General features: G+C 35.5%; 1 long non-coding RNA gene and 1 pseudogene across 1 annotated transcript; one reads left to right on the forward strand and one right to left on the reverse strand.

Moving 5' to 3' along the window:
* Positions 1 to 8,559: 8,559 nt before the first annotated feature.
* On the forward strand, positions 8,560 to 56,077 carry LOC137404825 (fumarate hydratase class I, aerobic-like; annotated as a pseudogene).
* LOC137404078 (uncharacterized) lies at positions 35,472 to 35,930 on the reverse strand. Its single transcript, XR_010979646.1, has 3 exons — positions 35,875 to 35,930; positions 35,672 to 35,763; positions 35,472 to 35,540 (listed from the first exon to the last, which is right to left on the reverse strand). It is a non-coding gene; the product is annotated as an uncharacterized lncRNA (long non-coding RNA).
* Positions 56,078 to 65,940: the final 9,863 nt, after the last annotated feature.

Here is a 65,940-nt window from a genome sequence, read left to right on the forward strand (position 1 = left end):
TGTCCAAGTTATTCACCATCTCTCTAGTCCTCAAGACCTCATTCAACATATCACATGTCGAATCAACACTCTTCATCTAGTCTCCACTCACTTCTCTATCTCTCAACTCGTTTACCACTATTAGAGCAAACCTTATTCTATCAGCATTATTAACTACCTCATCATATCTGCTCACACTCTCAACTTGTAATAAGAACTCTCTATCAGTTCTACTAACTGCCTGTCTAGACATCAGGAACTTATGCCCCTTCACAAGCCTGTTCTCCTGTCTACCATAATACTCCTGCAACTGAAGCAGGGCTTTTACTGGGTACACTAAAGTATCCTTCACCTTGTAGATAGCTAAGAAGGTAAGAGCAAAAAGCATAGAGATTAACAACAGATATCCAAGAATAAGCAGACAGCAGCCCACCTTGATGTGCTTACCAACTGATGGTAAAAAGCTCTACCTATTTCCTGGCTACACTCCTTCGTCTGAAAGACAGTAAAACACTTTTCTGATTGCCTAGCTTTTGCACAGGAGTTGTAAATAGTAGACAACTTTCAGCAGACGCTGCTATAATGTATACAGTACGCGCTCCTACAATGTAAATAATACGTTCCAAGAACATTTACATACAGTACATACTACCTGCTCGCCATTTATCTGTATCCTGGAGTCAAGGTTAGAATAAAAGAGAACTTTCAACGATACTCCAACTCGTGACATTTAGATTGGTGGGCCGACGCTGTAACACCTGCACCAATCGATCCCTTTTGTATTTATGAGCAATGGGCAGCTACCCTAGTCTATGTTTTTTCAACACATCTGACAAACTATGACGACAAACTAGATTGTTGCCCAAGTTGTTTCCGTATATAATATGTAGCTTTACGCACATTGTTTTTTCTTTCACAAGTCTTCACATTGTATGGAGTTTTTACAAAGGAGGAAGCAAAAACTTCACTCAAATCTTTTGTGTTATAAGTAATTTATGTTATGGGAGGTATATGTTATAGGAGCAACTATACTGTACCTCCTATAAAGTAAATTACACATCTCGGAAAGAATTTCTTTTAAGTTTTTCTATTTGTATTATGTAAGAAGCTCTATATAATCCTTAGCCTGAGTTCCATAAATGTGTATTTGTCAATTGATGTCAATTAGGTTGAAACAACCCAGGACAAAGCAGCACAGACTTTTAACATACCGATTTGTTGACATAACCATGTACAGGTTATTCACTACTTCTATGCAACCCAACATATTTCGCAGGCTGTTTAAATCACATTAAAAAGAACAGCATTTCCAACAGTGTTTTCCTTCTTTAGTTATATACAAAAGGGTTGTTATATATAATTTTTACAAGAGTTACAATATATTTTCACAAGAGTTGTAATACTCATTAGTTCAGATTATCAACAAGCATTAAATTGGAGTTTTTTGATTTGGGACGACAATTTATCAATTTGATTGGTGCTCTACTACCTGGATTGTTTGAGCGTTCAAGATTTTGCCATGGTTGCTGCCAGTTAAAACTTTGCATCGGTGAACACCAGAATCTGAATATCATAGACTTAGTTAAAAGCAATCTTTCAACATATTTCATATTCATTGCCAATGTTATACTGTACCAAAATTGTATATATTATTTTATAATGGCCAGGAGATAACTACAAAATAAAGGTTTCGTTTTCAAGGAGTTATCACACTTTAAGTTTACTCTTTCGTGATTCTGTTATACTCGTTCCCATTGAACTGAAAACCCTGGAATGGCAAAGGTTATTCGCGAGTACGGAAATCCGGCCGGCTCCATGTTGAGTGAGCGTTTTGAGTAAATTTCATTGTGTTCAATGTGAGAAAGCAATCTAGTTTCAGATTTAACAACTATGTCAGATCACGAATACACCGCTAAATCAAAGGAACAGGCTACTTGAGATTATTACTAATAATTTATCTAAGAGACAGAAGGGTGTAGGTGCACAGTGCTATTGCTATTCCATGAAATGCAAAACCACAATAATGGACTTTTGTAAGGAATTCCGAGGTGCAATTCCACTGTTGCCACCAGTGTAAAGGAATTTACTGGCCTTTATTTGGCACGATCGAGACTATTTCATAAAGAAATAAATTGCGTGTGGTTCCGTTCAATTTTTTATTAGAGAAGGAAAATCCACTAGCCGAGGAGCGTACGGCTATTTGCTCTGCTCAACTAAGTGAGCGCTCACCAAATATGCAGTTTACTGAAATTGTTTCCCTGATCAGACTGCATACACATAATTATGTTGTCATACATGTCAATAATGTTGGGGAGAACAATGGAAATTTGCAATGTGTTTGACAGCTAGTCTACAATGCATCAGTCTCAGACCACTCAAATCGGAGTTGTCTTGTTTTTGTACAGAGAGCTGATAATGAAATTGACATTGCTAGGCAAACTGAAGTTCTTCAAACTAGCAGTATTGAAAGATTTTGCACGTTTTAAGAAATTCTACAAAATATTTTGCTATCACCAGCATTTATTGAATGGAGACTCCTACATGGTTAAAACGCTAATCAGGGCTCACTAGTTCTTCGTCTATATCCTGTGTTTTGACATGGTATATACAAACAGTGCAGCAGTAATGTGGTTGTGTTAATAAAAATTTTAATTTACTATCAGTAATATTTTACATAAATAACACCACAGACAGTATGATGTCAAGGCAGATACAACATTTGAACCTTAACCCTAAAACAACACCAACATGATAGCCTTTTTATGAGATACAATAAGGAGAATGAATGCATGAAAATACATGCCTGTATATACTGAAAGATATGTTAGAATAATGCATATGGATAATATGTTAGTATAACAGAACAATAAGGACAGCATGACATAACAATAACAACACATTAATTCAATGCAGACATGACATAACAATAACACAATGTTAATTCACCGCAACACTTGCGGATAAACAACATTTTTTGTTCTTCTGTTGGGTGTATGAACAAAGTTTTCGGCTTGTGCAGGCAACGTACAGCTAGCCGAGCAGCTGCTGTAGTTAGTGCATCTTGCTGTTGTCGCTGTTGCGTCTGCTCTAGAAATTCAGCTTGCCGAGCAGCTGCTGCAGCTAGTGCATCATTTTCTTGTCGCCGCTGCAACTGCTCAATAATTTCTGCACGTCTGGCAGCTGTAGCAGCCACTCTGAGCTGTTTGGGTCGCTACTGGGTCGGCTCAGCAGTCTCTGCACTTCTAGGAGCTGCAGCATCTATTCTGGCCTGCTCTCGACGTAGCTGTGTTTGTTTAGCAGTTTCTGCTCTTCTAGCAGCTGCAGTGGATATTCTGTTTCGTTGTAGGCATAGCTGTGTTTTCTCTGCAGTTTCTGCACTTTGAGCAGCTGAAGTAGCAGTTCTGGCCTGTTCTAGCCGTAGCTGTGCTTGCTCAGCAGTTTCTGCTCGTCTAGCTGCTGCTTTGCGAATTCGGTCTCCCTCTACGGGAATCAATCTGTTTTTTGCGTTTTGGCAGTAGAGTAGGCTTTTTGGGAGGCATCGTACTGCTTCAAGAGATGATCAATTTAGTTTGTAAAACTTCTACTTTTTAGGTTATTTGAGGTATATTTTCAATCGGGAGCGTTTGTAAAAGTGAATGAGATGGTGCGCTTTTTTGTAATATACCCTGCTCTCTTTCTTCTCACCGTCGCCTATCGCAACGCTCAGAGTACCCGTGCAAGCTCTGTAGTTCTGTAGTACTCGTAGCTGGAAAAAAGTACAAGTAACTCAGCTGCGGAAGGAAATGAACATTTTTACTATCACGAACAGTGGCAAATCTAACGTTTTAAGTAGTGGATGTGTGGCAATTCATAGACAATATAACATTGAATAAGAAGTACTTACCTTTTTGATGTAGAAATTTAGTAGGTGAGAATAGTATTTTTTTAACAGTTGTGTGTTCCTGCAGGGAGGTTTGGGTTTCTTTTTTCAAACAGCTCAACTCTGCTCTGGCTTGTCGGGGAGATAGTCCAAATCGGGCTCGGATGGCTTCAAAGATGGCTGCCTCCCCGACTGCCCGTTTGCAGGACTCTGTCCCTTTCTTCAAAGTCTCTCTGAGGTGCAGTGTGCTGGCCTCTTCGGCCCACCTATTTGCAGCTGCGATTTCTCTAAATCTGGTAATGAAGTATTCTGGGTCTCCGACGCCATTATACTTGGACATTTTGAACTGGGAGGCCGGTTGTGGGTTCTGACTTAATCTGAAAAGTTGCCCAATGGCGTCAGCTAATCGGTCCGGGTCCCGGTCTACACTTCTTGTCTTTCTTTGAGACATGACTTGAGGTTTTCTCCGAGTGAAGGGAACCGTTATAGACAATCGTGGCCTGACTTGGAGTGCTTAGGCCTTTTTTGGCAGTATCGAGCGCCTTACAGAGTGGGGGTGGTTGGCGTAGTGCCAGTCATCAACCCTTCCCTGAAGTGCTAGATAACTTGCTTATTCTAAAACACTACGTGTCTTTACGAATGTGGGGGATAGCCGTACAGCTATCTTGGCCAGATTCGAAACTCTCGGTGTTTGCCATACTAATCCGGTTTTCTTCTATTGAGGCTGCTTTTGCAAGCAGGGCAGGAGGTCTGCCGGAGTTTGATTTCCAAATTTCTAGATGGTGCCTACCAGGTTCGGCACAATTCCACTGTTGCCACCAGTGTAAAGGAACTTGTTGGCCTTTACTTGGCACCTTCTAGACGATTTCATAAAGAAATAAATTACGTGTGGTTTCGTTCAATTTTTTATTCGAGAAGGAAATTCCACTAGCCGAGGAGTGCACGGCCATTTTCTTGGCTCAACTAAGTGAGCGTGCTCCTTTATATATAATAGTATCACCCATTCCGGCTAACGGTAAGAATACAGGCTAAAAAGGTGAATAAATAGGATTGCAAGTGTGTTGGTATGACAACAATTAGATTAGATTAAATTAGATATTACAGCGAGTAAAACAACCGTATAATAAAAAGAACAACACAGCATGCAAGATATAACATATAAAAATGTCTACAAGAGTTACAATGTCATGGCTCGGCGTCCACCACGCTTTCAAAAGAAAGCGCATGACATTTCCCAAGTGAGTCATGCACTTCTACTACTAGTTCTCTTACTATTGCTAAAGTCTATGACTACTTCTAGTTGTGCTACTACTAGTTAGTACTGCCGCGAGTTAGTTTTACTACACTAGTCACTGGGTGAGTGAGAGTCGATCAGTTACACTACTGAGTGCACGAGTTTGGCTGTATGTTGTCGGTGATTAGATAAATTTATAAGCTAGTGAGTGAACTTTGTCTTTCTTCAGAACAAAGGTTTTTTATTATTTGAAAATTTTATTATATTAATTTTCTAAATATTTCTAAAATACAAATTTCTTTTTATTATATTAATATTTCTAAATTTCTAATATTTCTAAATAAATATTTGAAAAAAATGTTTGTAGTGCCTATAATATTATTTATTGTTGTACCTGGATATAGCTAGCAGTAAGGAGATAAGAGTAATAATACTATTGTTATTACTACTGTTGCTAACTACTACAGTTTCATTTTAGATTTCTTTTAGATTTAATTTTTATATTTCCAAACAAAGTAACTGAGAACTCTTGTTATTTACAATGGTATCGCAACTGCAGAAGAGTGAATAAGCCTGGTCCTTGGGCACTTATCTGCAACGAACATTTCAATGATCCATGTTTTGACAGAACAGGTCAAAATGTTCGACTGAAACCAGATGCTGTGGCATCACTGATTGCACTGCCCAGTCATGTAAACGTTTATTTTTCAATGTTGAATGGTGCTTTTCAATGATTGAATTCAAAACAATATTGTCAAGCACAGTGCTGCTAAGTTGTTCAACTTAAAGTAGGTAAATCTAAAGAAATTTCAGAAACCTCAAACAGCACGCAAAACAGCGACAGCTGCCGCAGCAAGTGCTTATGAATATGTCTGCAGCTTAGCAGAAGATGTTGGTGTGAATTTCTATAGCAATACATCTGTGGCAATGGTTAGTACCTCTTTGCAGTATTTCTTCAATTTGTTGTCATTTCTATTAAAATAATAATTATCATAGTTGCAATCCATGTTTGATCCATGCTTGATTAAAAAGTTTCCATTAAGCTTTATGCCTAAGATGTGTGTGAATGACTTCCGGTGAAAATTGCTACATTTTCATGTTACATAGCAATATGGTAGCATTTTGACCTATTTTATTTTTGCTTATTTTATTAGCTGTATTGTTGTATCTTAAGGGCACTATGTTTATGTGAATAAGACATTCATTTTTGTTGATTTTATGTAATTGTTATCACTGATGCTTTTGTTTAGGTGGTTGGAATAATAATCCTACTGTTACTCAGTTTAAGGCTACCTTTCGCAAACTTATCAGCAAATGTGGTGCAAAATCAGATGCTGGTAAGACAGGTAATGTTACTGCTCAAAACGAGATTCTCATCATACAGGCTACTCCAGAAGTTGATCAGTTGGTGGAGCTCACAATGATTTCAGATGTCAAATTTATGTTATAGGTAAAATTGTAGTCTATATAGCTAGCTATATTGAGCAAAAGCTAACTAAAGTGCTGTCACGTGACATTGGCCATCAGTCGCTGGTTACCACTAAATCAACTATCCAGTACCGACATCTCTATACTCTACTCGAGCTACAAAACAATGGAGGATTGGTGCGTTTATAAGGCAGTGTCATCAGGATCCTGCTAGTTGCATATCGATACTTTCGTATTAATGCAAAGCCAGATCCACTCCATTGTGTGGTGTATGTTATCAGTAGTCTAGGATCTAGTGATGTGCTATGCCTTGGGAAACACCTTACGGACACAGCAGGTGGCATATCTAACCACTGCTTCGGTGATGAAAAACCTTATTCAGTCGTTTTATGATCTCTGACAGCATGATTAGGCTAACATCGTACATTCAAACTGCAAGGTGTCTCTTCGCGGCATAAAATACTAAAGTAGTACTGTTTAAAGGCCAGTAACAATGTAATCACTGTAATATTCATCTGTAGCTGTGGTTGTGCTGCTATTTCTAATCTGATTTAGTTCTAAGAAACTCTTATGCACCTTGGCTCAATATCCAGTGGTATACAAATCTCCTTTTACACAGTTTCTGTAAGGTATAAGTATAAGTTTAATCTGATTACACTAATTCATGCATTTCCTTGTTTGCATTATTTTGATTATTTTCTATTACCCCTGTTTTTAATTTCTGTTTAGTTGTTGCAGTGGTTTATTTCATCTTTTACAGATACTGTATTATACATTTCATACATTCATGAGCTATTATCACCTAAATCTTAAAAACGGTTTCTGTTTTGGCAGCATATGTATTGTTTTTATCAAAACACTTCATGTGCTAAGTTTCTCCATTATGGTTTATGCATATGTAATATAATTTTTAATATAATGGAACAGTTGTTATTTGCTTGAATATACATTTGCTGGGTTTATGCATCTGTTATACATAAGTTTGTATGAATAATATGGTCCAAGAAAATTTATTTTACATCTACTTATCATATTCCACTCCATATGTTATAAATAGGTTTTCTTTTATCAGGGAACTCTAAACATTGTGTAAGAGTTTTCATTAACACCCAGCCAGAAAATAACTATTCAACGTGTACGTTTCTGTCAATTTTCACTGTTTGTTTACAAACTGACTAATACACGATTAGCTTTCCAATATGGCGCATGCATTACGTATCGATATCAATGTAAAAAGTCACGTGATTGCTATTTCATGGCTATTTTATTGCTACGTTATTTCAACGCTCGTTCTATTGCGTATAACCCAAGATCCTAAAGTTTTGTCAATTACGTTTGTTACCATCACAGGTGTCCTTTAGCAGGGATATTGCCGAAGCCGAGACCGGGTCGTAGTCTACACACACACACACACAAAAAACAACAGTTGTTTTTTTGTGTGTGTAGACTACGGCCCGGTCTTGGCTTCGGCAAAATCTCCGCTAAAGGACACCTGTGGTTACCATCGCTACATCGTTATTAGAAAACTAATGATATCCAATACTGTGTCTGGGACGAGTATTTTAGAGCATTGGCTAAAGTAGCTACTCAATTATATTGTTTTAGCTCCGAACTCTGACAACGGCAAAATCTTTTCGTTGGTGCCCCTTTATATGGCTAGTTTTATTTATCCAGCACTCCGTACCCCACTATGCAGTGTTGAAGCGATAGTACATAAATGTCTGCATATCACTTTATTGCAAAAACAATTATGCCTTTGAGTCTTGGCAGCTCATATTGCAAATATCTTTTCACGTTGGCAAACAATGATTGTTTATGTGTGCTGTACGTCTTACCGCGATTAATACACTTCAAGGTTTTGCGTTTGCATAATTTGTTCGTTTTTTTTAAATTTCTTACTGAAACTTCATTTTTGCTTCAGCACTTTGAATGTTGGTTATCGCTCTATTAGTTTCAATATCCATTTCAGAGTATGCATTCACTTGCAAAAGGTTTCCTTCGTGCCGGAAATAAGCTGCCACTATGTCTGCTTAGACGATCAACTGGAACACTTAAGCCATTTTATTACCAGGATATGTTTGAAAACACAGAGCCTCTAAACCCACCTTACAAAAAGCTAACTTGTAGGTTTGCGCACTGTATTCAAACTTTTAGTGTCAGGAATTATTTAAACAGAATTTAAAATCTGTTGCAAACTTATGTTTCAAACACAGTAAGCCTAATTATTTTCAGTGTGTATGCTGTGTTTACATTGATGATGTTTGTGTTTTAAAGTAAGTTGCTGGAGCTAGATGGGTTGCATGCAAAGCTATGCCGCTGTTCCTTGTTTAAAGGAAATCATTTCAATTTTTGTTTGCTACCAATATGCTAGGTATTATAGTTGTCTGGTACAACGCATGTCTTTTTGTACATTTTCAATGTATAATGGAACATACAAATAAGGCTTAACATTTGGTTGCATAAATAAAGGTAAATAAGTATTCAAATGTGTCAAAATGGTAAACACAAATATTATATAATACTCTATAGTTTATTGGATAGGTCTGCTCAGGAACCCAACAGTGTATCAAACTTTCTTTTTTTAGCCGAGTTTGTGTCTTTGAGCACATTTCAAGGCAAAAATATGTTGATGGTTGATCCTCAAGCACTGACACTGCTCTGTGAGCAGGCTATGGTTGACATATCTCATCTCCTTAGGCCAGCTCATCTTCAGGTATTACTTGAAAACCATGTTTGCCAGCAATTGACTTTTACTAACATGGTTGCCATGGTTGGATAGTGAAGAAATCATACAATAAGAGCATTATTTGGTGGGTTCCCTCATTTTCTACTCGTTGTTTCTTGTTCTGTATTTATTAGTATTTATTATACCTATTTTTTGGATTCCGTCTTTTAGATTTTGACTATCTGATTTATTGTCTGGTTTACTTAGTTACCATAAAGACCTTCAGGTTTTTCTAAAATTATCGTTAGTTTTACACCAAAGTGATATTTTATTTGCAGTCCCTCTCTAATATTCTCAAAGACCCAGAAGCATCCCCTAATGACAAATATGTAGCCTTAGAGTTTTTGAAGAATGCTAACATTGCGGCTGGTATGGTACTACCTGGCTGTCAGGATACTGGAACAGCCATAATTATGGGTATGCTGTACCATCTATAGATGTTGCAATTAGATGTAATAAGGTTGCATTCAAAATAGATCTGTACTTTTTGTTGTAAAGCTTTTTTGAATACATTACGTGTACATCATGCACACATCATGTATACATCATGCACACATCATGTATACATCATGCGTACGTCGGAGACAAATACACATATTTGTAAACAACAAGCTTACAACCGTATTTTAAATAAAATGGTTTTTATTCGCATGCTGTATAACATAGATTTTAGTTACACACAATCAATAAAAACTTCAGAAAGTATTATTTTTTATCTAGTTGAAGTTGTCTTCCTTGTCTTGAATAATTTCATAGATGCCATTCAGTTGTATAGCAATTTTCTACTGAAATTTCTAAAGCTTGCTTTAACTATCATTTACGGCAGTGAAGACCTGAATTTCATCACCTTGATATGGTTGAGCTTCTACGATCACCTCTGATATTACGAGGGTGTTCACAAGTTCCCTACGCTGTTTTGTGCGTATTTTTAGAGCTTCAAGCTTTTAGCAAGTCTGTTAATACCTGATACAAAACTTCATCTCAAAGTTTGTTGTCTGTCATTCCGTGTTTATCCAGCTCTAACAACTAAAATCTAGAAATGAAAAATTTACTTCATATTGGTTTAGAACACATGAAGATTGCAGCCGCAAGTTCATTAACATTCACACCTAACCACAAGGCTAAGACGTTTTTATCATTCCTCTCATGTTCATCATATACTCTGTACCCTTTTCACGATTGCACACACTAAATGTGCACGTTTAATTATTTATTAATATTACCTTTTGCATTTGTTATTTTTGTGAAAGCTAATATTTTGCTACATTACCTATTTTTTAATTTTTACTTTTTGCTCTAAAGATATCTTGAATACATTATGTGTACATCATGCGTACAGAATGTGTACATCAGAATACAATTTCTCAGGAAAGAAAGGTCAGCAAGTGTGGACAGGTGGAGATGATGCGGAGGCCTTGTCACGAGGAGTGTACAACACGTATACAAATAGGAATCTGCGATATTCACAGGTAAACTATTAGTTGCTGGCTTATCGTCATGGAAACGTGGGCTTTTAATATAATTCTACCTTAGTTATAGCAATAATGGTTCAACATTAGGTCAGTCGAGTTTTGTTGTGATTTCCATATGTACCAGATTAGAATTGTTTTAGGACATTTCAAAATAAGATTCGAATCAAAACACAGTTTAGAACATATTGTGTTAGAACAGGTTAACAAATTTGAGGTTTTTGCGCAAATATGACGAGATTAAGATGTAAAACTATTGCTTTAGCTTTTTGCAATATCCACTGCGCTTAGCACATTTTTCGTGTCTACATGCAACAACCAATTTTGTAAATGTCCGTAATTGGCTCTGTAATTTTGTTTTTTAAAATATATTTCAAACAACAAGGATAAGCCAGCGAATACACACCACTTGGTGACAACTCTGGAGTTTTTTTGGCTATAAAATCAATATACTTTACAAAATATTGAAAGTTTAACTTGTAACCTTGATCAAAATTTCAGAGAAAATAATATTTTGCTGCGCGCTTTAGGTAGCTCCCCTTTACATGTACAAATAAGCAAACACTGACACAAATCTCCTGGGTCAGATAGAGATATACTCTACCAAGGGAGACGAGTACCACTTCCTGTTCATAGCCAAAGGTGGTGGCTCGGCTAACAAGAGTTTTCTCTACCAGGCAACCAAGGCTCTGCTGAATGAAAAGAAACTCATGGAGTTTGTACATGAGAAAATACAGGTTTGGAATATGTGTGTGTTCCTTATCGCTGTCAACTGTAGGTGGCAGGTTATAAGTGTGACAAGTGTCACGCCTAAATATAGCTTGCAGGAAACAGCATTTACTGTGACATATTTTTTGCGCTTTTTTGAAGGTCATTTTGTTTTTAAAAATTGCTATGGAGTTGAGTTTTTCAATTGGGTTTATTGTTTTTTGGATGTTAGTCTTTGTTCCGATATAGCCTGAGTTCCAATAGGATCATATTGTTGAGCTTAACTGTTCAAGTCACTATTGTAGACTATCGGGACGGCTGCTTGTCCACCCTACCATTTAGCCTTTGTTATTGGAGGAACTTCCGCCGAAATGAATTTAAAATGTGTTAAATTGGCTTCAACGAAGTACTTTGATAACTTACCTACTTCAGGTAAGTATTTTTAAATTCTTCGGCTTTAAAGTTGTGATTGCGTCAAATTTTAGTTGATTTTAACAGAGAGCATCAATTTTTTTTATCAGTTGTGATGTCGTTTGTTGTTTTAGGCAGTTTCATTGTCAAAATATTTGAAGATTGAAATTGACAAAAATTGACAAAACGCTCAGAAAAAAAGATGCGCCCAGACTTGCCCAAAATGATGTACATGTATATAGTGAAACAGTCCATCTATATTTCTTGTATTCACATTGGCTATTGCAATAAAAGTCTACTTCTACGCGGCTCTATTGTCATATATTTTATTTTGTAATTGCTCATGATTGCCAGAATAAAATTATTATAAATGTTTCAAACGCCCCAAATAAAAATAATTAAACTTCTGTTTGTTTTCTCTAAATGCTGTGTAAACATTTGAGTATTGACTACGATTCTGCCAGTCTACGGTAATTAGGTCGTCTAGCTAAGTTATTTTATCGCGGCATTTGTATCAGCTAAGTTCTCAGTTGCTATCCACACCGGAAACTAGTTACTAAATAAAATAAGCAAACGCCATCTTTGAAAAGAATATGTTTGAATATTTGGCGAAACCAATTGCATCCCTAAAAAATTAGGGTATAATCAACATTATCTAGTCATTATTAGTATCAATTTGTAGAAAGGAATCTACTGGTCACATTTGATTAGTTGATTTAAGTACAAAACAAATGGTTTTATGAATAAACCGACATAGTGAATTCAAAACCACGTCAATTTCTTTGAAATCAATTAACCCACCGATTCTGACAAAGGGTCAATAAAGCCATTCTTGCGCTTGGTTGGCGGATTATGGACTTAGCTGTTGTCACTTAGTAGTGTGGGACATAAAATTTTTTGAGCTCTCAATATTTGTTCCTTTGGAATTGAATAGAGCTATGCAAAAGTACCTGTCATAACAGCTACGATTACACTTCATAAGTCCATCTATCAGGTAGAATTCAGATAAGATTTCAGCACAGGTGGCAACGGGGCTTTGATGGGTTCAATATGTTCTGCAAATTATATTTTGCATTTTCTCTAACATATCTTGCATATCTTGAAACCAGTTGAAACATTTTCACACTTGTTTCAATGATATCATCGATTGATATCATTGAAACAAGCTTACACAATAGCTACTCTGTCAATAGCTAGATTTTTATATGAATTAAAGATGGCCCACGAATGACTCCAATAAATATATTCTAGCATACACCAAATACACTTGGTGTATGCTAAAGCCAATATTCAAGCATGTGATACTATCATTCCACGAGTGAGTTTTCTTTAGTAGCTTACCATGAGCTGCCTGTGATTATGTTCCTCTCTCTCATCTACAGGCAATGAACATGGCCTAGCATTCAGGGATGTGCAACTCGAGCAGAAGATACAAGACATGAGTCAACAGATCGGAATCGGCGCTCAGTTCGGTGGAAAATACTTTGTGCACGACGTGAGAGTAGTGAGAATGCCACGCCACGGAGCTTCTTGTCCAGTTGGTATGGGAGTGTCTTGTTCGGCAGACAGGCAGGTAAGATTGTAAAAGATACAAGTCAACATAACTCCCAGTTCCCAGGATTGGCGTCAGCTCACAGTCTAAACCTCATTTCATCGAACCCTCACTTGACGGTGAAGTTACGTTCTGAAGAACCCGTCGTTAAAGGCTAGTTTACACTATATCGGTAATCGCAGACACCTCTATGACACAAATATTTTTCATCGACTTCTCACTAGTCCAGTTTTATCCAGACTAGTACCCTGACAGTACGATGTGTTGTGAGAAATTGTCAGGTGCGTCAAGAAAGCACACGGAATAGGTTTATGTGAAAAAACTCAAACATAATGGAAGGCGAATGGTTGACGCAGTTGGTAGTGTGCCTGATGGATAAGCTGAATATTGTGGGTTCAAATCCTGTTAGGTGCTATTTTTTCCTAACCTGTATCCATGGATTTGGATGGCTCTTATATTATCTCTATCTATATTTCTCAAAGTTGGTCGTGTGTGCATGTGTCATTGTCCAGCTATAGCTATAGCTATTGAAATATTGGAAATAAAATTCCACATTCTGATGGATTTGAACTCACCCGCTTCACCACTGAGCTATACAAGGCATATTGATCAAAGACAATATGACATTATCATATACCGTATACCACACGCACACGCTAAATAACGTACTATTTGATTTGAAAATATGAATTCTATCAACTCTATAAAGCCCGATGCTTTTTTGTGTTTTCTTGAACCTCTAATTTTGATTTTTCGTAGGGTTCAATTGTTGTATCGTGATCAAGGCCAACTCTTTTCATGTGGACACTTGTATTTCCTCCGTAGGAAGAGCCTCAACATCGTCTCTCCATTCGGTCAGACAAAGACAGTACGATATCTCATTTTTACATTTGTACCAGTATCGAGAGGTACCAGTATCGTCGTATTCCAAGTTTTGATGGATAGCTCCTGGTGGAACAGTAACCTTGAGAGCCGAATAAGTTATTGTTATTATTAATTCCACATATTCAGGATTTTGATTTTGTTTTCTCAGTTTATATTAATTGTATCATTACGGAATCATCTTTTATTGTAATCGTAGCAAGACAGACTTAATTTAGCTATTACTTGCTAATTATTTCACATTTACATTTGAACCCTTTTATAGCTGTCTTATTTTTTTATTTTTCATTTGATCTGCTCAAAACATTTTCGACATGCATGAAACCGTTTTCTCATGATACGAAGTTTGAAAGTTGCAGTTGTTTGACAAAGTTTGAAAACCTTTACAGTTGTTTTTATTTTCCCTCTTAATTTATTTCAACTGCACGAAACACTTCTTATGATATGTAGTTTGAAAGTTAGAATGGCAAATGTTCTTATATGTTAAATACAAATAAATGGTGTTATATGTTAAATACAAAAAAAATTTTGTCCAAAAATATTTATTGCCCATGCGGGTAGTACAGCTAGTCAATATATAATACCTGGTATTTAGAAAAATGAAATTGTTTTAACCTACCATCACAATTTTGAAGGTCATGCGGATGTCACGTGCTTTTAATAAACAACCCATAGTCTCAACTTTTGTGATGCTTTTTAATAAAATCTTTGTATAAGAATGTTCACACATTAATGTTAAATGCAAATGATTTATTCCTTTAGATTAGACTTACTAGGTTAATAGTTGTGTTTCAGAATTTGTTCCTGTGTATGAATTATTTGGTGTTTTCACAACTATTTATATTGAGAGTCTCTAATATCTAATCTCGGTTCATGAAAAGAGAGTCGATGGAATATGTCGGAAAAAAGTGACACGTAGGTTTTCAGTGTGGAAAACCTGCCAGGGAGTGGCAAGACTATATTTAGATGTATATTATTGGTAGGCTTTGGGAAAGATCACATCTGAGGGTGTATTTCTTGAACAGCTTGAAACAGACGTTCAAAAATATATGCCTGATGTTAACTCACAGTCCCTCAGCTCTGATGTTGTGAAGGTAATGATGTCTTATATCTATCTACTATGTGAACGGCAATCTGTGTGTGGGTGTATTTGTCCAATTATAGAGCGGTCTTTCCTTTTTTCGTCATACGAATTTCGGTCATATGAAGCGAACTGAATTAATATGAGTAGCAAATACCGTACTTTCGGACTATTAACCGCTACTTTTTTATGATGATTTGAGTCATGCGGCTTATATAAGGGTGTGGCTATTCTGTGGTCTTTCTTTCACCACTAGGGTGCCTTAACCGAAATCTCCAGTTAGTGCGCCTCTAGCGGTAAAAGAAAAAATGAAACAATGCCTTACGGTACTGTTCCCTTAGGCACTAGGTTAAAAAGCGTAGGTTAATACAGTGCCGTTAGGCCCTGTTCCGTTTTAAACAGCAAAGTTGATGCCATGTTAAAAAGCATCGTCCTGAGTTCTGCGGCTTATACAAAGGTGCCTATACAGCTATACAAATGTAGTACTCATTAAATAAATTAATTAGTAGTAATTTACATGCAATTAATATTTACTGCCAACGAGAATCACCGTGAACATTTGTTTTTCCGGCCACCTATACAATTTTTTTTGCGTTTTACCTACCAAGTTTCTACTTCAAAAAGATAAGTACTTCTCATTCAATGTTATAATGGTTATGAATTGCCATACCTCCACTACTTAAAAGTGTTGGATTTTCCACTGTTCGTGATAGTAAACCTGTTCATTTTATTCAGCAACTGAGTTACTAATTTTTTTCAGCTATGAGTACTGTAACTTACTAGTACAGAACTTGCACGGGTACTCCGAGCGTTGCGCTAGGCGATGATGAGAAGAAAGAGAGCAGCTGGTATCGACTTACTATCACCCTGCTTTAGCCATGACCAGCTGTACGTCGCCTGCTCAAAAGTAGGCACAAGCCGAAAACTGTTTGTTCATACACCCGACAGAAAAACAAAAGATTTCGTCTATCCGCAAGTGTTGTGTCGAACTAACATTGCGTTATTGTTATGTCATGCTTGCATTGATTTAACATTATGATATTGTTATGTCATGCTATGTTCCTCATGTTCTGCTACACCTACATATTATCCACATGCAGCATTTTCTAACATATTTTTCAGTAAATATTTCCTTATTGTATCTCATAAAAAGGCTATCATGTCGGAGTTATGTTTTGTTATTGTAAGGCGCTAATGCTGTATCTGCCTTGACATCGTATTGTCTGTGCTGTTATCCCACGAACAAACGAGCGGAAGCGAAGTATGAGAGTTTTTATAATAAATGCATGTGCACACAACTTACGAAAATTATTCATCAACAATGAGACGAACCCTTGTCTCGAAATTTCATTAACAAATTTAACCATCGTTTTGTAGATTAGTTAAAGTATAATAACGATACAAAACACATATAAGCCTATTTAAATATGTTACCTAGTCTTTGTAAATTATCGAAATTCTCTTAAAACTTACCCATCTGATCGGATTATACATAAATTGACAGATTTATTAGGACGAAAATCGTCACAAAACGCTTGAAAAGCTTGGTTTAATAAAAGTTAAGACCGGAAATTGAAACGCCGGGCGACAGAGAATAGAACAATTAAGTCGTGCGCATTTCGCGAAAAAATAACGTGCACATTTCACCAGTGTATGGCATCGTCGACGGTTTCTGTAATTAACATAGGAGTACTGAAATCGTTTCATTTTTGCCGATTTCAAACTGACATTTTAGACACTTGAGTACTTTGGTATTCTAACTGATGTCCAACGCAGTGTAAGTAAAGGAAATGACGATATTTTTTCTAACGATTCTTATGAGATTATTACGATATTTAATTATAAGTTTGGATGACTACAGAACAATGACTACGTAGTACAGATTTTCTAAAAATCTATATAAATATCACAACTTCTTGATATTGCTAACTATGACTAATGTAAACAAAATTGTGCATTGGTTTTATATTATTACTATATTAATAGTATCGATTATTCTAATAATATCAGTGCATTTTACTTCTAATATTGGCCAATATCGCATTTCTCCTATTGCAGGGGGAAAGATATAAACATATAATCTTTTCCTTTCATTATTGCTGTTTGTTGTATATAATAACACCCACACCCAGTACATTACAGCTACCATTGCAGTTATCCTATTGCACTGCAGTGCCATTTGACTGCTAATATTGCATTTCTCAATCATCAGTACCCTTTCATTTTTTCCAATATCACTTTGGTCGTGGGCTGTATGACAGTGGAATTTCTAGTACATATAAATTTTATCGATACAACCGCATTACTGTTTTTATATACGATGTCAAAGCACAGGTTATAGACGAAGAACTGGTGAGCCATGATTAGTGTTTTAAGCCTGTAGGTAGAAGTCTCCATTCAATAAATACTGGCGAAAGCAAACTATTTTGTAGAATTTTTTAAAACATGCAAAATTTTTCAATACTGCAAGTATGAAGAATTCCAGTTTGCCTAGCAATGTCAATTTCATTATCAGTTATCTGTACACAAGTAGGACAACTCCGTGATGTGGCGTCACTCAGGGAGTTTTTTCGCCCCGAGCGCAGCGAGAGTCTCCAGGCGCGGCGCTCCAGATGAATGTGTTGGCAAGTGCGAGGCGATTTATTGCGAAGCGATTGAGTGCTAGGCGATTGATTGCGAGTGAGAGGCGATGGATTGCGAGGCAAGTGCAAGGCGATTGATTGCAAAGCGATAGAGTGCGAGGCGATTGATTGCGAGGCGATTGATAGCAAGGCGAGTGCGAGGCGATTGATTACGAGGCGATTGCAAGGCAAGTGCGAGGCTATTAATTGCTAGGCGATTGATTGTGAGGCGAGTACAAGGCGATTGATTGCGACGCAAGTGCGAGCCGATTGATTGCAAGGCAAATGATTGCGAGGCGATTAATTGCGAGGCGAGTGTAAAGCCTGGTTTCCATATACGCCGCAAAGCACCGGCGACAGCATCGCAGGCTATTGCGATAAAATGGGAGCCTACACGCCGCGGATCGCAGTGCACCGCCGGTGGATGCCGGCGGTCAACGCAAGAGTTTGCGCATGTTCAAATTTCGCAAACGGCTGCAGGCAAAACCTTCCCGAAATGCACTGTACGGATAAAGGTCACCATTATAGGAACGTCATGGCGAGCGAACATTTTATTTGATTACGCAATTATGTTTACGATACTATTAACGATGTGGCTTTTATGTGAACATTAAACTGCTCCGAGCACCCACCGCAAGTGTTTTGCTGCGCGATATTACCGTCGGTGCTTTGCTACGCATATGGGAACCAGGCTTAAGAGCGCGATTGTCAACTGCGAGGCAGGTAAAGACTGGTCGGCCGAGTCAGGGACTCGGCGACAAAGGTGCGCCATCGTCAACTGCAAAGTAACTGTCAACTGAACTCAGGGCCTATCTATTGGTATGCAGGCAGGCAGTCTATCCACTAAGCCAAACATGCTTCTTGCGATGCATTGGATTAATTATGCAGATAGTCATTAAGATTTAAGATACACATACCACTGTGTTGTGGCGCATAAATCACAAGACCATACCACTGTGGTGTGGTCACAAAATCTGGCTTCACGGTCTGGCCAGCTCATGGCTCTTATTATAGTAAGTTTAGCTATATACTAGCTTAAGTTAGTCAAATTTGCCAATTTACTAAATTTGTCATTGGCAACTTAGTGAACTTAGCCAATGGCAACTACATAACCTGCCACTGTTTATAAGCTGGTTTTATTACTCGTGCAGTGCTGGACATTCAGCCAGGATATGTAGAAAACCGTGTCATACACTCAATGCAACAACTACAGATCGTCTTTTATTAGAATATTTTTTGTCTGCAGATCAACCTAAACAAGCCCATGTCTGAGATACTCTCCGATCTGAGCAAACATCCTGTCAAGACCAGGTTGAGTTTAACAGGAACTTTAGTGGTAGCCCGAGATATTGCTCATGCCAAGCTTATGGAGAGGTTAGACAATGGAGAGGGCATGCCTGATTATATGCTGAAGTACCCAGTCTATTATGCAGGACCTGCTAAGACACCAGAGGTAGTTAATCTAGCCTAGTTTACAGGAAACATATAAATACAACTGTAGACTGGGTTGGTAAAGATATCAGAAGTTTGGTTAGACTGAAATCACTCTCTGGAAACTCTTCTGGTAGTCTATTACGTTATGTATGAATAATTTGTCTTTGTTTGTCTGTCTGTTTGTCCTCTGTAGAAATTTGCATGTGGTTTACTTTGATACTCCCCCAGGTTTTAGACACAGGTATTTTTTAATTAAAAAATAAAAAAAATCAGTCCATATGAGGTTTGAACACATGACACTCAGTCTATTGGACTGATGCTTTAGCCAACTGAGCTACTCAGCTACCTTCCAAAAACCTCAAAATAATTGTGTCATTGCCCATTTAGATAAATTACTCATTTCAGATTCTTCAACATCTAGAAGTTTCTTGAAGGTTATATTAAGGGAAGATCTTACATTGCCACTCCCATTTATAGTTTTTCGTTGAACAAGACAACGTTGCTTCATAGTATATCCAGAGATTAGTAATCTTATTCACCGAGAGTAATAATTATTGTAGAATATGATAGGATTGATGAATAAAGTTGAAAATTAACCAAATGCGAATTTCATCCCATAGTGTGACTCTCGCAACACTGAGTATTTCTACTAGTTATATTAAAAATGATTTTTTACAATTTAGTGTCTGCCAGGTAGGCTTATGGTCACAGAGTCTATATACTGTAAACATTCAGCCTTAGGTAACTTTTTAAAGCTATAGATAAAAGTAGTATAGTGAGAGCAGATCTACACACACTAGGCGGAGCTTAGGGAGCAGGAAGTGACATCACATCAGGATCTGTTTGATTGACAGTTGGGGGGCGGAGCTAGGCGGTGTTGAGTCATGGTGTGAGTCATGGCGATCTGTGTGATTCGTGGTGCGAGTAATGGTGTGAGTTGGTTGGTGACGTCGCGGTGGTGGTGTCGGTGGCCGAGTGGTGAGTCGGGCCGCGAGACGATTCGCGGTTGTATTTGGGATTATCGGATTTCGTTGGCGTCCGGTAGAGGTCGCTCTTCCGTGCCGTTTCGGGGATTGACGGAGAGCTCGGTGGCGACGGGTTGACGGACGGTGGCGGATGGATTTCGAGATCGTCGGAGCTTGTATGTATTTTCTTTTTTCCGATCCCGAATGAGAATGATGTGTCTGCGAACGAATATTCATTTTGATTGTAAACTTCATAAATTCTGAAATTATCCATCGCTGTTATGGTTCCACTACTTTTTTAAAGATAATGTATAAATTGATGAAGTATTATTAGTTAGTGTTGATTGTTACTGGAGCTTCTGAGGAGTTAACTTCCAATAGTATGAATATCGACATTATTTCTGAAAGAACTTCCCAATTGAATATGAAACAAAGAGAGTATAGAAGACCAACCAAGTCTAGATTGAACAGAACTACGTCATTACGAAGATCATCAAGAAAAAGTTCGGTAGTAAAGCGGATATTCGAATCCAAGGAAAATTATATGGAAGGAGATGAGAAAATTACGTCACCTATTGCAACAGTTTTTAAAACCGAGGAAATGCAAGAACCATGGAAATGGATTGATCTAAAAGTTTTGGATATTCCAGCTTCGTTAGAAGTAATACAAGCAAATAAGTCTGAAGAAAATGACAATTGTGAGATTGCGTTGCAATTCTTCGTTGAACGTAAGGGAGAGCGTGTGGTATTATGTTCGATCATCGATCCTCAAAAGTATAACATTCCCTCATCATTTCAATGGTTGACACCAGCTCTCATGATATTGGATCGAAGTGAGATTTACATGAACTCTAAGTCTTCATCAGGATTAAAACTTTTCAGAATTGACGGAGCATGCAATCTGAAGGAATTCAGAGAGAAATTAAACAAAGATTATAAACTCTGTATATCAAGACAGTAATGAGTTAAGGAAATGATATTATGATTAAATTTTATATAGTTTATTTGATGATATATCATAGGGATTTAAACTTACTATCAATGGATATGTTATTGAATAAAAGTTTTGTATATAAAAATGCTAAAACATAATATAAAAAAGACTATTGAATTTCATTCAATCCCAATTTTCTTCTTCTTCTTTCATTGTCGAATGAGAATGAACTGTCTACAATCAAAACATACATTATTTTTAGTGAGATATAGTAAAAGTAAGACATACATTCAGATTAGATGTACATATACTTATTATCTGTACTTTAATAACACTCCTGATGATCTCTTACTACACTTTATAATAATTGTACATATACTTATTCTCTGTACTTTATTAACACTCCTGATGATCTCTGACAGCACTTTATAATAATTGTACATATACTTATTCTCTGTACTTTATTAACACTCTTGATGATCTTTTACAGCACTTTATAATAATTGTACATATACTTATTCTCTGTACTTTATTAATACTCCTGATGATCTCTTACAGCACTTTATAATAATTGTACACATACTTATTCTCAGTACTTTATTAACACTCCTGATGATCTTTTACAGCACTTTAGAATAATTGTACACATACTTATTCTCTGTACTTTATTAACACTCTTGATGATCTCTTACTACACTTTATAATAATTGTACACATACTTATTCTCTGTATTTTATTAACACTCTTGATGGACTTTTACTACACTTTATAATAATTGTACACATACTTATTCTCTGTACTTTTTTACCACACCTGATGATCTCTTACAGCACTTTATAATAATTGTACATATACTTATTCTCAGTACTTTATTAACACTCTTGATGATCTCTTACAGCACTTTATAATAATTGTACATATACTTATTCTCAGTACTTTATTAACACTCCTGATGATCTCTTACAGCACTTTATAATAATTGTACACATACTTATTCTCAGTACTTTATTAACACTCCTAATGATCTCTTACAGTACTTTATAATAATTGTACATATACTTATTCTCTGTACTTTATTAACACTCTTGATGATCTCTTACAGCACTTTATAATAATTGTACACATACTTATTCTCAGTACTTTATTAACACTCTTGATGATCTCTTACAGCACTTTATAATAATTGTACACATACTTATTCTCAGTACTTTATTAACACTCTTGATGTTCTTTTACAGCACTTTATAATAATTGTACACATACTTATTCTCTGTATTTTATTAACACTCTTGATGGTCTTTTACTACACTTTATAATAATTGTACACATACTTATTCTCTGTACTTTTTTACCACACCTGATGATCTCTTACAGCACTTTATAATAATTGTACATATACTTATTCTCAGTACTTTATTAACACTCTTGATGATCTCTTACAGCACTTTATAATAATTGTACATATACTTATTCTCAGTACTTTATTAACACTCTTGATGATCTCTTACAGCACTTTATAATAATTGTACACATACTTATTCTCAGTACTTTATTAACACTCCTAATGATCTCTTACAGTACTTTATAATAATTGTACATATACTTATTCTCTGTACTTTATTAACACTCTTGATGATCTCTTATAGCACTTTATAATAATTGTACACATACTTATTCTCAGTACTTTATTAACACTCCTGATGATCTCTTAATACACTTTATAATAATTGTACATATACTTATTCTCTGTACTTTATTAACACTCTTGATGATCTCTTACTACACTTTATAATAATTGTACATATACTTATTCTCAGTACTTTATTAACACTCCTGATGATCTCTTACAGCAATTTATAATAATTGTACATATACTTATTCTCAGTACTTTATTAACACTCTTGATGATCTCTTACAGTACTTTATAATAATTGTACATATACTTATTCTCTGTACTTTATTAACACTCCTGATGATCTCTTACAGCACTTTATAATAATTGTACATATACTTATTCTCTGTACTTTATTAACACTCTTGATGATCTCTTAATACACTTTATAATAATTGTACATATACTTATTCTCTGTACTTTATTAACACTCTTGATGATCTCTTACTACACTTTATAATAATTGTACATATACTTATTCTCAGTACTTTATTAACACTCCTGATGATCTCTTACAGCACTTTATAATAATTGTACATATACTTATTCTCAGTACTTTATTAACACTCTTGATGATCTCTTACAGCACTTTATAATAATTGTACATATACTTAATATCTGTACTTTATTAACACTCTTGATGAACTCTTACAGCACTTTATAATAATTGTACATATACTTATTATCTGTACTTTGTTAACACACCTGATGATCTCTTACAACACTTTATAATAATTGTACATATACTTATTCTCTGTACTTTATTAACACTCTTGATGATCTCTTACAGCACTTTATAATAATTGTACATATACTTAATATCTGTACTTTATTAACACTCTTGATGAACTCTTACAGAACTTTATAATAATTGTACATATACTTATTATCTGTACTGTAATAACACTCCTGATGATCTCTTACTACACTTTATAACAATTGTACATATACTTATTCTCTGTACTTTATTAACAATCCTGATGATCTCTGACAGCACTTTATAATAATTGTACATATACTTATTCTCTGTACTTTATTAACACTCTTGATGATCTCTTACAGCACTTTATAATAATTGTACATATACTTATTCTCTGTACTTTATTAATACTCCTGATGTTCTCTTACAACACTTTATAATAATTGTACACATACTTATTCTCAGTACTTTATTAACACTCCTGATGATCTTTTACAGCACTTTAGAATAATTGTACACATACTTATTCTCTGTACTTTATTAACACTCTTGATGATCTCTTACTACACTTTATAATAATTGTACACATATTTATTCTCTGTATTTTATTAACACTCTTGATGGTCTTTTACTACACTTTATAATAATTGTACACATACTTATTATCTGTACTTTTTTACCACACCTGATGATCTCTTACAGCACTTTATAATAATTGTACATATACTTATTCTCAGTACTTTATTAACACTCTTGATGATCTCTTACAGCACTTTATAATAATTGTACATATACTTATTCTCTGTACTTTATTAACACTCTTGATGAACTCTTACAGAACTTTATAATAATTGTACATATACTTATTATCTGTACTTTAATAACACTCCTGATGATCTCTTACTACACTTTATAATAATTGTACATATACTTATTCTCTGTACTTTATTAACAATCCTGATGATCTCTGACAGCACTTTATAATAATTGTACATATACTTATTCTCTGTACTTTATTAACACTCTTGATGATCTCTTACAGCACTTTATAATAATTGTACATATACTTATTCTCTGTACTTTATTAATACTCCTGATGTTCTCTTACAGCACTTTATAATAATTGTACACATACTTATTCTCAGTACTTTATTAACACTCCTGATGATCTTTTACAGCACTTTAGAATAATTGTACACATACTTATTCTCTGTACTTTATTAACACTCTTGATGATCTCTTACTACACTTTATAATAATTGTACACATACTTATTCTCTGTATTTTATTAACACTCTTGATGGTCTTTTACTACACTTTATAATAATAATTGTACACATACTTATTCTCTGTACTTTTTTACCACACCTGATGATCTCTTACAGCACTTTATAATAATTGTACATATACTTATTCTCAGTACTTTATTAACACTCTTGATGATCTCTTACAGCACTTTATAATAATTGTACATATACTTATTCTCTGTACTTTATTAACACTCCTGATCTTTAATTAAATTAAACTAGTAGACTTGCTAGCATCACATTCTAACTGATATCTTCAAAATATGGAAAAGACTGTGAAGTGATATATAATACACAATCTTTCGATAAAATCATGACAAAATACTTTTGGTAAAGAGAACCCTGTTATCATTCATCAATCTTTGAGAGAATAAATGATACATACTACATTTATTCAAAACAATACATATATTCATTTTCTTTATATTCTCTTCAAAACGAATACTTACCTATACCCACCTTAGTACAATTCCTCCATCTGTCCATTGGGCCTTCTTTTTTTTTTTTTGCTCATCCCTCTATTTACTGGGCAAGAGACTGTTATGGAATGGTTAAGCCAAACCAAACAGGAGAATTCCATAGGCAAGCCTAGGAAAACACTCAGGTCGATTGCCAAGGCGCTTGTCCACACGACAGCCTGAACACAGCGACACTCAACGAACTTAATCGCGAGTAGCCGGCTAACAGAATTCTAGCTGAAGCATACAAGCCTTATGGTATCAACGCTCGATTGCCCCAAAATCTCAATCTGTATATAAGTAGGCATCAGGAGCAGGACTAAGTGATGAAAAGGAAAATTACACTGAGCAAGCTTCTTATACAGAGTATTGAAGAATAGTGGCGTATCCAACAGAATCAATGAAGCGAAAATAGTAAACAGATTTTCGCGAAATTGAATTTCGCGAAAGTGAATTTCGCGAAATTACACATTATATATATATTATATAGTCATCTTTCGCGAAATTGAATTTCGCGAAAGTGAATTTCGCGAAATTACACATTATATATATTATATAGTCATCTTTCGCGAAATTGAATTTCGCGAAATTACACATTATATATATTATATAGTCAACTTTCGCGAAATTGAATTTCGCGAAAGTGAATTTCGCGAAATTGGATTTCGCGAAATTACACATTATATATATATTATATAGTCAACTTTCGCGAAATTGAATTTCGCGAAAGTGAATTTCGCGAAATTACACATTATATATAGTATATAGTCAACTTTCGCGAAATTGAATTTCGCGAAAGTGAATTTCGCGAAATTGGATTTCGCGAAATTACACATATATATTATATAGTCAACTTTCGCGAAATTGAATTTCGCGAAAGTGAATTTCGCGAAATTGGATTTCGCGAAATTACACATATATATTATATGTGTAATTTCGCGAAATCCAATTTCGCGAAATCCAATTTCGCGAAATTCACTTTCGCGAAATTCAATTTCGCGAAAGTTGACTATATAATATATATAATGTGTAATTTCGCGAAATCCAATTTCGCGAAATTCACTTTCGCGAAATTCAATTTCGCGAAATTCAATTTCGCGAAAATCTGTTTACTATTTTCGCTTCATTGATTTTGTTGGATATGCCACTATTCTTCAATACTCTGTATAAGAAGCTTGCTCAGTGTAATTTTCCTTTTCATCACTTAGTCCTGCTCCTGATGCCTACTTATATACAGATTGAGATTTTGGGGCAATCGAGCGTTGATACCATAAGGCTTGTATGCTTCAGCTAGAATTCTGTTAGCCGGCTACTCGCGATTAAGTTCGTTGAGTGTCGCTGTGTTCAGGCTGTCGTGTGGACAAGCGCCTTGGCAATCGACCTGAGTGTTTTCCTAGGCTTGCCTATGGAATTCTCCTGTTTGGTTTGGCTTAACCATTCCATAACAGTCTCTTGCCCAGTAAATAGAGGGATGAGCAAAAAAAAAAAGAAGGCCCAATGGACAGATGGAGGAATTGTACTAAGGTAGGTATAGGTAAGTATTCGTTTTGAAGAGAATATAAAGAAAATGAATATATGTATTGTTTTGAATAAATGTAGTATGTATCATTTATTCTCTCAAAGATTGATGAATGATAACAGGGTTCTCTTTACCAAAAGTATTTTGTCATGATTTTATCGAAAGATTGTGTATTATATATCACTTCACAGTCTTTTCCATATTTTGAAGATATCAGTTAGAATGTGATGTTAGCAAGTCTACTAGTTTAATTTAATTAAAGATCAGGAGTGTTAATAAAGTACAGAGAATAAGTATATGTACAATTATTATAAAGTGCTGTAAGAGATCATCAAGAGTGTTAATAAAGTACTGAGAATAAGTATATGTACAATTATTATAAAGTGCTGTAAGAGATCATCAGGTGTGGTAAAAAAGTACAGATAATAAGTATGTGTACAATTATTATAAAGTGTAGTAAAAGACCATCAAGAGTGTTAATAAAATACAGAGAATAAGTATGTGTACAATTATTATAAAGTGTAGTAAGAGATCATCAAGAGTGTTAATAAAGTACAGAGAATAAGTATGTGTACAATTATTCTAAAGTGCTGTAAAAGATCATCAGGAGTGCTAATAAAGTACTGAGAATAAGTATGTGTACAATTATTATAAAGTGTTGTAAGAGAACATCAGGAGTATTAATAAAGTACAGAGAATAAGTATATGTACAATTATTATAAAGTGCTGTAAGAGATCATCAAGAGTGTTAATAAAGTACAGAGAATAAGTATATGTACAATTATTATAAAGTGCTGTCAGAGATCATCAGGATTGTTAATAAAGTACAGAGAATAAGTATATGTACAATTATTATAAAGTGTAGTAAGAGATCATCAGGAGTATTATTAAAGTACAGATAATAAGTATATGTACAATTATTATAAAGTTCTGTAAGAGTTCATCAAGAGTGTTAATAAAGTACAGATATTAAGTATATGTACAATTATTATAAAGTGCTGTAAGAGATCATCAAGAGTGTTAATAAAGTACAGAGAATAAGTATATGTACAATTATTATAAAGTGTTGTAAGAGATCATCAGGTGTGTTAACAAAGTACAGATAATAAGTATATGTACAATTATTATAAAGTGCTGTAAGAGTTCATCAAGAGTGTTAATAAAGTACAGATATTAAGTATATGTACAATTATTATAAAGTGCTGTAAGAGATCATCAAGAGTGTTAATAAAGTACTGAGAATAAGTATATGTACAATTATTATAAAGTGCTGTAAGAGATCATCAGGAGTGTTAATAAAGTACTGAGAATAAGTATATGTACAATTATTATAAAGTGTAGTAAGAGATCATCAAGAGTGTTAATAAAGTACAGAAAATAAGTATATGTACAATTATTATAAAGTGTATTAAGAGATCATCAAGAGTGTTAATAAAGTACAGAGAATAAGTATATGTACAATTATTATAAAGTGCTGTAAGAGATCATCAGGAGTGTTAATAAAGTACAGAGAATAAGTATATGTACAATTATTTTAAAGTACTGTAAGAGATCATCAAGAGTGTTAATAAAGTACTGAGAATAAGTATATGTACAATTATTATAAAGTGCTGTAAGAGATCATCAGGAGTGTTAATAAAGTACTGAGAATAAGTATATGTACAATTATTATAAAGTGTAGTAAGAGATCATCAAGAGTGTTAATAAATTACAGAGAATAAGTATATGTACAATTATTATAAAGTGTATTAAGAGATCATCAGGAGTGTTAATAAAGTACTGAGAATAAGTATGTGTAGAATTATTATAAAGTGCTGTAAGAGATCATCAAGAGTGTTAATAAAGTACAGAGAATAAGTATATGTACAATTATTATAAAGTACTGTAAGAGATCATTAGGAGTGTTAATAAAGTACTGAGAATAAGTATGTGTACAATTATTATAAAGTGCTGTAAGAGATCATCAAGAGTGCTAATAAAGTACTGAGAATAAGTATATGTACAATTATTATAAAGTGCTGTAAGAGATCATCAAGAGTGTTAATAAAGTACTGAGAATAAGTATATGTACAATTATTATAAAGTGCTGTAAGAGATCATCAGGTGTGGTAAAAAAGTACAGAGAATAAGTATGTGTACAATTATTATAAAGTGTAGTAAAAGTCCATCAAGAGTGTTAATAAAATACAGAGAATAAGTATGTGTACAATTATTATAAAGTGTAGTAAGAGATCATCAAGAGTGTTAATAAAGTACAGAGAATAAGTATGTGTACAATTATTCTAAAGTGCTGTAAAAGATCATCAGGAGTGTTAATAAAGTACTGAGAATAAGTATGTGTACAATTATTATAAAGTGCTGTAAGAGATCATCAGGAGTATTAATAAAGTACAGAGAATAAGTATATGTACAATTATTATAAAGTGCTGTAAAAGATCATCAAGAGTGTTAATAAAGTACAGAGAATAAGTATATGTACAATTATTATAAAGTGCTGTCAGAGATCATCAGGAGTGTTAATAAAGTACAGAGAATAAGTATATGTACAATTATTATAAAGTGTAGTAAGAGATCATCAGGAGTGTTATTAAAGTACAGATAATAAGTATATGTACATCTAATCTGATTGTATGTCTTACTTTTACTATATCTCACTAAAAATAATGTATGTTTTGATTGTAGACAGTTCATTCTCATTCGACAATGAAAGAAGAAGAAGAAAATTGGGATTGAATGAAATTCAATAGTCTTTTTTATATTATGTTTTAGCATTTTTATATACAAAACTTTTATTCAATAACATATCCATTGATAGTAAGTTTAAATCCCTATGATATATCATCAAATAAACTATATAAAATTTAATCATAATATCATTTCCTTAACTCATTACTGTCTTGATATACAGAGTTTATAATCTTTGTTTTAATTTCTCTCTGAATTCCTTCAGATTGCATGCTCCGTCAATTCTGAAAAGTTTTAATCCTGATGAAGACTTAGAGGCGATAGATAATTTCAGAATTTATGAAGTTTACAATCAAAATGAATATTCGTTCGCAGACACATCATTCTCATTCGGGATCGGAAAAAAGAAAATACATACAAGCTCCGACGATCTCGAAATCCATCCGCCACCGTCCGTCAACCCGTCGCCACCGAGCTCTCCGTCAATCCCCGAAACGGCACGGAAGAGCGACCTCTACCGGACGCCAACGAAATCCGATAATCCCAAATACAACCGCGAATCGTCTCGCGGCCCGACTCACCACTCGGCCACCGACACCACCACCGCGACGTCACCAACCAACTCACACCATTACTCGCACCACGAATCACACAGATCGCCATGACTCACACCATGACTCAACACCGCCTAGCTCCGCCCCCCAACTGTCAATCAAACAGATCCTGATGTGATGTCACTTCCTGCTCCCTAAGCTCCGCCTAGTGTGTGTAGATCTGCTCTCACTATACTACTGATAAACTATATAAAGCTGAATATTATTTACCATATACTATTGCTTGATGCAGATTTTACAGCTGCTAATATGCCTTGGTATCTTATTTTAAACTATCGACATATCATGTGTAGTGTATGCCCTTACTAAGTGTACCACATTCTCATTTGCTGATAGTTGGAGTCGTTTTCTCATGTTTGCAGAGTAAAACAATTACAAATTTATGTAAGTTTCTTTGATTTTTTAAACTAATTAATGATATTTGCCGTCATGGAAACTATGAGGCTATTTTGTATTGCTGCTGACCATTGCAGGGTTATGCCAGTGGCTCATTTGGACCAACAACAGCTGGACGAATGGACTCCTATGTTGAAGAATTCCAGGCGGTTGGCAGCAGTATGGTCATGCTTGCTAAAGGAAACAGAAGCAAGGCTGTAAGTATGACAACTCCTGACATGTACTTATATGATGAATATATACCGTAAAACCTTTATATGAACGTCACCTCTATTTGATCACCGCTATGGAAGAAGGGTTGAAAAATAGAGCGCCACTCTCTATTTGAACATCACCTCCATTTGACCAGTAGTTTGACTATGTTTGATATTTATGAATCCATAGTACCAAGTGATCAGTAAAAAAGTGTCCACAAAATCGTATTAATAATGAATTGTTTACATTAACAACAATCATTGTCTCTCAATTCTCTTATTGTCCACTCCAAATCTTTGCAATTGTTTCGTTAAAACTCTGAAAGCAGCACCATGGAAATAATGAATAACGATCTCAGGCTAATAATATTTCCTTGCTTAAAGCGGCCTTTTAATTCGAAGAACATGCATATAAAAACGGTTTGCAAGTTTTGGGTCAAAGGTTACGCCTAGTGTGCAAACCTTTACACATTGTATTTGTGCTAAACACAGGGCGTAAAAGTTTTGCTCTTCCAAAAAAATTGTTTGGGCACTAATATCTACTAGTTCAGCAGTGCAGAAAAAAAGTTGAGGCCAGAAGACATTGTGAAAAGTATTGGACAACTAGAAGATGTTTGTTCCATCGAAAGCAACAATCGGAATGGAACTATCCGAGTAAACGATGGAAATATTTTTGTTTTAAAAATGGTAATTTGTGTTTCTGCATGTAATATACATGTAAGTATGGTTCGTTTATGTCACTTGTTCATGAATATATATTTATAGCATTTCATAGATTATCATTATATAATTTATAAAATTGCAAATTTATAGCATATTATTTGATAGGATCATTGCGGTAATCTGATCATGCAATGGATCGATACTCATAACTCCACTTATATTGCACTTAGTTTTAGTTAGTTTCAGCTGCAAACTATAGCAAACATATCTGTGAGTGCAATAATCTTTTATTCAACTATATTAAATATAGATATAAAATAAAAATATATCTTCAAATTTAGAATGAAATACAAATTGAAAATGCCAACAAATTGCAAAGAAAGACACAGGCTATAATATCATCGCAGGTCAATTGCAAGCGATAGATATCAACTGGTAGCGATATTTCTCAGTTTCTCTATGCATATTTACTAAGAGATTTTTGACAAGTTGGAGGTGAGTTAGCAGATTTATTGCATCCAAGAGGTTTGATATCGCTCCACCGGAAAAAGAGTGAAATTATAGGCGAGATTTGTTTCACCCGTAATAGAACTAAATTTATTTTTCCTAATTTCTTATGGGCCATTTGAAAAATACACCGCCAGTCTCTATTCGAGCACCCCCTCCAATTGACTACTAGTAGTATGTAGAGAGCAGATCTACACAAAAAAGTGACGGATCCAGCGGGGAGATAGTAAAAGGGGGTTGCGAATTAAATTGGCTAGGGGTGTAGATTGAATTGGGTGGAGTTGAATGAGATGTTGGGGTTTGGGGGGAAATTGTGGTGTAGAGTAGGGGGTTGAATTCGAGGGGGACGGATCCGCTCCCGGCGTAATCGGCGGATTATCTGTGGATGAGTCATCCGATTAGCGGGGGATGAGTCATCCGATTAAACGCGGATTATCGCGGGATTAGTCGGGGGAATCGTCGCGGATTAGTCGGCCGAATCGTCACGGATTATCGGTGGATTAGTGGGGGGTGAATATCTGGGACATCGAGGGCTGGTTGGTTTTCCGGAGTGGATCTCGCGGATTATCGAGGAGAGCGAGAGGAGAATGTTATATATTTGGTTGAATGAGAGATAAGTTTTTATTATAAAATATAAACTATAAATGTTACAAAAATTCAAAATCATTCTGTCATTCGTTTTAAAAAGGAAAGTTTTGGAATACATCTTTCATCAATTTCTGTGTCACATTGAAGAACTAAAATAAGAGTTGATTTTCCCAAAGAATTGAGAAACTGAACAGGAAGTAACAAATCTAACCCTTCATTTTTTCCAATATTATCATAAATGAAGGTATCTTTAGGTGCAGTAGAATTTGAAATAGGCTGGAGATTACAGATAAAGTCAATATCTTGAAAATTCGATCCTGGAGGACATTGCAACATTGAAAGAGTAGAGTTATATCCACATAATTCTCCTCTGTAGAATAATTTGAAATCAATTAGAATATCGATTGTGGAATTTTGAACTGAATATTCACATTCAGAATATGTTAGAACTTGTTCAGATGAAGCTGACACTATAGGATTAAGGTATAGGTTTTCTCCATCTGTTTCATCTTCATTTAGTAGTTCTTTACATGCAAATCTGTGATTGCCTGGTAATGGATAACCACAATGAAAGTAGTCTGATGGAAATATTCTTCCACATGTTTCATTATTCTTGTGATATAAAGTAGTTTCTTCGAATGGAAGTAGTAATGAAACTTCAAATTCATTGAGTGTTCTGCTTAAGCAGCTATTCACATCGGTAACATATTGAATTCTTTGATTTCCATTTATTATTCCCGTAAACCGTAAAATGAGAAATATTATAATGTGCAAATTCATTATAGTCATAGTGTCTTTTTAAAATACTACTCTCTTGAGTGAAGTAGGCAAAGAAAATGAATAAAAAGTATGTCGATATAATATATATAGTTCATTCTTCAAAATTATCTTGAAATAGTATACAAAAAAGTTATTCAATCCTTCTTGGAAATGAAGTGAATAAATATAAAGAATTATGCAAAGTCTAACTGTGATGTTTATCAATTCTTTCCATTGATATGTAGGAGTTCACTGAAGTAATGATTTGTAACTTGTTGATCATTGGCTTCTCCTCTCAAATATGGATAAAGTCTTGATTCGGTTAATATTATGTTTGAAGGTGTGTTCCAATCAAGTGAGGATAATAATGATAGTTGGACTTTGTCACTCCTTGGTCCGATTTGAGCAGATTCCAAACACGTTCCAATATCGAGTTCGGCAAAAGTCTCATGAAGTTCTTGTCGAGTCAATCCTTCATTTCCATATCGTATTTGCATTATTCTAATACAATATTGACATCCTCGAGCTCCCTCGAAGCATCCACACCGACTTTCTAAATATGTTACGAAACGTTTATAGATATAGAATCCGATAACATAGTAAAAAGTTTCTTCAGTAACTCTTCTGATGAATTTTTTTGTGTTTTTCTTTACAACCACTCTTGATAATTGTCCATCCTTAAGATGAGCTGGAATAAACTCCTCTAGAAATATAACCGACATTGTTTCTGTTTTCTTTGTTTTTTTTTTTTTGGTTCCTTCACCGTCAGAGCTAAATTGAAGAATGGTGGAGAATTCTAGAGGAGTAGACTTAATAACATTCCGAATCTTTTATTATTTTCATCCAACAGTTTTTTCATCTATAATTACATCATCAATTTCATGCTCGATTTCCTCTTCCAGTCTTTCTCCGATTAATGGAAATTGTGCTATATGAAGGAGTCTTCTGAAGAGCAGTTGTTTCGTTTCTTCACGTTGTGTAGGATGAGTCATGTAGTGCCGAATTCTATTCCAAAGCATGGTTTCAAAAATCTTTTCTTCCATCGTTTTAAAATCGATCGCGATAAATCTGTTAATCCATTCTAAATCAACCTCTTTTCCAATTTTACCTTCTCGAATGGTAGCTTCAAGATCAACCCATTCATAGATCATCTTCAAATCTGAGGGTGTTATCGATATTTCTTTTACAGATATTATTGATTCCAAACATTCCCTGCATTCCATCGCACTGCAGACACAGTTGGACTTTAATCTTTTCAATGACACAACTTTTCTAAAAGCAGCTGTTCCTAGAATGTAGTATAAACATTCCTCGGTGAGATGTGTACGAATTTGTTCATTTTCGTCAAGTTGAACCAAGATGTTATCCGGGATTATTTCTGCAACCTCGAATGGAACAAAATCTTTAATCAGAATGTTTTGAGCCATGTTACTATGAGAAAGTCTACATTCGAAATGATTTTACATTGGATAGTATATTAAATTTATATGAGCTTAGTTATATATTATTGATATTGTATATACGAAAAGAAGAGTCAATGAAGAAAATAAAATTTTATAGTAATAATACATCGTGGAGCAAAACTCTACTATCATATATACTTAGCAACAAAATCACTTCTAAAAATTATGCTAAAATATATTCTGTGCTCACTCCATCATTACATACTCTTCTTTTTGAATAAAAATATGTTAATCCTGTTCTAAGTTGAGTGTATGAGAACACTCTATTGTCTTTTTTACAAAGCCTTTGTTTATCCCTTCCTTAGGAAATCTTGATTGTAATACTTTTAAAAAAGTGTCTTTTGTAAAACTATTCGTAGTTTTACTTAATCCTTTACTGCTATGTTTTGTAGAATGAGTTTCATCATTCCAGCAAAAGTAAGTCTTAGAATTTAAGGCTACTATTCCATGACTTGAAAATTCTACTTTGAATAAACCAGGAGTCCTTATATCATATTGATATACTTCTTTGCAACAATTTTGTAATTCCCACAACTTTGTAGGATCAGATTTACAGAGTTGGAAATCATCCGCGTGTCGTTCGCAATACATCCTAGGAAACCATTTTCCATATTCTTTGTAGTATATATCAGCGATCTCTTTTCTAACGATATTATCCATAGGTGCTGAAAGAGCCATGTAGGCACTATCTGTATCCATCGCCACATACTGGAAGTCCTTTCTGTCGAAGTATCTAAAATAAAAAAATTTCAATCCTTAATTCTTGTTATCTTAGTATTATAATACTCTCATTTCAAAAATTTATCATTCAAATGAATACCATTATACATATTTTTTCTAGAAGATACAAATAAGATTACTTACCTATCCATGAAGTCATAGTAGAACTCCAACATCCGAAGTTTAGCCAGTTGTAATATGGAGAATCCGATATGTACAGGTATATCCATCTTCATCTGAATAAATATATATACAGTCTTATTAGATTCCTTTACATATATTACTCCAAGTAAATTTTTCATTATGATTCAATTATATCAATAAGATAATAAATATATACTACTAACCGAAGACTTGTGTTGAGTCAACTCATAGAAGCTATCATCGATTTCCTCCAAAGATTCAAATCTGTGTGATCGTATTCTCAAGGATGCTTCATAATCTCCTTGAATATACTTGACATTTCGATGTTTTAATTTCTCAGTGATTGTTTTCCCGTACGATGAATTTCCAATGAGTTTATTGGTTGTGGCTATCAACTCTTGGTCAGGATCTTTGTCACCAGCTCTTCTAGCATTTGAGACAGATTCTCCAAATGACTTGAAAACTCTTCTAGGGGTGTATTCTATGAGTTGATATATTTTGGTTATAATCATCCCATGATTAAGATACCATTTTGCTAAAGTGGTGAGTAGTAAAATTTTTTGTCCAAACATACTCCCCACCAAAGTTCGTTGTTCTTGAGGTAGCATTCCTTCCTTTTCAGCAAATTCTTTCATACTTTCACTAAGATGATTTCTATTCAAAGATGTATTCTTGAAAATGGGGCTCATTTCTGAAAACTTTTCGTATAAGTTTTCAGGAACAGATATATCGCATTCAATGAATCCATATATCTCCCCTTTTATAATCTGCTGAATAATCTCATCCTCGGTGGCAAAGGAATTGGAAGGATAAAACTCTTCGTTGAAGATACTAATAAAGTTCTTAATCTCGGTGTTATCCTCAACCATCTTGTCCCATTCACACTCCCAGATTCTTACTAAACGATATCCAAGTTCTTTAACATATTCTTCCTTCTTTTTCGTTTCCTCCAGAACTTCACTCATGGGTCGATTCTTATATGGATGTATACTTATTCCTTTGGTCTTGTTACAGTTATGTCCATGCCAGAAACATCCATGAAATTGAAACACTGTATTCGATTCTTCACAATATCCATCAACAGGAAGATTATGTTGTCCAATTCTAAATTCTTTATCATTGTTTTCATGTAAGATTTGAATATTATCCTTCCAAGTCAAAAATTGTAACCATCCATGAGCAGCCTTGCTATTTTTTCGAGGATGAGTGTATGCAAATCCATTTTCGATTCGCCTTATTCTAGGGTTTCCAGTAGGCATTTCTTGCATCATACTCCACAAATATAATGCATTTGCATCAACTCCTAGAATAAGTTCACAAAGTTTGGATTCCTTTCCAAACTTTCTTTCTCGAATCAGTGTTTTCTTCGACTCATGAAGTCTGTGAAAAATAATGCTAGGTCCACCTACGATATTGTCCTTGATGGTAAAGTAAATATCTTTATCGTTTTCCTTGATCAGACAAACAGGTTGACAAGTTTTGAAATGATGTGATGAGATTGTCTGATGATGAGAACTCATAGGATGAGGAGGTGAATCTGAAAGTTTCAACATCCATTTTACCGCCAATCCAGGAAGTGAAATGGCGTCTTTCAACATATCGATTCCCATGGTTCTGTAAACTTTTTTTTGTTTTTCTACAGCTTCAACAAATGGTACTACATCGAGATTGTTGTACCATACTAGAAAATCTTTTAACGTTTTCATCTTCTCTTGTTTCCAAATGTTTAAACAGATTTCATAATCAGCATCCGAAATATGTTCATCTCTCAAAGAACTGTAAAAGCATTCTTTAGGTGGTAGAAACGGTTGTTTCAACTTCTCAAGATCATCCATATATTCATAAGGATAGAATCCTTTTTGTTGAGAACATTTGAAAGCTTTGAGATACTTTGCATAGGAAAATCCTGGAGCAATGAAGTTGGAAATATCCAAGAATTTGAATCTTCTTGATTGAATACAGCTCATCTTGTTTGTTCTTTTCACTACAAAATCAAAATCTTCATCTTCTGTGTCTTGAAGACATCGAAGTAGAGGTCCTTTCATCACATTCAGGTCGTAGTTTTGTGAATTAAATCCTAGAATCGGAATACATGAGATGAATTTGTCGAAACGTTCAAATAAATGACGAAATCCCTCTCTTGAATGGTATACTCGAGGATTGGAAAATTTGCAGAATTTAAATCTTTCTTCAACTTTTCCTTGCTTTTCAGCTTTTGCCTTCATCATCTGTCTAATGTAGTAAAGTTTTTTTTCAAGGATATCCCGGGCTTCATCAGCAATTTGGGAAATATACTGAACAAAAAAAGATATACAAGAATCAGTATCTCCCTCACTTACAAAACACTTTGGATCCTTAAATCCGGGTACATTTGAACAAACTGATATACTCATCAATTCGTGTCTCGATGTGAATGTAACCGAATTAGAATTTGGTGGAAGGTCGGATTTTGGAAGATAACACTCGATATCATAGGTGATTAAAAAAGGATAATAAGTATCTTCCTCAGCCACGGATATTCCTATCTCTCGTTTCAGTTGTTTGAAAATTGTAGGTGTTGCCTTAAACTTTCCTCCTTCGAAGATGAAGTTTGTTACTGTTTCTTGACTACATTTATGTCTCTTGAAATTTCCTCTTTTTGTAAAGCTCACTTCACAGGAAGGACAACTAAACCCTTTAGTATAAGCATTAACATCCTTGATGAAACTGAAATGAGAGTTCTGCAAATCGAGGAAGAGTTCCTTTCCCTCTTTTTGGGTCGATGTCCAGATGACTGTTGAGGTTTCATCAGCATTCAGAGATAATACGGTTATACGGATGTCAAAACACTTCTCAAGAGAAATTAAGTCTCCTAACTCAATTGCAGGAAAATTCTTCATCAGATCTTTGGAGGATGAGGAAGGAGAAGAAATGTGTTTCGAGTACTTTTGAAATAGCATCTTCACAAGATGCTGTTTTGGTCTTTGTCTGGTGCAACTACATCGCTTTGAACACTTACACATCTCCATCAATGCTAAACATCTGAAGAAACAGAGATTGTCTGTGTAAGGAGTGCGGCTCATAGTGATTACATGTCGATTGTTAAGAATGTGAGACGAAAGATCTGAAGCCACTCCTATTTGCCCCATTCCAATCAATTTATAGAAATAGAATGAAATATTGGTAATTACATTCAATTTCCAAGCTGTATTCGGGCGTTCTCGAATCGCTATAGCAGCAAGATCTTGTCTTGTCAATTCTTCAAAAAAATTCTGTAGTTCCTGTCTTGTTGTAATCAGTTTTGCTTTTTTGAAAATTGTAGCATTATTTGATGAAGCATGAAAATATCGTAATTCTCCTGTGGCTTTATGTTCAAGAATGCATCCCACACTACAATTTAATTTAGCTCTTGTTTGTATCCCATTCCAAGTTGTCATCATTTCGTTCCATATTCTTTCCGAATGGTTTGGAGTTGGAAGTTCTGCTTGAGGAATATTTCCATTCCATAAATTTACGTTTAACATTTCAACAACTCTTCCTCGTCGTCTTTTTGTTTTCATAGCATTCCAATATCTTCTTATTAACTCATCCCATGCCTCATCATCATTAACAGGAATGATATCCTGATTAACTTGTTCTCTTTCATTTTCGATAGGAACGATGGGTTCGACTCTATCATTAATACCAACTAAATTGTCATCATCAGCGTCCACTTCATTTTCGTTTCTTTCGAATTGATTTGTAGGTTGATCAGATAAATATCTATTTTCTTCGATTTCATTTGTATTTTCTTCTTCTGATACATCTGATTCATCGGATTCATCATCAGCAAGATTTCGAGTAATAGGAGTTACTGTTATCTTAGATCGACTAAGATCTCCTCTTCCAATTTGAGTTGAAGCAGAACGAAATGAAGAATGATGAGAAACAATCTTTACTTTTTCGAAAATGAAAGGGGGATTGGAAACTTGTATAATAATCGAGGCATCATCATCATCATCATATTCGTGATATTGTTCCGAAGAATCATTAGTTGATGTTGTAAACGATTCTGAACTTTCATTCGATTGGAGATGAATGTGTTTAACATGTCTTTTGAGGATTGATTTTTTGTTAAATGAAGTCGAACATTCTAAGCAGATATATTTATTAGCTGAAACGGATGATACACTTCTTTCCCTACTTCTGCTTCTTTCTCTATTATCAATTGAAGTGGAAGGAGCAGAATTTTCCGATGAAATTAAATTATGCTCTCGTGAAAGCTTGAACATCTTTGAGGAAGATTTCCAGCTGCCAAAAATTAAAAATCTCATTTTACTATTCTCTCTACATTTATTCATTCATTAAAAAAATTTTTCCACCAATTATTGTAAATCAACTCACCTCATCAGATTTGCTCCAGTCTCCTTCTGAATGGGAAGATGCCGGATACATTTCCTTGATGTATTCAAATTTCGGAGATATATAATCCAGTGAAACAGAGATAATCCAAAGTTCTGAGAGAAGATTATACATAGATATCCAAATTGTAGAATTAATCCAAACTTTTGTGAGATATATAATCCAGTTAGTTCGGAGAAATATAATCCAGTGAAACAGAGATAATCCAAAATTCTGAGAGAAGATTATACATAGATATCCAAATTGTAGAATTAATCCAAACTTTTGTGCGATATATAATCCAGTTAGTTCGGAGAAATATAATCCAAAGTTCTGAGAGAAGATTATACGTAGATATCCAAATTGTAGAATTAATCCAAACTTTTGTGAGATATATAATCCAGTTAGGTAAAGAAATAGTTCGAAGATCTGAGAATTTCATGTATAATAACTCCAGGAAAAAAGTCTCGATAATGGTGAGCCCATCAAACTTAGCTGTATTTATACTAGTCAAGTTCAAGGAGGTGGAACCCGGACAAAAGTTATAAATCTCTTCTAATCCATCTTGTCTCACTCAACTTTCGTGAAAATTGAATTTCGCGAAAGTGAATTTCGCGAAATTGGATTTCGCGAAATTACACATTATATATATTATATAGTCAACTTTCGCGAAATTGAATTTCGCGAAAAGTGAATTTCGCGAAATTGGATTTCGCGAAATTACACATTATATATTATATAGTCAACTTTCGCGAAATTGAATTTCGCGAAAAGTGAATTTCGCGAAATTGGATTTCGCGAAATTACACATTATATATATTATATAGTCAACTTTCGCGAAATTGAATTTCGCGAAAAGTGAATTTTGCGAAATTGGATTTCGCGAAATTACACATTATATATATTATATAGTCAACTTTCGCGAAATTGAATTTCGCGAAAAGTGAATTTCGCGAAATTGGATTTCGCGAAATTACACATTATATATATTATATAGTCAACTTTCGCGAAATTGAATTTCGCGAAAAGTGAATTTCGCGAAATCCAATTTCGCGAAATTACACATATATATTATATAGTCAACTTTCGCGAAATTGAATTTCGCGAAAGTGAATTTCGCGAAATTGGATTTCGCGAAATTACACATTATATATATTATATAGTCAACTTTCGCGAAATTGAATTTCGCGATTTTCAATTTCGCGAAAAGTCTTCTGATATTATGGATGATGCAGCTAAATTTATCAAAACTCATTAATCATTTGATGAGGAGAATTGTATATAACCAGCAGAATTTTACTAAAACGATATCAGTTCTTCATTCAAACTCAGAGAATTAACACACTACACAACTATGGAGGATAATACTCAATCTGGAGTGATAAAACCTGGATCGAATAGTTCAGTGAAGATGACGAAAAAGAGAATTTCACCTGTAACTCTTTCTAACACGACTCCTTCAACGAAGAAGAAGAAAACCAACCAAATCGAAACGAATTTGGAGCAAAGGGCAAAAAATGTGGCAGACAAGTTAAGAACATTAAGTAAGGATACTTTAATGGAGGCAAAATCACTGCAGAAAATGACAGACCTTTCAGTAGGATTGATTATGGAGGTGACAAAAACGGAAGAAGCTCATTCGATCCATGGAGCGTGCTCTATCATTCACTTCAACTATGTGGAAAATGGGATTACTAAATCTACTGCTGTATTTGCTCCAAAACGATTTCTAGATGAATCGCTGTCTTATCCAAGTATTATGGTATATCTTGGATTAAAACCTAAGAGTAATGGACAGGGAAGTTACCATGACTTAAGACGAGTAACAGAAGGAACCTCAACTCCCTTGGACATGAAACGCACTCTAGCCAATCTGAGAACGAAGAGAGTTGAAAAACTTATACAACTTTTCGAGACTCGTCATCTCAAGGAGTTCAAAGCACCATCTATTTTCTACTATCACAATGTTGGAACAAGTGAATACAAAGATGCTGAAGGCAAGGTGAATGTGGTACCAACTGTAGCATTTTCAACCAAAGTTGATGGAGAGGAAGTTCAAGGAACTTTAACGATGCCTTCGAGATATACCCTTTCGTTGAAAGAAAATTATCCGGGTATCATTATATACAAGGGACTAGTAACATCTCACAATACTCGCGAATACTACGATGTAGTAGTCATGGGACATGAAGAAGCAAGCAGATTTTACGAGAGTACACAATGCAAAAAGGAATCTGCTATCATAGATATTTCCGATGACGATGAGTGAATGATAAACAACTCGATACAAACTTCGTTATAAAGATTGTACATGAACATTTTCTTATGTATATATTCAATGTTTCATTTATACTATATTATCTTTATTGTGTCCTATCTACTTGAACATTTTCATATATTTCAAGTTAAACATAAACTATTTTATTTTTATTGAAACAAAATGATGATGGAAATAATGAATAATACATATAAATATATCTTTTAAAGTGAATAATTTTGTAATAAAACTGTTCTTTCATTCAACATATTAATTTCTCCAACAAATTTCAATCTTACATACAAAAAAATACAAAAAAAAATCCGAAAATAAATTCCTTAAAATTCTTAACCATTCAAGAGCTTCAACATTACAAAATCATCAAAACTTCAAAAAATAGCTTTGTACATAAACACTTTCTCATATATATTCAATGTTTCAAATATATAACAATCTCAGGAAAATCAACCCCTCGGTGTCCCAGATATTAACCCCCTCACTCATCCGGTAATCTCTCGCTCTCCTCGATAATCCGCGAGATCCACTCCGGAAAACCAACCAGCCCTCGATGTCCCAGATATTCACCCCCCACTAATCCACCGATAATCCGCGACGATTCGGCCGACTAATCCGCGACGATTCTCCCGACTAATCCCGCGATAATCCGCGTTTAATCGGATGACTCATCCCCCGCTAATCGGATGACTCATCCACAGATAATCCGCCGATTACGCCGGGAGCGGATCCGTACCCCCTCGAATTCAACCCCCTACTCTACACCACAATTTCCCCCCAAACCCCAACATCTCATTCAACTCCACCCAATTCAATCTACACCCCTAGCCAATTTAATTTGCAACCCCCTTTTTCTATCCCCCCGCTGGATCCGTCACTTTTTTGTGTAGATCTGCTCTCTACATACTACTACTACTTCTAGTCTTCTATAGAGTAAGGGTTGAAAAATAGAGCGCCATGGCGTTCAATTAAAGGTTTTACGGTAAGTACAAGATTTACAAGAGGCTATTATATGTCTGACAATAAGATGTATTCAGACAGCGCTCATCAATAGGCCATGATTGTAACAACTACTAACATAGGATTATTTGTATGACAAATGCTATTAGCCTGGCACATTGCCAATAAAAAATTTGAGTAAGCTTACTAATAAGAGCTATGGCTTCTACGTCGTTACGCTATGACTTTACGTCATGACTGAAAGCGCTAGCCTATTTGCTTCCATATAGTGTCATACCGTCTATTGCCTCGGGAATTGATCAAGCGCTGTTGCTCAGTAAAGGTATAAACACACTAGGCGATATTATCGCGAGCGTCATGAGGAGGGCGGAGATATCGCTAGCGTGTGCATAAACACACTTGAGCGATTCACTAGCAAGCGATATAATGGTCACGCCCACAAACTGCCAATAAAATTTCGTATCATTAGTTTCTTCGGAGTTGTTAATAAATTTAGGTCAGTCAATATGGTGCCGTCTAGGTGGCAACGTAAACAACTTACGCATTTGTTATTAAACCTATCTCACTTTCACGGATTGTACACTGCCTACACTACAAGGAGACATAAGAAAAACGATTATTGCATTTTTAACTGTAATATTTTTCACTATTTTTATACATATCTTATTTTGTAGTAGTTTTTTATATTTAGGCCTAATGTATTAAATATTTACCGTTCTCAAGATGGTCAACCTGTGCAACGATTGATTCCAAATGTTGGTTTTCAACTTGGATTTTTTGTAATTTTTGTTTGTTATGGTGCACATGACTGGGAGTGCTATTATTAAATTTATGAACAATTCAGTGCTCGTTCTGAAGATGTTTCAATATTAACAAAATAGCAAATTGTCGCTGCTGTACGTTGGTGAACATCGATAAGAAATAATTACCCGCCATAAAATTGCATTCTGGTAAAATCCAACCAATCGAAATGCATCTCGCTAGCGATAAAGTTGTGCAGAGAAAGTCTAGCGTTATCGCTCTGGATGAGCACGCTGGGTGAATTCTAGCGCAGATTAGCGCCACGCAGCGCGATATCGCTCTAAATATCGCCTAGTGTGTTTATACCTTAAGGCAGCTATTATTTTTTATAGCTATTAAAATCTGGGAATGGAAGATCCGCTTCATGCTGAATTTGATCTCGGAACCTCCCATTCACCAGGCGATTATCTAACCAGCTAAGCTACGCGAGATGCAATGGATTCGTTAGGCGATATTAGTCATTATGTCAGTTAAAATACACATAGCACCCTGTGTTACGCAAAGTCACTAAAGCTTGCTCTCACGGCTCTTATTAGTAAGTTTAGCAATAGGATAGTAGCCTACCTAAATTAGTCATTGGCAATGTGCCAGGCTAATGGCAAGTGGCAGGCAACTACATCACCTGCCAATCTTTATAAGCTGTTTTAATACCTGTGCAACCCCAGGTATTCGCAGTTAGTATTTGTATACGGTATAAAACTACAAACCGTACTTTTCGAACTATTAGCCGCTTCTTTTTTCTGATGATTTGAGCCATGCGGCTTATATAAGGGTGCGGCTATTCTGTGGATTTTTCTTTGACCGCTAGGGCGGATTAACCATAATCTACGGTTAATGCGCCCTAGCCGTGAAAGAAAATATGAAACAATGCCTAACGATACTGTTCCGTTAGGCACTAGGTTAAAAAGCGTCGGTTAATACGAAACAGTGCCGTTAGACACTGTTCCGTTTTAAACAGCAAAGTTGCCACTGTGTTAAAAAGCACCGTCCTGAGTTCTGCGGCCTATACAAAGGTGCAGCCTATATTGTTTTATTATTGGTTTTTGGAAAATAAAGCAGATACGACATATATAGGGGTGCGGTTTATAGTCCGAAAAGTACGGTAATTTGATATGTAGCAGTAGATAGTTATAATACGTTATGTTCAAAAGTAGTTCTATGTAGAGATGCCCCGATTCTAATTTCACCAGCCGATTCAGATACCGATCCGATATACCGATTCTTATTGAAAAATATTCCGATTCAGATACCGATTCAGATCTTTTGTGTTGCATAGATAATTGTTAATTTTATTATACAAGTATAATGCAAAGAAAATATAAATATTGATGTATTTACATCATTTGTTTGTATTTATGAAAAAAAGATATACATGTATATATATTCACATACTGACATACTGGGCATCTAGTAACAAAACAGTCCATGTTTCTTGTAATCTGCTATTAATAATGGTAATTACTGTTAGTGGTACAGCTTTCTCTGTAATAATGAAGTCTGTCTTCTGAACGAAGTCAGAAGTCAGAAGAACGAAGTCTGCTGAACGAACTGATGCATCTGTACAAGTTTAGAGCAAATAAACGTTTATCTAAATTACCGTTAGTGATTCAATTATCTCAGTGAGACGTCCTTATCTTCCATCACTAGCGAGTCGTACTGAAGAAGGATTCACTTGCCACAGATGATGGAAAACAGGCTAAATACCGATAAACCACTGAGTTTATTCTATGCGGTGCAAACGATACATCATATCATCAGGATCAAGAGAGATGCATAGCTTTATGCACCGACTGCTCAAATTACTTTCGTAATGCTAGTACATAGAAATATTACACCGCATTGTTGTTTCCCATCATTGGTCTCTTGTTCGTAATTGGCTACAGTAAATCATATCGCTGTAATTGGGAAATACCGCACTAGGCAATTACGTCCTGACTAAAGCCAAAAGATTCCTCAGCTGTGTTGATGTTTATCAGGCTATAGACATGAAATAGATTGTGTGACAGGCCTGGAATTCATTAGGTAAAAGTAAGGAACTGCAGCTGATGATTAGTGTAGCAGGCTAAAATACGGTTTTCTGCTAAATAGTTGATCTGCAAAAAGTATTTGAAGTTACCGATTTTTTAAGAAAAGATCGGCCGATACCGATTCAGATACTTAAAACCCATATCGGCACCGATACCGATTCCGATATTGAAATCGGGGCAACTAATCTATTTCATGGTGTCACTCATCAGGTCTCTTTGTTATACATAGTATACTAGGGGAATGCCTGGTGTTGCATGAGTAATAAAAAAATTTATGCACAGAAAGTTTATATTTTCATTTCACATAACAACAGTTACCATTCCAACTTTCAAACTTCATATCATGAGAAAGTGTTTTCTGTAAAAGAGTTTAAATGTGAAATAATAAGCAAGTACAGTGCATCCTCAGGTAGCCTGTCTTGACAAACTGTTGTTTTTGCGGAGTTTTTATTTTATAATTTTTATAATAATTTTATATTTTTATAATTTCCAATAGCTCTCAATAGTGGCACTAACCTAGCTCTACCCCTCATAATAGGCACTCTTTCGTCATCATCATCTTTATAGCCTCTCCTCTCAACTGCACTTCCGATACATAAATTCATTTCTTCTATAAATATCTCCCACGAACCATCACCATGCTCACCAAACACCAACTTACCCCAATTCCTGGCTACATTAAAATAATATTTGTTTAACAACTGCAAGACAAGACTGTTCAAATTTAATTATCAATATCATTGCGGTGTCTAGTTTTGTGTTCTGTCTAGTATATAATTTTATATTTTATAGTTTTATGCATATAGTTTTATAGTACAAAATGTATATATAAATGAATATAAAATATATGTTTTCGTTCACAGGCTAATATCTTGTCTCACAAACTTATCTTGTCTCGCAGGCTGATGTCTTGTCTCACAGGCTAATATTTTTGTTCACAGGCTAATATCTTGTCTTACAGGTAATGAAGGCCTGTAAGATACATGGAGGATTCTATTTAGGGCCGATAGGAAATCCTGCAGTAGTCTTGGTTCAGAACAACATTAAGAAGGTTGAGGTGCTGGAGTATCCAGAACTCGGTAGGTTTTTATACACAAACAGTTCTCTATGTGTTTGTATGTAGCACCATCCTTCCTATTGTCTTAGTTCATTGTAGTACAGACTCTCCCCAGTTTACAGATGATATGCGTTTCAGACAGTCATTCGTTAAGCTAATTTGTTCGTAAGTTGTCTCGCACTATAACTTGTGCAGTGAGCCTGGGCTAAAGGATTATCATTATTTTTTGCGAGAGGTTCTTCAAATAGAAAAGCGTAAAAGTTTTGCTCTGCTAAAATAATTGTTTAGACACTAATATCGACTAACTCAGTGGTGCAGAAAAGTTCAGGTTAGCACACACTATGTAAGATTTTGAACAGCTAGAAGATAAAATTGTTCCAAAGAAAGCGACAATCAGAATGAAACCTGCCGAGCAAATGATGCAAAGATTTTTGGTTCAAAAAGTTTAATTTAGGTACTATAATGATTGGCTGTTTATGTCACTTATTTTTGAATATATAGCATTTGATAGATTATCTATATGTATATAACTTATAAGCTTGCGGGTCTATAGCATGTTATTTGATTGCATCCTTGCGGTTACGTACACTTGGCTACAATGGATCGATGCTCCTAACTCATTTTCTATTGCAACTAAAAAGCCTGAACGGATGCAAACTGTAGCAAACATATCACTGAGTGTGATGAGCTTTAATGCAACACTGTTTAATATAACTATGAAGGATTATAAGGTGGAGTCTGTATGATCAACACAATTGGTATCTACCATAGTTTGTAACACAAATAGTTATGTGTAGGATAGCATCTGTTAGTGCTGTAGGACCAATTTTTTAACCCTGTTAATCCCAGATGTGTTTAACCATGTTAATCCCAGATGTGTTTAACCATGTTAATCCCAGATGTGTTTAACCTTGTTAATCCCAGATGTGTTTAACCATGTTAATCCCAGATGTGTTTAACCATGTTAGTCCCAGATGTGTTTGACCTTGTTAATCCCAGATGTGTTTAACCCTATTAATCCCAGATGTGTTTGACCTTGTTAATCTTGTTTTTGCAAATATTTTTAAAACAACAAGGATAAACCAGCGAATATTGTCAAACAATGTCAAACACTAAATTTTTTTTGGCCAAAAAACCTTTATTACACAAGCGACTATGTCGTATTTTCACAACTATTTCTATTGAGAGTCTTTAATATCTAATCCCGGCTCATGGAAAGAGAGTCGATGGAATATGTCAGAAAAAAAGTGACACGTAAGTTTTTAGTGTAGAACACCTGCCAGGGAGTGACAAGACTATATTTAGATGTATATTATTGGTAGGCTTGGAGAAAGATCACATCTGAGGGTATATTTCTTGAAAAACTTGAAACAGACATTTAAAATATATGCCTGATGTTACCTCACAGTCCCTCAGCTCTGATGTTGTGAAGGTAATGATGTCTTTTATCTATTTACTTCTATTTGTCATTAAACATGTTGACAGTCTGCAGTTATTAAGATATCATTGGGTAATGGGTGGTTTAAAGTAACTTCCTGTTGATCAATGAAAATGGAATTCATAAAACGATGTTAAACAGAAGACCAAATTTAATTAATACCAACAGATTTGGCTCAGCAGATTTCTTCAGCACTGACGCCTGCACAACATTTGTTATCTCCTCCTGCATGACCATGCTAATTGTAATGTCCTGCACACTTGAGTACTTCTATAAACACAATAATAAGATTTAAAATCAGATTTGAAGATCGTGTTTGTTTTTGAAAAATTGTTCCATAAAATGATATTTGAGTAAAAGATCATATTTCATTGAATAATCATTGATTGATCAGAGTAATCTGTAGCTAAAATAATCATTCTAGCTGCAGATTACTCTTTGCAATTTGAGCATTTCTGCATGCGTTGTATCTATATATAGACATCATGTGTCTGGTTATAGCAATAAAGTTTTAGGACCAAAAAATCCACTTTTCACTGGATTTGAACTCTGAACCTATTGGTGTGCAGGCAGACAGTCTATCCACTAAGCCACACAGGCTTGTTGTGATACAAAGGATTACTCATGGAGATACTCATCACATCCTTTAAGATGCACATAACGCTGTGGTGTGACACATAAGGTCACACATTCTGGCTTCACGGTCTGTACAGCTCATTGAACTTATTATAGTAAGTATAGCTATATACTAGCTTAAGTTAGTCAAATTTGCCAAGTTTGTCATTGGTAACTTAGTGAACTTAGCCAATGGCAACTACATTCCTTGTCACTGTTTATAAGCTGTTTTTATTACTCGTGTAATGCTGGACATTCATCCAGGATATGTAGAAAACCGTGTCATTCACTCAACGCAACAACTACAGGGCATTTCTGATTAAAATATTTTTGGTCTCTATATCAACCTAAACAAGCCCATGTCTGAGATACTCTCTGATCTGAGCAAACATCCTGTCAAGACCAGGTTGAGTTTAACAGGAACTTTAGTGGTAGCCCGAGATATTGCTCATGCCAAGCTTAAAGAGAGGTTAGGCAATGGAGAGGGCATGCCTGATTATATGCTGAAATACCCAGTCTATTATGCAGGACCTACTAAGACACCAGAGGTAGTTAATCTAGCCTAGTTTACAGGAAACATATAAATACAACTGTAGACTGGGTTGGTAAAGATATCAGAAGTTTGGTTAGACTGAAATCACTCTCTGGAAACTCTGGTGGTAGTCTATTAATTTATGTATAAATAATTTGTCTTTGTTTGTCTGTCTGTTTGTCCTCTGTAGAAATCTGCATGTGGTTTACTTTAATACTCCTCCAGGTTTTAGACATAAAAAGTTGTTTTAAAGAAAATAACGCTGAACGCGATTTCGCAAAAAAGTTTGGCTTGGTTGAGTTTCAGCTGACCTATGACCCTCATCTTATTGGATTGACGCTTCAACCTAAATTGGATCTAATCAGCCACTTGCCAAAACCCCAGAATAATTGCGCCAAGATAAATACAATAGATAGATTTCCCTTAGATAAATTACCTATTTGAAATTCTTCAACATATTTCTTTCTTGAAGTTTATATAAGGAGGAGATCTGAATTTTCCACGCCCATTTATAGTTTTTTATTGAATAAGACAACATTGCTTAATAATATATCCAGAGATTATTGTTATATTATTTGAAGTGATAATTATTATAGAATATGATGAGATTGATTAATAGAGTTGAAAAGTAACCACATGTGAATTTCCTTTCATAGAAGTAATCCTGGCAACATGAGGTATTTTTGCTAGTCAGATCAAAAAAGCGTTTTTACCATAAAGTTCCCCAGGTATGCTTATGGTCACAGAGTATATATTATGCTGTAAACATTTAGCCTTAGGGAACTTTGTAAAGCTATATATAAACTATAAAAGGCCTAATATTATTTACCATATACTATTGAGTGATGCAGTTTTTACAGCTACTCTATATGCCTCAGTTTCTTGTTTTAAACTGTTGACATATTATGTGTACCGTGTAGCCTTGCTACATGTACCATATTCTCATTTGCTGATAAGTTAGAGTTGTTCACTCATGTTTCCAGAGTAGGACGATTACAAATGTGTGTAGGTTTCATTGTTTTTGAACTGATTAATGCTGAAATCTTTGCCTCTATGGAAACTATTAGTGTTGGGCTAGTATATAATTTAGTGCCGGATAGGATATCCTTGCACTATTTTATCGGTTTTTTCTCGATGTTGGTATCCTCGGTATTTACCATCTTCGGTATCCTTTGCCAACTCAGAAAGTTCGGTATTGTGGGTATTGTAGTTCGGATATGGTTGTGTTGTGTTTTCAGAATGTCTGAAAAAAAGATTTGTGATTGCCAATGTGCGCCGAGAGACTCTTTTTGATTAGCGTGATCGTCAAAGGGGCGTTTATGCAATTAACCATAACATCAATTGACTCACGATTGTAATCTCATTCCGTTACATGGCGATTGTGTGCGAGACGTCAAATGAGCTCTTTCATAAGCGGTTCATTTGTCACATCACGTCACTGGTAATGCTGTAGTCTGTCAAAAACAGAAATCTATCCGGATAACCATTTACCAATAGGCTTTCACGGATAAATACCGATCATATCAAACCGGCCGCGGATATCTAGCTGTCACCGAAAATGATAGGTTTTCCCGGATACCGGGAATCCTTCGGTGTCAGTAAAAGCAAATAACTCCTTACTGGCCCAACCCTAGAAACTATGAGGCTATTTTGGATTGCTGCTGACCTTTGCAGGGTTATGCCTGTGGCTTATTCGGGTCAACAACAGCTGGACGAATGGACTCATATGTTGAAGAATTCAAGGTTGCCGGCAACGGCAGGTTCATGCTTGCTAACGGAGCTGGAATGAAGGCTGTAAGTATGACACCTCTTGACAGGTGCTTGTGAATATATAAGTACAAGAGTTACAGGAAGCTAGTATATGTCTGATAATAAGATGTGTGTAAGACAACACTCATTGGTAGGCCATGAATATGACAACTACTAGCATAGGATTATTTAGATGACAAATGATGACAAAAGGATGACAACTCATGAATGTCTCACATTCTAATTTCTTGTCTCACAGGCTAATATCTTGTTTCACAGGCTAATATCTTATCTCAAAAGCTAATACCTGCAGGTATTAGCTTTTGCATGGTTTCACAGGCTAATGCTTTGTCTTACAGTTTAATGTCTTTGTTCACAGGCCAATATCTTGTATCATATGTTAATATCTTATGTCACATGCTAATATTTTGTCTCCCAGGCTAATATTTTGTATCATAGGCTTGTAACTTGTTTTACAGGTAAAGTTTGTCTGTGAGACACATGGAGGATTCTATTTAGGGTCAATAGTAGGCACAGCAGCCGTTTTGGCTCAGAACAGCATTAAAAAGGTAGAGGTGCTGGAGTATCCAGAACTCGGTAGGTTTTTATACACAAGCAGTTTTCCATGTGTTTGTATGTAGCACCATCCTTCCTATTGTCTTAGTTCATTGTAGCACCGACGCTCCAACTTTACAGATGAGATGCGTTTCAAACGGTAAATTGGTAAACGAATTTGTTCGTAAGTTGTCTTGCACTATAACTTGTGTAGTGAGCCTCGGCTAAAGGATTATCATTATTTTTCCGAACAGTTTTTCAAATAGAAGATCGTAAAATTTTTCTTTTGCTAAAGCAATTATTTAGACACTAATATCGACTAGTTTAGCAGTGCAGAAAAAGAATTAAAGTCAGCAGACACTTTGAAAGGTTTTGAACAGCGAGAAAATAAAATTGTTCCAAAGAAAGCAATCAGAATGCAACCTGCCGAGCAAATGATGCAAAGATTTTTGTTCAAAAAGTGTAATTTGAGCTTTTGCATGTATTATAATTATGGGTTGTTTATGTCACTTGTTTTTAAATATCTATTTGTAGCATTCGGTAAATATTAAAAAACTTAAAAGCTTGCAGGTTTATAGCATATTATTTGATAGCATAATTGCTGTTATATGGACTCAGCTTACGATAGATCCTCTCTTATAACTCCTCTTCTATTGCACATAAAAAGCCAGTTGGGATGCAAACTGTAGCAAACATATCACTGAGTGTGATGAGCTTCCATGTAACACTGTTAAATATAGTTATAAAGAGTTATAGGTTAGTGTCTGTATGAACAACACTATTTGTATCTACCGTAGTGCGTAATATAAATGTTTGTATGTAGGTTAGCATCTGTAGGTCTTGACCGGACAGCTTTTTTTAACTGTTATTCCCTGTTGTGTTCAACTCTTTTGTCCCAGATGTGTTTAACCCTGTTAACCCATCTGGTTCATTTAGTATCTGACTCTAAGTGCAGGTGTACTCAGCAGTGGACTTGGATTATGCTAATCCTTGTGTCATAAGCTTTTTGACATGTACAGACAGGTTATTAGTCTCACAGTCTATAAGCAGAAAACAAGATGAGCTTAGAAACATTATATCAATTGACATGTTTACATGCTGTCAATCCATGAGAAGATGTCATGTTATGGAGCAGCCAAAACAACAGCAATATGAAAGTACTTCAGTATTTCAGTCAGCATGAGGGCAGCTAATGTAACTTTATACAGTCTCATCACATTTGGTGATTCATAAAATATATTGACCTACACTATTATTATATGTAATGGATTTGTTCAGGCAGATAGAGCTCAATTTTACATTGAAAAAATTTAAAATTCACAATTAAATTAAATTTTATTCGTAAAAGTTTATAAAGACCTTTTCTGTTTACTAACCTGTTCATTATGGCTCCTTATTTTGGAATAAATGTTCAACTCTATTATGTAAAAAGTAGGCATATTTTCATCTCTTATTATTTTCATCCGGTGCCAACGTCATAATATTAATAATTATATTATTAATACTTTTTCAACTTTTGATAGTTTAAACTTTTAAATTTGTTATTATGTTATTTATACCAATAAAAGGGAATTGTTTTAATTCTTTTACTCAAATGGAGAACATGACAAATCATTTTAAAGTATGTTAGTTTACTATAGGTACAGGACTGCTAAAGACATGTTGATATCCTCGTTTAATGGGAGTTGTCCTATCTTGGTTTATTACTGCAAGAAAAAGAAAAATTGTTCCAAAATCCATGTATAGTTTATATCAAGTCAACTCATTTAGTAGAATGATAGCTGTTTAAACTGATTAAAGTCGGTACTTTTTGCTATGAATGCAAGTGTATCTAAATACTTTGGAAATTATCATATTTACTTTAAAGTACCTGGATGTGTGCGACTGTTTCTGCATCTTCATACATACCAGCTTCTCAAGCAGGAAGTAGGACTTAATAACCTTCTTTGAAAACTGGATTATTTTCTCAATTTATAGTTTTTCTTTATCATTCTCTTGACTTGTCTTTAGACAGAGAGAAAGACAGACACACATTGTTCTTATTATAGTAAGGATTGTGGCAGCAAACAATACCAGTATTTTGTAATTGGCTTTCAAGGAAAAACTAAATACAAATCATCAACCTCTGTCATCAAGTCCTGCCTTGGTGTAATTAAATAATTTCGCAGAGCATTTTTTCTGAATGTTTTGCCAAAAAATGCTAGTTTTTCATTATTTTCAAAAATGATGCACAAAGTTGAAAATTTGAAGGAGCTCCTCAGCCGGTTCATTTTACTTTAGAGTTATCTCATCCTGCACTGAAGGAGCACAACCCCAGGTTTTACAATATTAATGAATGAAGAACAGCAGAGTGAAAGAGTAGAATCCATCAAGTGGAGACAATAAGACTTGATACAAACAGGTTTGATTATGAGATTATATCTACTGATGAATGAATACTTATTAGCTAATCAAATTCATTACTTTATTACCCGTGCGCAAGTTTGATGAGAATTTAATAGCAAATAATATGTAAACTTTGTTTGACTGACATCCGTTCCCAATTTCTAACATGTACCTCAACTGGTATTCAAGTAGCACAAATTAACAAAAAGAGTTTTTACATTCCTAATATGTACAGAAGAACCAGCAAATCATACAAGTACTAAGTATAAATATTCAGGAGTTGTCTGTTCAACATCTGTTGTGTTGCCAGACAACACATTGGTTGGATCCAAAGATTTTTTTTTAAATTAGCTGTTTGTTGGTAATAGTTTCTCTTATTTTTAATTGTCTACGTTTACTGAAGATGTATTGAGCAGAATATTTAGCAGAAAGCAAGCAAAACATTTCATCTGGTTTTGTAACCAGAAAAACCCAGAGACTCAGCAATGAAGTGATGATTCTTCCTTCCAATTTGGAAATGAGTTGCCACAGCAATAGGATGCTGCAATTGAGTTTCAATCAATTTTTAGTTTAGTATAGCGATATTTAATTAGTACACCTGGTGTCACTAACCAGTATATTAGATGTCACCATTATAGGCCGACTGTCACTAGTATAAACCGGGTGTCAATATTACATGCTGGGTGTCATGTACGCGCCCCTTGAAAAAGGTTTCTCAGTTCTTAATTGACCAGCTTTTGTAATTTTTAATGTGTATTTAAATAGATCATTTTCAATGTGAATTTGCACTGTTTCCACTGGTAACAAATATGTCTGTAAAGTTGCAAAAGCTCCTCATTTTCATGACTTAGAGTCACCTAATGAGACAAACATTTCAGAAACCTTTTTATACTGTGTTATGATTTTTCTTCTCTTGCTACAATATCTCATGGTTACCAATAAGAGCTGTTTATTCTGCAAATATTATATAATGTAATAATGAGTATTCTAGTTCTGTAAGTAACAGCTTGTGAGTAAATGGAGCTACCACTGTGTTGGTATTTACAGGTTATATCTCCACAAGAGATTATGCTCATGGTTCCTTCTTTATAAGAGCCCTTGTTGAAGTTTTCTACAAACATAGCTGTCATCGGGATGTAAAGAGGCTGTTTGAGGAGCAGGTACTACCTAATAATAGCTATAATAGTGTCAATAACTCTTGTTTTTCATTTTTCACTTATGACTAAACATTATCTTATTGAATACTGTTATACTTTGAGTTGTTTCTCTCAGCTTCTTAGACACCACAGATTTGGTAATAGGTTAATTAATAATAATAGGTAATAAGATAATAGGTTTTACTATTTGATGAACCGTAAGAAAATTCTGTTAATTTCATGACTCAGGAAGTAAAATTGAATAGTGACATTTACCCGGTACACTAAAGTATCCTTCACCTTGTAGATAGCAAAGAAGGTCAGAGCAAAAAGCATAGAGGTTAACAACAGATATCCAAGAGTGAGCAGACAGCAGCCCACCCTGATGTGTTTACCAACTGATGGTAAAAAGCTCTACCTATTTCCTGGCTACACTCCTCCACTAACTGAAAAAACAATAGAACACTTTTCTGATTGGCTATCTTATCACGAGCTTTCGCAGACAAGTTATAGAATATAGCAGACAACTTCCAACATACAGTAGACGCTCCTATTAAGTAAATTAAACAGGTCATGAAGAATTTTTAAGAAGTATGTATGTATGTAAAAAGTTCTATATAACGTAAAATATCATTGCAAGTTCTCAAGTTTGACTTGAATAACGAGAGTTCCATAGTTCACCTTAAAATATCGTGTTATCTCAGGCTGCACTTGAGAGGGAAACCGCACATGTGGTATCTCCGTTATATTTGCTAGTAACCTGGCAGTCTAGTGTAAGCAGTAAACTGTTAATGCTATTGTTGGTGTTATCTGTACAGAGATTAGCTAATATTTCTAAAGTTTTATCAGTGTTATGTATATTGATGGTGCATCTATGACAATTTTTGTGACATCCTTGTGTCAGCAATCTAGACCTCAGTTTCACCAGTCTTCATTGGTGTTCAAACAGTTTAAAATTAGTCATAATCTGTGTATTATATCGTTAATGCTTGCTTTTTGACAAAAGAGCTAAGAAAGTCTGATTGTGAATTTTTATTTTTGACTTCTGTACCTCCTCATAGACCAGCAAAATTAGACACTTTGAGAAACTGGGTAAAGCATGTCATGAGAGAAGCTGGTATTGATTCGTTTTTTACTGTAAAGTGTTAGAGGTGCTGGTACATCAAAATGCATGCGTTCAAATGCTATTGCTGTTGATACTGTTCTAAAAGCTGTAGGCTGGTCCAGTGATTCTGTTTTTAGAAAACACTTTGATCTTTCCTTGAGAAAGTATTCTGGTTTGGAGCTATTTTTTCTCAATGAACTTATGTACACTTTTTATAAATGTTGATGCAAATAAAGTGATCAAATTTCTCCAGTTGGTCAAGTTTTGATAATTTTGTCTAATATAGTACTCACAATGTGACTGCGGTGTTGAAATCTAAAATTGATAGTTTTTTAGATATTTTGAGAAATAATTTAAAAATTAAATGAGATGTAATCAAAATTTAATTGTAATTATTTCGATAACATAATGAAAAAGGGATCAATTTACCACTGCATCCCTCCCTGGTTTGTGATGACAACCTTTGATAATGATATCTTGATGTAAACAACAACATGGTACGTCTCTGGTGTAAATTCCTTGGTTTGATGGTGTTATCGTTAATTTGGTTTCCCGAATTGTTAATTTATAAGCCAAGAGTGAAAAGTTGGTAGTTGTCTTTCCTTTTGGTTATTGGCCACTGCTACATTGCTCATACAAATTGAATATTGAATGCTATCAACTAGTAGTGAATGCACTAGCAGTCTCGAATTGATCCCGTTTTCATTATGTAATCAAAATAATTCCAATCAAATTTCATCTCATTTAATTTTTAAATTTCGCTTTACAAAAGTTTAATTTTTGACTGCAGTTTCTTCAAAGAGAAGACAAGTCATGATCTTTGCTGACCATCAGATGCATTACAGCTCTGAGCTTTAATCTTCTACTCCCATCGATATCTATAGGATAATATAGGATTTGCAATAAAATCTTTCAAGGCCCAAAGAATTTTGGTTATTAATTGCTCACACTGATATGTTAGACCTAATCTTGTGCTGCAAATGTTCTCAAAGACTGGGTATGTCTCCTTCAACAACAGCTTACTGGTACAACTAATCACTTGGTATAATCCATTCATTGCTTCATGGGATACTTTCTAATCCGTAGCCTGAGTTCCATAAATGTGTATTTGTCAAATGATGTCAGATAGGTGGAAACAACCCAACACAGACAAAGCAGCACAGGCTGTTAACATACGGATTTGTTATTGATACCAAGTACTGGTTATTCACTACTTGTATGCAACCAAACATATTTCACAGGCTGTTTGAATCACATTAAAAAGAACAGCATTTCCAACAGTGTTTTCTTTCTTTAGTCATATACAAAATTTTGAATTTAAGTTTGAATCACATTAAAAAGGGCAGCAATTCAGACAGTGTGTTCGTTTTTAGTTATATACAAAAGGGTTGTTATGTATAATTTTTACAAGAGTTACAATATATTTTCACAAGAGTTATAATATTCATTAGTTCAGATTATCAACAAGCATTAAATTGGAGTTTTTTGATTTGGGACGACAATCTATCAATTTGATTGGTGCTCTACTACCTGTATTGTTTGAGCGTTCAAGATTTTGCCGTGGTTACTGCCAGTTAAAGTTTTGCATCGGTGAACACCAGAATCTGAATATCATAGGCTTTATTAAAAGCAATCTTTCAACATGTTTCATATTCATTGCCAATGTTATACTGTACCAAAAATGTATGTATAATTTTTATAATGGCCATGAGATAACTATAAAATAAATGTTTCGTTTTCAAGGAGTTATCACACCTCAAATCTAATCTTTCGTGATTCCGTTATACTCATTCCCGTTGATCTGAAACCCCTGGAATGCCAAAGGTTATTCGCGAGTACGAAAGTCCAGCCGACGCCATGTTGAGTTAGCGTTTGAGTTAATTTCATTGCGTTCAATGTGAGAAAGCAATCTAGTTTCAGATTTAACAGCTATGTAAGATCACGAATACACCGCTAAATCAAAGGAACAGGCTACTGAGATTATTACTAATAATTTATGTAAGAGACAGAAGGGTGTAGGTGCACAATGCTATTGCTATTCAATGAACTGCAAAAACCGCAGGAATGGACTTTCGAATGAAAGGGCATGACATTTTACAAGTGAGTCACTTCTACTATTAGTTCTATTACTATTGCTAAAGTCTATGACTACTACTAGTTAGTACTGCCACTAGTTAGTTTTACTAACTGTTAGTTTTACTAACTTAAAGTTAGTAGCTTTTTACTAACTTCAAAATAACTGAGAACTCTTTTTATTTACAATGGTAACGCGACTGCAAAAGAGTGAATAAGCCTGGCCCTTGGGCACTTATCTGTTACAAACATTTCAATGATCCATGTTTTGACAGAACAGGTCAAAACATTCGACTGAAACCACATGCTGTGCCATCACTGTTTGCACTGCCCATTCATTTAAAGGTTTATTTTTCAATGATTGAATTCAAAATAATATTTTCAAGCACAGTGCTGCTAGGTTGTTCAACTTTAAGTAGATATATCTAAAAAATATTTCAAAAACCTCAAACAGCATGCAAAACAGCTACAGCTGCCTCAGTAATTGCTTATGAATATGTCTGCAGCTTAGCAGAAGATGTTGATGTGAATTTCTCTAGTAATACATCTGTGGCAATGGTTAGTACTTCTTTGCAGTATTTCTGTAATTTGTTTGTTGTCATTTCTATTGAAATAATATCATGGTTGCAATCCATTTTTGATCCATGCTTGATTAAGAAATTTCCATTAAGCTTTATGCCTAAGATGTGTGTGAATGACTTCCGGTGAAAATTGCCACATTTTTATTTTACATAGCGATATGGTAACAGTTTGACCTATTTTATTTTTGCTTATTTTATTAGCTGTTTTGTTGTATCTTAAGGGTACTATGTTTATGTGAATAAGACGTTCATTTTTGTTGATTTTATGTAATTGTTATAATTGATGCTTTTGTTTAGGTGGTTGGAATAATAATCCTACTGTTACTCAGTTTAAGGCTACCCTTCGCAAACTTATCAGCAAATGTGGTGCAAAATCAGATACTGGTAAGACAGGTAATGTTACTGCTCAAAACGAGATTCTCATCATACAGGGTACTCCAGAAGTTGATCAGTTGGTGGAGCTCACAATGATTTCAGATGTCAAATTTATGTTATAGGTAACAGTGTAGTCTATATAGCTGGCTACATTGTGCAAAAGCTAACTAAAGTGCTGTGACATTGGCCATCAGTCGCTGGTTACCACTAAGTCAAGTATCCAGTACCGACATCTATATACTCTACTTGAGCTACAAAACAATGGAGGATTGGTGCGTTCATTAGGCGGTGTCATCAGGATCCTGCTAGTTATAAATCGATACTTTCGTATTAAGGCAAAGCCAGATCCACTCCATTGTGTGGTGTATGTTATCAGTAGTGTAGGATCTAGTAATGTGCTATGCCTTGGGAAACACTTTAAGGACACAGCAGATGGCATATCCAACACTGCTTTGTTGATGAAAACCTTATTCAGATGTTTTATGATCTCTGACAGCATCATTATGCTAACACCGTAAATTCAAACTGCAAGGTGCATCTTTGCGGCATAAAATACTAAAGCAGTACTTTTTAAAGGTCAGTAACAATGTAATCACTGTAATATTTATCTGCAGCTGTGGTTGTGCTGCTATTTCTAGTCTGATTTAGATCTAGGAAACTCTGATGCACCTTGGCTCAATATCCAGTGGTATACAAATCTCCTTTTACACAGTTTCTGTAACGTGTATGTATAAGTTTAATCTGATTACACTAATTTCTGCATTTCCTTGTTTGCATTATTTTGATTATTCTTTATTACAACTGTTTTTAATTCTTGTTTAGTTGTTGCAGTAGTTTATTCCATCTTTTACAGATACTGTATTATACATTTCATACATTCATGAGCTATTATCATTTTAATCTTGAAAACAGTTTCTGTTTTGGCAGCATATGTGTTGTTTTTATCGAAATACTTCACATGCTAAGTTTCTCCATTATAGTTTATGCATAAGTAATATAATTTTTAAAATAATGGAACAGTTGTTATTTGCCTGGATATATCATTTGCTGGGTTTATGCGTCTGTTATATAACAGTTTGTATGAATAATATGGTGAACGAAAATCTATTTTACATCTGCTTATCATATCCCACTCCATATGTTATAAATCGGTTTTCTTTTATTAGGGACCTTTAAACGTTGTGTAGGAGGCGTTTTCATTAACACCCAACTGGAAAATAACTATTCAACGTGTACGTTTCTTCTGTCAGTTTTCACTGTTTGTTTACAAACGGAACTAGTACGCGATTAGCTTTCCAATATGGCGCCTGCATTACGTATCGCTATCAATGTAAAAGTCACGTGATTGTAATTTCATGGCTATTTCATTGCTATTTTAACGCTCGTTCTATTGTATATAACCCAATATCATAAAGTTTTGTCAGTTATGTTTGTTACCGTCGCTACATCGTTGTTACAAACTAATGATATCCAATACTGTGTCTGGGACGAGTATTTTAGAGCATTGGCTAAAGTAGCTACTCAATTATATTGTTTCAACTCCGAACACTGACAACGACAAAATCTTTTCGTTGGTGCCCCTTTATATGGCTAGTTTTATTTATCCAGCACTCCGTACCCCACTATGCAGTGTTGAAGCGACAGTACATAAATGTTTGCATATCACTTTATTGCAAAAACAATTATGCCTTTGAGTTTTGGCAGTTCTTATTGCAAATATATTTTCACATTGGCAAACAATGATTGTTTATGTGTGCTGTACGTCTTACCGCAATTAATACCCTTCAAGGTGTAACAGTTTTTAGTTTACAAACTTATATATTTACTTGTTATCATGGTGATGACATACACATGCTCAGTGAGGTATTTCCTGTATAGATGACATACTTGTTCATTACTCACATCCGGCATTCTTCGTTTTGGCTTACTAAAAAACGGACGTATTGTTTCTCTTGTATCCTGGACTAAAATAAATGCTACTTGGACAATAATTCTAACTAAACTAATATATATAAAACTCGATATGGCGTCGTAGGCGACGAACATTGCTTTGTTGGATGTATAGCTGGACTGAATACTACTTGAAGTGAGATTGTTGGAGTTTGAATAGGGCCGTTGTTTTTCAGCGTGTTTGTGCTGAATTGTGACTGACTTTTGGTGTTAGTCTGGTTTGGTGTCTTATTCAACAACATTATGGGTGACTTCAAGGTGTCTGCTCCGAAAGAGATGGATTTTTCTGCACCGCAGAGCTGGCCGGAATGGAAGAGGAGATTTTTGAGATATCGCAGTGCTTCTGGACTGAATGAAAGGAATGCTCAGCGTCAGGTAGACATGCTGCTGTACTGTATGGGCGAGGAGGCGGAGAGTATATATGGTCAGCTGACTTTGCGCCCTCCCCGTGTGGCTAATCCAGATGCCGGTATTGCAGCTGAGGACGCAAATGGTACGTTGTTTGATAGAACTGTGGAAGCTCTGGATAATTACTTCACTCCTCGTGATAATCACTTGCATTACGCAGTGCTGCTGGGTTCCCGAGTTCAACTTCCTGATGAGAGTAATGAGGAATTCATTAGGAACGTGCATGAACTGGCTGTGAAATGTAGCAATTGGGATGATAGACACCGACAGGATATGTTACGCACTCGACTTTTGGCAGGTATGAAGGATAAGGAGTTGAGTCGTGAGCTACAGTTACGTGCAGACATAACGCTTGAGCAGATAAAGCAGCAAATGCGTACTAAGGAAGTAATCGCAAGGAACCAAAAGGCTGAACTAGATGGTGTTCGTTCAGTACAACCAGTAGGCTCGTATCCATATAAGCCTAGAAACTATACACCGCATAGCCAGAATAATGCAGCAGCTAATCACATGATCACAGATTGTTCATTCTGTGGCTATGATCATGTCAAAGGTAGATGCCCTGCTTATAATAAGACATGTAACGGCTGTCACTTACGAGGGCATTTCAAAAAAAAGTGTACTGGTCTGAAGAAGAGTAATGCTACAACTCAGAGAGTGTCATTTCTACAAGCGGGTGATGGTGACGTTAGCTCAGATGATGACATGACGTTCAACGTCATGACGTTAATGGACGTTAATGGTCAGGACGTTAGGACGTCAGGACGTTAATGGTGTCCTTCATGAGAACAAGTGGCTACTGACAGTAAACATTCTAGATCATGACGTGAGAACAAAGGTCGATACTGGTGCCCAAGTTAGTACTATGGCCATTTCCCTCTTCACTAAACTAGGAGGTAAGAAAGTTACTAGAACCAATACTAAGCTAACTGGGTACGGTAACAAAGAGATCACTGTAGTTGGTAGAGTAAAACTAGATGTGCAGCTACAAGATGGTAAAACCGCACTGGTCAAATTTTATGTCACCGATGATGATAATCAAACATTATTGGGCATGCCGGCTATCAAAGATCTAGGATTGTTGTCTAATGTTAAAGTTGTTGACCAAGTGAATGAAGTGCTAGGTGGCGAGTTCTCTGATGTTTTCACTGGTCTAGGAAAGGTGGGTGAACCAGTTACTTTAGAACTCAAACATGATGCTAAACCAAGGGCTGCACCTCCTCGTGTTGTACCCCACCGACTCAAACAACAACTAAAACGAGAGCTAGATAAACTACTAGGTGAGGGTGTGATAGTAAAGGATATATCACCAACAGAGTGGCTATCACCACTGGTACTGGTGAATAAACCTAATGGTGAGTTACGGCTAGTGTTAGATCCGCAGTACTTGAATACACAACTGGTAAGAGCTCAATGTGCAATACCGACCACCACTGAGATATTTTCAAGTATGTCTGGCTCGAAATATTTCACCACTACAGATGTCAAATCTTCGTTCTATCAGATTCCGCTTGATGAGCAGTCCTCTAAGCTATTGAGTTTTGTCACTCCATTTGGGAAGTTCAGATTTGTAAGACTTGGTATGGGTATCTGTAACGCCACAGAGATATTTCACCAGAGAATGGTTGACAGTTTCGCCGATATGCCATTCGTGAAGGTCTATGTAGATGATGTTGTCATCTACGCTCCATCGAAAGAGCTGCATGACAAGTTTCTGAGACAATTCCTACAGAGATGTCGAGAGATTGGGTTGACTTTGAATCCTGATAAGACTGTGATTTGTAAGGACTCTGTGTCATATCTTGGTCATGAGTTAACAGCTGAGGGTGTAAAACCTAGTCATTCAAAAGTCGAGGCTATCAAGGATATGGTTGCTCCGGTTGATAAGCAAGGTGTTCAGAGGTATCTTGGCTTTGTTAACTATCTTGCTAAGTTCATTCCAAATCTGAGTGAGCATGCTAAGCCTCTCCGAGATCTGTGTAGGAAGAATGTGCAGTTCATCTGGGAGGAGGCCCACATTCAGGCATTTGAAAAGCTCAGGAGCCTGATTATACATGCCCCTCCTCTGGCATATTACTCAGGAGGCGAGGTGACCCTGAGTACTGACGCATCATCGCACAGTATCGGCTCTGTAGTACTAGAAGATGGTAAACCCATCGAGTTTGCTGCTAAGTCCCTGACAGAATGTCAATCGAGGTATAGTCAGATTGAGAAGGAGTTGCTTGCAGCGGTCTTCGCTTGTGAGAGATTCAAATATTACTGCCTTGGTCAGAAACGAGTGGTTGTTGAGACTGACCATCTCCCTCTGATTGGTCTTATGTCTAAGGATATCAATCAATTATCTCCAAGGTTAGCTGCCATGCGGATAAAACTGCTGGGCTATCCTATAGAGCTGTTGTACAAGCCTGGTCAATATATGGTCCTGGCAGACACATTAAGTCGATCATGTCCAGAGGGCGCGAACAGCTATGATGACCTGGGTGTAGATCCTCTCAGATCTGTGTGTTCTGTTGTAATTCGTAGTGATGGAGTTATGGACAAGTATCAAAACGCTACTTCTCAGGATGAGGAGTTGCAGGTAGTGCTAGAGTATGTAAGGAATGGTTGGCCCACACACAAAAAGTCGTGTGGTGCTCGTGGTCTGGCTTTCTGGAATCTGCGTAATCATCTCTGTGAACTGGATGGATTGTTGTTCTATGGTGAGAGATTGGTCATTCCTACACAGTTGAGGAATGATGTGTTGAACCAGCTGCATATGGCTCATCAAGGGGTCACGAAGACTCTACAGAAAGCTATGCAGTCTGTGTTCTGGCCTGGTCTCAGGCGTCGCATAGAGGACAAATGTCAGTCTTGTCAGGCGTGCCTCAAGTCGGAAGGCTGTCAAAAGAAGGAGCCATTAATGCCTTTTCCTATTCCCAACACGCCATTTGAGATGATCGGTGTAGATTTGTTTCATCTGAATGGAAGTGATTATCTTCTGTTAGTTGACTATTTGTCAAAGTGGCCTGTAGTGAAACATTTGCCTAAGAGTACAAGTAGTGGTGTCGTTATCAAGTGCTTGAGAGAGATATTCGCTGATTTCGGTCAGGCAGATGTTATTGTATCGGACAACGGTCCTCAGTTTTCTAGTGATGAGTTCAAGAGATTCTGTACCGAGTTGAAAATATCTCATCAAACAAGTTCTCCTCTGCATCCATCAGGTAATGGTCAATCCGAGAGGACTATTGGTACAGTGAAATCAATGATGGCTAAGTGTGCAGATGAAGGTACCGATTGGTTAGGTGGTCTGGTAACGATACGTAATACACCAGTATGTGATGGCCTACCATCTCCGGCTGAGCTGCTTCAAGGTAGGCTGTTGAGAGATTCAATGCCAGTATCTACTGAAAGATACAAAGTCAACAGTTATGATTTGGAGCATGTTAGAAACAAGTTGGGTAGTATGAAGAGTTCTGATAAGTATTATCACGATAGACGGGCAGGTAGCGAGAAATCTCCCCTCGAACCAGAACAGTCCGTGTATTTCAGAGCTGCGTCAGGTGAGTGGAAACCAGGACGGATAATTGACATAGCAGGGGATCGCAGTTACCATTTATCGACAGGTAGTTGTACCGTAAGACGTAACCGTAAAGACATAAGGGTATCACAGCTTCCTGCGCCGCAGAATCAGAGTTATACCCTGGCTGACCATTTCCCAGAACAGGCTGAAGATCTTTGTACCCAGGCAAGAAAAACAGCCCAAGATAGTTCTCTATCAGCCTCAAACGACACTGTACCCATTCCCGACAACCCGCCAGAATCTCCACGTTCGTTACCATTATCTGAGCCAGCCTCTGATAGCAGTGTCCCTGACCAAACCCCTAGACGTGTTCTGCCTCCCCGGAATAGAAA

The sequence above is a fragment of the Watersipora subatra genome, chromosome 9, assembly GCF_963576615.1.
Source record: "Watersipora subatra chromosome 9, tzWatSuba1.1, whole genome shotgun sequence".
NCBI lineage: Eukaryota > Metazoa > Bryozoa > Gymnolaemata > Cheilostomatida > Watersiporidae > Watersipora > Watersipora subatra.